Source organism: Kogia breviceps, chromosome 10, assembly GCF_026419965.1.
Source record: "Kogia breviceps isolate mKogBre1 chromosome 10, mKogBre1 haplotype 1, whole genome shotgun sequence".
NCBI classification, from domain to species: domain Eukaryota; kingdom Metazoa; phylum Chordata; class Mammalia; order Artiodactyla; family Physeteridae; genus Kogia; species Kogia breviceps.
Window position 1 is genome coordinate 60381725 of NC_081319.1, and position 71438 is coordinate 60453162.

The 71438-nt window shown below is 46.3% G+C and overlaps 1 protein-coding gene and 1 pseudogene across 1 annotated transcript; one reads left to right on the top strand and one right to left on the bottom strand.

The window, feature by feature from the left end:
- The first annotated feature begins 15229 nt into the window (after positions 1-15229).
- On the top strand, positions 15230-44677 carry LOC131764152 (death-inducer obliterator 1-like). The gene is made up of 17 exons (XM_067043199.1): positions 15230-15697; positions 16095-16199; positions 25265-25543; positions 26333-26546; positions 32238-32715; positions 32963-33122; positions 33642-33757; positions 33913-34018; positions 34264-34399; positions 34623-35151; positions 35588-35741; positions 36465-36554; positions 37370-37576; positions 38219-38329; positions 39409-39585; positions 41651-41771; positions 43260-44677. The coding sequence occupies exons 1-17, from the start codon at positions 15230-15232 to the stop codon at positions 44675-44677; spliced, it is 4869 nt and encodes a 1622-aa protein (XP_066899300.1).
- A 5766-nt stretch (positions 44678-50443) lies between these two features.
- On the bottom strand, positions 50444-50604 carry LOC131764705 (U2 spliceosomal RNA; annotated as a pseudogene).
- Between the last annotated feature and the right edge of the window lie 20834 nt (positions 50605-71438).

The following is a 71438-nucleotide window of genomic DNA, read 5'->3' on the forward strand; positions in this document are numbered from 1 at the left end:
ATAATTTAATTTTAAATTTAGAATGGAGTATAATGGATTTACCATGTTGTGTTCGTTTTTGATATACACCAACATGATTCACTTATACAGAGATGACTATATATTCTTTTTGGAATTATTTTCCCTTTGAGGTTACTAAAGGGTGTTGAGAAGAGTTCCAAGTGCTCTACAGCAGGTCCAGTTTGATTACAAGTTTCCTGTCTGTAAATATGTAGATACTAACTCCAACCTCATGATTTATGCCTCCAACACACCTTTCCAGCTTGGTAACCATAAGTTTGTGTTCTAAGTCTGGGACTCTGTTTCTGTGTTGTAAGATAGTACCTTTGTATCAATTTTTAGATTCTACCGATAAGTAATATCATATATTTATCATTGTCTGATTTATGCCACTTAGTATGAATGTATCTAGGTCTTTCCGAGTGGCTGCAAATGGCCTTATTTCATTCATTGTATGGCTGAGTAATATTCCATTGTACATATCTACCATAATTTCTTTATCCAGTCTTCTTTCCAAGGATGTTTAGGTACCTTCCAAGTAGAGGCTCTTGTAAACAGGGCTGCATAAATTTTGGAGTGCCCGGGTACTGTCAATTTACCTTTTTTTTCCCCCAAGATACAGGCCCAGGAGTGGAAGCACAATATGCTCTGAAGCTGTTGTTTAGATTTGTGAGGAATCCCCACCCACTTCTCCAGAGTGCCTATTAGCAATTTACATTCCCACCATCAGCTTGTCAGGGTTCCCTTTTATCCACGCCCTGTCCTGCCTTTCAGGTTTTACACTTTGTGAGGTTGGCCATTCTGACTGGTGCGAAGCGATACCTCTTCCAAACTCTTCCCGAACAGACGGTGTACCATCCTCTGGATGTCCCATTCATGTTTTAGCTGTAGGAAGGGTCCTCTGCACCTGGAGGTATGGGACCCATGGAACGGGGGCCAGGCAGTGTTACTCTAAAAGTGCTGCATTTGCTGTCCCATCCTCAGCAAGCCTCTCAGACCCACGAGTGTAGAGCCTTAGGTCCCATCCAGCTGTGTGTCTAGATGTGATCAGCCCAGGTTGCATCACAGCCCTTGAACACATGTGGTAAGAATTTCTCTCCCTCTCACTGTCTTTTTTTTGGTTCTTGTTATTTAATTTTATAATGGGGTATAGCTGATTTTCAATGCTATGATTCTTCCTGCACTACATCTATCCACTTGATTCACTTAAGGAGAGACATCAATAAATTCTTTTACAGATTCTTACAGTCTTATATACGCTTTTCCGGTGACAGCAGTGTGCTGAGTCCAGCTGTTTGAGCTATACAGCAAGTCCTGTTGATTACGTATTTTGTTTATGGAACCGTATCTATGCTAATTCCAACCTCCTGGTTTATGCATCACCCCACCCCACCTTTCTCTTTTAGCAGTCATAAGTGTGTTTTCTAAATGTGTGACTGTGTTCCTGTTTTGTAATTGAGTTCATGTGTAGTCATTTTTACATACCACCTATAAGTGATACCTTATGATAAGTCTCTAGAATGTCTGACTTATGTCACTTAGAATGATCGTACCTCAGTCTCCACGAGTTGCTGCAACTGGCCTTATTTCACTGATTTAATTGCTCAGGAATATTCCAGTGTACATAAGTACCACATCTTCTTTATCCATTTCTTCCTTCCAAGGACATGTATGTTGTACCCAAGTCGAGGCATTTCTAAGCAGAGCAGCACTAAACGTAGGGGTGCCTGTGTCCTGTAGATTTTTGGTTTTACCAAGATATACGCCCAAGATTGGAAGTGCCGTATGGTCTGTAGCTCTATTTTTTAGAACTTTTAGGAAACACCACACACTTCTCCAGAGTGGCCGTTGGCTATTTACATCCCCCCCCATCAGGGTAACAAGGCTTTCTTTTCTCCATGCCCTGAGCTGCATTTCTGGTTTTACACTTTTCCAAGATGGCCCTTTGGACGAATGCGAAGTCAGAATTCTTTGTAGCACTGATTTGCATTTCGCGGTTGTTTGGTTCGCCAAAGGGCCTATGTGTTTTTCCTCAATATATTTATTTTTATAATGGGGTTTAGCTGATTTTACCTGCTGTGGTTATGTCACTTTACACTAACGTGATTCACTTCCACAGGGATATCAATAAATACTTTTTACTATCCGTACTACTCAGATATATTCTTCTGCAGTGAATAGGGTGCGTTGAGTCCAGATCATTGACCAATGAGTAGGTCTTGACGATTCCATATTTGGTTTATGGAACGGCATCTGTGCTAATTTGAAACTCTTATTTTATGCATCATCCCACCTCACCTTTCCCCTTAAGCAAGCATCAGTGTGTTTTCTAAATGTGTGACTCTCTTCTGTTTTGTAATTCAGTTGATCTGTAGCGATTTTTACAGCGATGTTTCCTGCAATTGTGCCTTGCTTTCAAATCCTCTTCGTTGCCTAACATCAATATATTTTTGGACGATAGTTATCATTTAGAACGCTGCAGGTATGTGAAGTGCAGGCTCTGACGCTGCCCCGACCTGAAGCCCTGACACAGGTCCTAAATTAGGCCCTGATTCTCTAAGTAACTAAGGTTTTGACACTAATCCTAGGTCATTACTTGACACTAGCGCTAGACCTTAACCTAAGGTTTCGTGGTATTCTTAGGTCTGCTTAGGAAATGGAGCCGTTTTCAGCTGACAGGGCATTTGCACTTAGAAATGTGAAGATATAAAACTATCTCTTGGGCAGCTCTGTTCCCAACTCTGGAGCTCCTTTAAGCAGCGCACTTAATCCCCTCTCCTGGCGCACCCCAAAGCAATGGTCTCTTGCCTCTTCCAGGGCTACAGACTTCTCCCAGACTCCCTCCCAGCTAGCCGTGGTGCACTCACCCCTTCAGGCTGTGTTCACTCTGCCAACCCAAGTCCTCTCGCTGGGATCCCATTGAAGCCCTAGGCTCAGCTCCCAGCCCCCGCCCGCCCTGGCAGGTGAGCAGACAAGCCTCGGGCTGGTGACTGCAGGTCAGCATGGATCCTCTGTGCGGCAGTCTCTCTACTTTGCCCTCCGCACCCCTGTGGCTGCACTCTCCTCCTCGGCTCTGAAACTTCCCCCCTCCGCCACCCGCAGTTTCCACCTGCGAAGGGGATCCTAGTGTGTGGAAACCTTTGCTCCTTCACAGCTCCCTCCCACTGGTGCAGGTCCCGTCCCTATTCTTTTGTCTCTGTTTATTCTTTTTTCTTTTGCCCTACCCAGGTACGTGGGGGTGTTTCTTACCTTTTGGGAGGTCTGAGGTCTTCTGCCAGCGTTCAGTGGGTGTTCTATAGGAGCAGTTCCACGTGTAGATATATTTCTGATGTATCTGTGGGGAGCGAGGTGATCTCCGCGTCTTACACTTCTGCCATCTTCCAAACTGAGTCGAGACCCACGTTTAATCGGGTGTCCTAGGTGTCATTTCACAACCTTGCCTGCGGAGCCTAGGCATGGGTGCCCTCTCAGCAGAGGCAGCAGTGGAATCCTCTCTCTCCTGGAGGCTCAGTTCCATTTTCAGGGTTTTCAGTTGATGAAATTGGACCCCTTGGACTAAACCAGAGTCCTCTCACTTGGGATGTTAATTTCGTCGGTAAAGTCCCTGCCCATTTGCCCCATAAGGGAACCTGCTTGTGGTGTGAAATCCCATTGTGTTCAGAAGTGTGCAGCGTGCGTCCCGGGGTCCCCTTAGAGTTCTGCCTATCATGCGTGCCATGAAGGGCAGTTAAGAACTTGAGTGCCTTACTCATGGGAGGTAGATTTGTGTGTTTTGGATAAAGAAAGGTACATTTTTATTCATAATTTTTCATACATGATTAAAAGCAGTAACCTCGGTACTCTAAATAGTTAGGTTACAAAGTGTCATATGCACCAATGTGGGTGAGTACATTGAAGCCGTGTGTGATCCTGCAGATCGTAGAGGCGCCTGGTGCGGCCAGATGCATCGACCCCGGGCGCTCGAGCGTGACGCAGCCCGCCTCTGTCTACTGCCGCAGCGACCGTATCCTGAAACACGCCACGGCCACCAAGCGCTTCCAGAGTGCAGGGAAAGGGCAGAAAGCAAAACCTAAAGAGAAACCCAAGACAAAGGCAGAAAAAATCATTCTTCAGAAATGTAGCGTTCAGGTAAGTTGACTGAGACCAACCATTTGTGTAGTTGAAACCAAAAGTGCCTGGACGTTACAGCGTCGGTGGGTTGATGTGGAGTGTAGGGCACACAGGCCCAGACGGGATGCAGGCACCTTCACACTGCCCTCCGCCTTGCCCACCAGTGTTCTCGTCAGAATTACAAGCAGGCGCGTGTTCTCATGGTTTCCTTCTCCGCCTCTAGCCGAGGGATTAATTGCTAGAAACGTGGGAACCAGCTGCTGCATGGAATATCTCTCCACCCACCCACCAGCCCCGCTGGGAGGAGAGCGGTCCCCGTTGGAGTCTGTGTGGGGAGTTGACGCACAGGCAGCGGGTGGCTACTGGGTTCTGGGGGTGCCGCACTGAGGACTTGGTGGGGTTCAGGGATGTCATTTGTATGCCTGTCCTTTCTCCACGCGCTACTGTGTATGCAGTTCCTGCCTGTCAGTGTTGCTTGGGCGTGTTCTCACACGGGGCCCCAGCACACCGTGCTCTCCACCTTGCTTCACTGTCTCACTCCATGGCCCCTCGGTTATTCTGGAGGCCTAGCACCTCATCAGGATGCTAGGATGACGGGTGATTCTGTCAGGGACCTTCTCATCGCTCGGATGTTGATGCGTGCCTGCTGGATGTGGGGGAGTAGCCCAGGCCTCTGCCGAGCAGATGCAGTGTATTGGGCTTAGGATGGGCCAGGAGCTGATTGCGTCGTGACCCTCACTGCAGAGTGAAATGAGCAAATGAATTAATGAAATACATATCCCACTTGAGCAAGTGTTCTTTGGGGTCCTCAATTTTTAAGGGTATAAAGGGACCTCGACAGCAAAAAGTTGGAGAGCTGCCTGGGAGGTGGTGGGCTGCTTCCTGTCCTTGGGTGGCCTGGGGGAACCTAAGGTTTCAAGGTATTCAGAGGTCTGCTTAGGAACTGGAGCCGTTTTCAGCTGAGAGGGCATTTGCACTTAGAAATGTAAAGATATAAAACTATGTCAGTGCATCATGTTCTCCTCCAGGTTTTCTTTTCCCCAGTTTCACGGTTACCCACCCACCATTCTTTCCCTCTGGGGAAAAGTTGTTACCAGTACGGTGTGACCACTGTTTGGTGACCTGCTGTTGTGTGTGGACCCACATTTTAAGTTGTGTTAGGAACATAACACAATTTTTCTTTTTTAACTTTTGCCTTGATCATAGGGGTTTTTGTTTCATGACCTGAAATTTTACGTTAGAATTTCTGGAAAGAAATTATGAAAGTGATTTTGGAAATGTAAAATCAAAAAAAAAGAACCAAAATGAACCAGATTATCTAAAATGATACGATCTATTCTGAATAAAGTACTTCATTCCACTTAACAGAAATAACTGGATTTTCCCTTTCTGATTATTCAGAACTCACATCCAGAGGCATGGGGTTTTGCAGGGGGCGGGGTTCAGAGTAACATAAATTTTAAAAACTTTTTAATTCCTGAGAACATCATAATTTCTTTGCTTTTATGAATGTTCACTGCGCTTCCCTGGTGGCACAGTGGTTGATAGTCCGCCTGCCATTGCAGGGGACGTGGGTTCCTGCCCCAGTCTGGGAGGATCCCACATGCCCTGGAGAGGCTGGGCCCATGAGCCATGGCCACGGCGCCTGCGCGTCCGGAGCCCGCGCTCCGCAAAGGGAGAGGCCACAGTGGTGAGAGGCCCGCATATCGCAAAAAAAAAAAAATGTTCACTGTTGTGAACAGGTTCTCCTTAGATGTTTCTCATTTTGAGATGGGTTGACCACATGTGAGAGAGGTGGAGGCCATGGGGTGGGGGGCAGGGGTGACCAGAGTGAGATGGTGGCTGTCTCTTTAAAAGGAGGTGGGACAGAATGTTTGCTCTGAGGTCACCAAGGAGACCACAATTACAGGGGAGGCAGTTGGTGTGAGGTGAGGAAGAGGTAAGGTGCCCGTAGGGAGTCTTGGGTCTAGAAAGTGAAATGTGTTAAACTGTTAACACCGAGGACTTACCTAGAAACAGAGACACTTTGTGGAACGAACTAGGTATCGTGATTGAATGAGGGCACAGGAAGAGAAATGTTGTTTAAATGTGTAAATACACTTAGATGAGCTGTACCACAGTGATGGTCAATAGTCATAACGTTAGTCCTCTGAATTATTTCCTAGATTTTTTTTAACATCTTTATTTGAGTGTAACTGTTTTACAATAATGTGTTAGTTTCTCCTTTACAACAAAGTGAATCAGTTATACATATACATATGTTCCCATGTCTCTTCCCTCTTGCATCACCCTCCGTCCCACCCTCCCTATCCCACCCCTCTAGGTGGTCACAAAGCACAGAGGTGAACTCCCTGTGCTATGAGGCAGCTTCCCACTAGCTATCTAATTTACTTTTGGTAGTGTGTATATGTCCCTGCCACTCTCTCACATCGTCACTGCTTACCCTTCCCCCTCCCCATATCCTCAAGTCCATGCTCTAATAGGTCTGTGTTTTATTCCCGTCCTACCACTAATCTCTTCATGACATTTTTTTCCTTAGATTCCATATATATGTGTTAGTATATGGTATTTATTTTTCTCCTTCTGACTTACTTCACTCTGTATGACAGACTCCAGGTCTATCCACCTCATTACAAATAACTCAGTTTCATTTCTTTTTATGGCTGAGTAATACTCCATTGTTTTTTTTTAAAATATTTTATTTTTTTATTTTTTATTTTTTAACATCTTTATTTGAGTATAACTGTTTTACAATAGTGTGTTAGTTTCTCCTTTACAACGAAGTGAATCCGTTATACATATACATATGTTCCCATAACTCTTCCCTCTTTTGTCAACCTCCCTCCCACCCTCCCTATCCCACCCCTCTTGGTGGTCACAAAGCACAGAGGTGAACTCCCTGTGCTATGCTGCAGCTTCCCACTAGCTATCTAATTTACATTTGGTAGTGTGTATATGTCCCTGCCACTCTCTCACATCGTCACAACTTACCCTTCCCCCTCCCCATATCCTCAAGTCCATGCTCTAGTAGGTCTGTGTTTTAATCCCCATCCTACCACTAATCTCTTCATGACATTTTTTTTAGATTCCATATATATGTGTTAGCATACGGTATTTGTTTTTATCCTTCTGACTTACTTCACTCTGTATGACAGACTCCAGGTCTATCCACCTCATTACAAATAACTCAGTTTCATTTCTTTTTATGGCTGAGTAATATTCCACTGTATATATGTGCCACATCTTCCTTATCCATTCATCTATTGATGGACACTTAGGTTGCTTCCATGTCCTGGCTATCGTAAATAGAGCTGCAATAAACATTTTGGTACATGACTCTTTTTGAATTATGGTTTTCTCAGGGTATATGCCTAGTAGTGGGATTGTGGGGTCACATGGTAGTTCTAGCTGTAGTTTTTTAAGGAACATACATACTGTTCTCCATAGTGGCTGCATCAATTTACATTCCCACCAGCAGTGCAAGAGGGTTCCCTTTTCTCCACACCCTCTCCAGCATTTATTGTTTCTAGAGTTTTTTTTTTTTTTTTTTTTTTTTTGTGTGTGGTACATGGGCCTCTCGCTGTTGTGGCTTCTCCTGTTGCAGAGCACAGGCTCCGGACATGCAGGCTCAGCAGCCATGGCTCACGGGCCCAGCCGCTCCGTGGTATGTGGGATCTTCCAAGACCGGGGCATGAACCCGTGTCCCTTGCATTGGCAGGCAGACTCTCAACCACTGCGCCACCAGGGAAGCCCTGTTTCTAGAGTTTTTGATGATGGCCAATCTGACCGGTGTGAGGTGATATCTCATTGTAGTTTTGATTTGCATTTCTCTAGTGATTAATGATGTTGAGCATTCTTTCATGTGTTTGTTGGCAATCTGTATATCTTCTTTGGAGAAATGTCTCTTTAGTTCTTCTGCCCATTTTCAGACTGGGTTGTTTGTTTTTGGTTATTGAGCTGCCTGAGTTGCTTATAAATTTTGGATATTAATCCTTTGTCACTTGCTTCATTTGCAAATATTTTCTCCCATTCTGAGGGTTGTCTTTTGGTCTTGTTTATGGTATCCTTTGCTGTGCAAAAACTTTTAAGTTTCATTAGATCCCATTTGTTTATTTTTGTTTTTATTTCCATTTCTCTAGGAGATGGGTCAAAAAGGATGTTACTGTGATTGATGTCATAGAGTGTTCTGCCTATGTTTTCCTCTAAGAGTCTGATAGTGTCTGGCCTTACATTTAGGTCTTTAACCCATTTTGAGTTTATTTTTGTGTATGGTGTTAGGGAGTGTTCTAATTTCATACTTCTACAGGTAGCTGTCCAGTTTTCCCAGCACCACTTATTGAAGAGGCTGTCTTTTCTCCACTGTGTTTCCTTCCCTCTTTTATCAAAGATAAGGTGAACATATGTGTGTGGGTTTATCTCTGGGCTTTCTATCCTGTTCCATTGATTTATATTTCTGTTTTGTGCCAGTACCATACTGTCTTGATTACTGTAGCCTTGTAGTATAGTCTGAAGTCAGGGAGCCTGATTCCTCCAGCTCCATTTTTCATTCTCAATATTGCTTTGGATATTCGGGGACTTTTGTATTTCTATACAAATTCTGAAATTTTTTGTTCTAGTTCTGTAAAAAATTCCAGTGGTAGTTTCATAGGGATTGCATTGAATCTGTAGATTGCTTTGGGTAGTAGAGTCATTTTCCCAATGTTGATTCTTCCAATCCAAGAACATGGTATATTTCTCCACCTATTTGTATCATCTTTAATTTCTTTCATCAGTGTCTTATAGTTTTCTGCATACCAGTCTTTTGTCTCCTTAGGTAGGTTTATTCCTAGATACTTTATTCTTTTTCTTGCAATGGTAAATGGGAATGTTTTTTTAATTTCACTCTCAGATTTTTCATCATTAGTGTATAAGAATGCCAGAGATTTCTGTGCATTAATTTTGTATCCTGTTACTTTACCAAATTCATTGATTAGCTCTAGTAGTTTTCTGGTAGCATCCTTAGGATTCTCTATGTATAGTATCATGTCATCTGCAGACAGTGACAGCTTTACTTCTTCTTTTCCTATTTGGATTCCTTTTATTTCTTTTCCTTCTCTGATTGCTGTGGCTGGAACTTCCAAAACTAGGTTGAATAAGAGTGGTGAGAGTGGGCAACCTTGTCTTGTTCCTGATCTTAGTGGAAATGGTTTCAGTTTTTCACGATTGAGAACAATGCTGTCTGTGGGTTTGTCATATATGGCCTTTATTGTGTTGAGGAAAGTTCCCTCTATGCCTACTTTCTGCAGGGTTTTTATCATAAATGGGTGTTGAATTTTGTCAAAGACTTTCTCTGCATCTATTGAGATGATCATATGATTTTTCTCCTTCAGTTTGTTGATATGGTGTATCACATTGATTGATTTGCGTATATTGAAGAATCCTTGCATTCCTGCAATAAACCCCACTTGATCATGGTGTATGATGCTTTTATTGTACCGTTGGATTCTGTTTGCTAGTATTTTGTTGAGGATTTTTGCATCTATGTTCATCAGTGGTATTGGCCTTTAGTTTTCTTTCTTTGTGACATCTTTGTCTGGTTTTGGTATCCGGGTGATGGTGGCCTCATAGAATGAGTTTGGGAGTGTTCCTCCCTGTGCTATCTTTTGGAAGAGTTTGAGAAGGAAAGGGGTTAGCTCTTCTCTAAATGTTTGATAGAATTCACCTGTGAAGCCATCTGGTCCTGGGCTTTTGTTGGAAGATTTTGAATCACAGTTTCCATTTCAGTGCTTGTGATTGGTTTGTTCCTATTTTTCTATTTCTTCCTGGTTCAGTCTCAGCAGCTTGTGCATTTCTAAGAATTTGTTCATTTCTTCCAGGTTGTCCATTTTATTGGCATAGAGTTGCTTGTAGTAATCTCTAATAATCTTTTGAATTTCTGCAGTGTCAGTAGTTACATCTCCTTTTTCATTTCTAATTCTATTGATTTGAGTCTTCTCCCATTTTTTCTTGATGAGTCTGGCTAACGGTTTATCAATTTTATTTATCTTCTCAAAGAACCAGCTTTTAGTTTGATTGATCTTTGCTATTGTTTCCTTCATTTTTTTTCATTTATTTCTGATCTCTGATCTTTATGATTTCTTTCCTTCTGCTAAATTTGGGGTTTTTTTGTTCTTCCTTTTCTAATTGCTTTAGGTGCAAAGTTAGGTTGTTTATTCGAGATGTTTCCTGTTTCTTAAGGTGGGATTGTATTGCTCTAAACTTCCCTCTTAGAACTGCTTTTGCTGTATCCCATAGGTTTTGGATTGTTGTGTCTCCATTGTCATTTGTTTCTAAGTACTTTTTGATATCCTCTTGGATTTCTTCAGTGATCTCTTCGTTATTAAGTAGTGTATTGTTTAGCCTCCATGTGTTTGTATTTTTTACAGATCTTTTCCTGTAATTGATATCTAGTCTCATAGCGTTGTGGTCAGAAAAGATACTTGATACGATTTCAATTTTCTTAAATTTGCCAAGGCTAGATTTGTGACCCAAGATATGATCTATCCTGGAGAATGTTCCATGAGCACTTGAGAAAAATGTGTATTCTGTTGTATTTGGGTGGAATGCCCTATAAATATCAATTAAATCCATCTTTTGCAATGTATCATTTAAAGCTTTTGTTTCCTTATTTATTTTCACTTTGGATGATCTGTCCATTGGTGACAGTGGGGTGTTAAAGTCCCCTACTATGATTGTGTTACTGTCGATTTCCCCTTTTATGACTGTTAGTATTTGCCTTATGTATTGAGGTGCTCCTATGTTGGGTGCATAAATATTTACAATTCTTATATCTTCTTCATGGATCGATCCCTTGATCATTATGTAGTGTCCTTCTTTGTCTCTTGTAATAGTTTTTATTTTAAAGTCTATTTTTTCTGATATGAGAATTGCTAGTGCAGCTTTCTTCTGATTTCTATTTGCATGGAATATCTTTTTCCATCCCCTCACTTTCAGTCTGTAAGTGTCCCTAGATCTGAAGTGGGTCTCTTGTAGACAGCATATATATGGGTCCTGTTTTTGTATCCATTCAGCCAGTACTGTGTCTTTTGGTGGGAGCATTCAATCCATTTACATTTAAGGAAATGATTGATATGTATGTTCCTATTACCATTTACTTAATTGTTTCGGGTTGTTCTTGTAGGTCTTTTCCTTCTCTTGTGTTTCTTGCCTGGAGAAGTTCCTTTAGCATTTGTTGTAAAGCTGATTTGGTGGTGCTGAACTGTCTCAGCTTTTGCTTGTCTGTAAAGGTTTTAATTTCTCCATCAAATCTGAATGAGATCCTTGCTGGGTAGAGTCATCTTGGTTGCGGGTTTTTTTCCTACATCCCTTTAAATATGTCCTGCCACTCCCTTCTGGCTTGTAGAGTTTGTGCTGAAAGATCAGATGTTAACCTTATGGGGATTCCCTTGTATATTATTTGTTGTTTTTCCCTTGCTGCTTTTAATATGTTTTCTTTGTATTTAATTTTTGACAGTGTGATTATTATGTGTCCTGGCGTGTTTATACTTGGGTTTATCCTGTATGGGACTCTCTGTGCTTCCTCGACTTGATTGACTATTTCCTTTCCTATATTTGGGAAGTTTTCAACTATAATCTCTTCAAATATTTTCTCAGTCCCTTTCTTTTTCTCTTCTTCTTCTGGGACCCCTATAATTCGAATGTTCGTGCATTTAATGTTGTCCCAGAGGTCTCTGAGACTGTCCTCAGTTCTTTTCATTCTTTTTTCTTTCTTCTGCTCTGCAGTAGTTATTGCCACTATTTTATCTTCCAGGTCACTTATCCGTTCTTCTGCCTCAGTTATTCTGCTATTGATCCCATCTAGAGTATTTTTCATTTCATTTATTGTGTTACTCATCGTTACTTGCTTCCTCTTTATTTCTTCTAGGTCCTTGTTAACTGTTTCTTGCAATTTGTCTATTCTATTTCCAAGATTTTGAATCATCTTTACTATCATTATTCTGAATTCTTTTTCAGGTAGACTGGCTATTACCTCTTCATTTGTTAGGTCTGGTGTGTTTTTATCTTGTTCCTTCATCTGCTGTGTGTTTTTCTGTCTTCTCATTTTACTTATCTTCCTGTGTTTGGGATCTCCTTTTTGCAGGCTGCAGATTCGTAGTTCCCTCTGTTTTTGGTGGCTGTCCCCAGTGGCTGAGGTTGCTTCAGTGGTTTGAACAGGTTTCCTGGTTGGGAGGACTAGTGCCTCTGTTCTGGTGGATGAGGATGGATCTTGGCTTTCTTGTGGGCAGGTCCACGTCTGGTGGTGTGTACTGGGATGTTGGTAGCCTTATTATGATTTTAGGTCAGCACCGATCCTCTGTGGAATCTCTCTGCTTTGCCCTCCACACCCTGTTGCTGCGTTCTCCTCCGCGTCTCCGAAGCTTCCCCCTCTGCCACCCACAGTCTCCGCCCGCTAAGGGGCTCCTAGTGTGTGGAAACCTTTCCTCCTTCACAGCTCCCTCCCACTGGTGCAGGTCCCGTCCCTATTCTTTTGTCTCTGTTTATTCTTTTTTCTTTTGCCCTACCCAGGTACATGGGCAGTTTCTTGCCTTTGGGGAGGTCTGAGGGCCTCTGCCAGCGTTCAGTGGGTGTTCTATAGGAGAAGTTCCACATGTAGATGTATTTCTGATGTATCTGTGAGGAGGAAGGTGATCCCCGCACCTTACTCTTCCGTCATCTTCCTAGATTCTATTTCCTAGATTTTTAACTAAAAGGGTGACATAGGTATAGTGTTCTAGGCTTCCTTGGTGGCACAGAGGTGAAGAATCCGCCTGCCAAGGCAGGGGACACGGGTTCGATCCCTGGTCAGCGAACGTAAGATCCCACATGCAGCGGAGCAACTAAACCCATGTGCGACAACTACTGAGCCTGCGCTCTAGAGCCCATGAGCCACAGCTACTGAGCCCGCGTGCCACAACTACTGAAGCCATGTGCCTAGACCCCGTGCTCCACAACAAGAGAAGCCACCACAATGGGAACCCCCTGCTCACTGCAAATAGAGAAAACCCATGCACAGCAACAAAGACCAATGCAGCCAAAAATTAAATAGATTTTTAAAAAAGAGTTTCTAAATAATGACTTTCATGTGTAATTTTTTTGTTCTTTTCATGGTTTCTTCCTTTCTCTCTGTCTCTGGTGTTTTATTGACCTGGGTCCATCTCAAGAGTAGGATTGTAATTGGAAAGCAGCTGGTACCAGTGATCAGTTTTGAAACCCTCTTTCCCACTGAGGCCTCTGCCCGCCGCCCACCAGCTTCCTCCCCACCAGTGCGCCAGCCATAGCCTGTGCAGCCCCCTGCTTTCAGAGTGTAGTGGAAGTATCTTCCCTTCCTTCAAAGTCCTTCAGGAAGCGGGGCACTTTGTTTTGTGGATTTTGTTTGTCGACTCGCCGAATGTCTTTGTAGGTCACGTAATGTACATTCAAATAAGAGGTTGTTTGGAAAGCTTCATGCCTTTTTTCTCTTAAACATGATTTTAGTTATAGTTGCTTTAAATCTTTAAACTGTTTTGTTGTTTTCTTTTAGGAGCTTACTCCGTGGTGACAGTCTCGAGATAATCTGCATTGTCATCTGTGAATAGTGACCAGCAGCAGCAGAGTGGTTTGGGGCTTGGTGATTCCCTTGGACCCTCAGTTGCATCGGCCAGGTTTTGGTAGTTTTTAGGAAGTCGGAAGAAGCGCCCAAGATTCTGTGTGGGGCAGGTAACATGGCAACAGTGTTAAAGGCCAGCAACACAAGTTTAAGTTTTGATGTCATGTTTTCTATTTCAAAAGCGGCATTATATGTAAAGAAACTGATGTAATGTTAGTATTTGTTTGAAATGGTTTAAGCTTTAGCCCAAGATTTCTTAAAGAATGTCTAATTGTGTGTTAAGAATTTGATTCAGAACACTCGTTTATTGTTACATGGGTGGGTTTTTTAGTGCATTTACGATGACGTTGTATATTCTCTCTGGTGAGAACTGTATTTTGTAGAGGAGAGTCCTTCCTGCAGAAAGCCTTGGGTGACCAGGACAGTGGCGTGGTCCTTTGTGGCACAGGTGCTGATGTCACAGCTACTCCTGCAAGCTTCCAAGTGGCCTGGGAGAGTGGGGGCCTAGGCCCAGGGTCGGGGAGTTGCAGAGCTGGACATGGAAATGGGAGGTGGGAACCAAACGTAGTGGGAACCAAAAAGAGAATTCAGTTGTGTGTGATTTTGAATTTTGTGTATTTTCTGTTTGAAGGTTCTCATTCTGTACTAGTCCTTCCCCTGGGATGGAACATGGCATAAAACCTGAGTCATCGTTAGCATTTAAATGTAATTGAAGCCTGCACAGCTTGGAAACAAATTCTCAAGGTATATACTATCCTTTTGAGGCCTTTTCATTTTAAACAGGAGTGAAGTTTTCACAAACACGACCCTTTAAAAAGTCTGTTAGAAAGAGGAGAGAAGAAATATACACCAAAGGTGCTGTGTGGTCAGTATTTTCTCAGTGTCCCAGTCGTCTGCTGCTGCAGACCCTGCACGCAGAGCTGGATGGGCCCATCTTGTGTCAACACAGTCGTGGCTCGGGAATCTGGGCAGGGTTCAGCGGGGGCTGGGTGTGAGTGTTCAGGGTCCGAACCCCCCACCTCCACGTGATCCCTGCAGGAGCGTGGTCAGACGTCTCAAACGCAGCTCGGGGCTTCCAAGCGCTAGGCCCAGAGCCAGCACGGCGCTCTGTCCACCGAGCTCTGCGGGGAGAGCCCAAGGCCCCCGCCACCCTGTCCTGTCCTGTCTGCGCTGCCGCTCACTTCCTCTTTCCACGCTACCTCTTGTACAAATCCTTGTCCTCAGCAGTTGACAAATTCACAGATTTGGTTTGTTAGCTGTGTTTTCCTACTGAACGTTAGATACAAAACTGTTACAGTTTTCTTCAAGAATCCCTTTGAAACCTCTCAGCGCACTTTAGGAAACGCCTTCAGTTTTTGTAGGTGGAGAATTGTTGCGATTCACCGTGTCTGGGTTTCCTCCATGCGGGTGGTGCCCCTTCTCGTGTGCTCTCGTGGCTGGTGGGTGCCGGTCGTGGGCCTGGACCGCGGCCCTGGCTGATGCCTGGCGTGGTTTGGTTGCATTTCCCTGTTAGGTATGGACGAAAAGGGTGACCCAAGTGGTGAGGACGCACCCAAGGCAATCAAGCCCACCAGTAAAGAGTTCAGGAAGATGCAGGTGTTGCAGAGGACTGCCATCGCGAAGCGCGAGGGCGCCGGGGATGTGGAGGTGGATGCCCTGGAGCCGCTGCCCCGGCAGCAGCAGAGCCCGTCGCTGCGACACAGCGGAAGGCCGCCGAAGCGGACTGAGCGGGTGGAGGAGTCCCTGACCATGGTATGGTGCCGGGGCCGGAGGGGTACCCCCGTGTCCCTAGAGGACTGGGCGGAGCCGGCGTCCTGTCCGGTGACAGATGAGGGGAGCATGGAAAGCACCTCGGACAGGAAGAGCGGTCCTGGGTCTGGCTCCACAGGTGGTAAGGAACGAACGGCCTCCTGGGCAGAGGTCAGAGGGCGTGGTGACGAGGTTGACACCTCCCATAGTAACAGTGACTGGTCAGCGGTAGAGGTGAGTGTGGAGCCGTCATCGGCCATTGGCAGAAACCTCAAGACAGAAGCGTTTGTCTTCTGAGATAAGTGAGCTTTTCCCAGGAGTGGCATTGTGCGCAGGTCTGGGCTCCGCCAGCTCCCAGGTCCATGCACCTGCTTGAGGCTGGCAGGCCTATCTCTTCTTTCTCTGTGTTTGTTAATCATATCTATCTCTTATGCTGTTATTATTGACTTAACATTTTCCATCAGTGGGCTCACTTTTTAAAGTCTTCTCGTAAGTTTTCTCATGAATGGATCCTGAGTTTGAAGTACATATGTGAGCAAACAAAATTATTTTTGAGTCACGGGGGCATGTGTGCACCTATATTACCCGTCACTGCCTTGAGAGAACCCGTGGTCTTGTCCCTGCCTCGCAGCAAGGTGCCAAGGCCAGCGGTGGTGACCGCACGGCTCCCCAGGATGACAAGACAGCTGCAGCTGGCATGCCCTCTGTGATGGTGTTCTCCCGCTCACCAGTGCTCGTGCAGCTCGATTTTCTCCTTTCCCAGCTCTGGTCACTCGTGTCCCCTGCCCAAGGGCCATGATTCTTTGTCATGGTTTCCGTGCATCTTGAGAGCTGTCTCAGACTCTCATGATTGTCCTACTCAGAGCACGTTTTCACCCCAGGCCTTCCTTGAATTGGGGCCCATGCCGCCCCCACAGCCCGTTCTCTAGCCAGTGTTGGGCATGCAGATGGCTTTGCCGTGGCCGTGTCATAGCTCCCCACCATCTCTCCCTTGCACTGAGGTAGCCTCGCAGGCTGGACCGTTTAAATTTTACCTGTCGTGGGGGTATGAGGAGGCACCGAGTGGAAGTATGATAACTGGTAAGGAAGAAGAATTAATGGAAATGTAAGTCAGTAGGAAACGTCATGTTATTGATGATGGATTTGAGACTACACATAAAAAGTATTTATCTGAGTAAACCTTGGATTCTGCGGAGGAAATACAATTAAGTGCATAATTATATATATATATATATATATATATATATATATATATATATATATACGTATAAAAATATATTTGTTTTTTTTGCGGTACACGGGCCTCTCACTGCTGTGGTCTCTCCCGTTGCGGAGCGCAGGGTCAGCGGCCATGGCTCATGGGCCTAGACGCTCCGCGTCATGTGGGATCTTCCCAGGCCAGGGCACGAACCCGTGTCCCCTGCATCGGCAGGCGGACTCTCAACCACTGCGCCACCAGGGAAGCCCTTAAGTGCATAATTTGAGATATAAGATTTTGCTTAAGTACATTCGAGGGGTATGTTCACGTATGTTATTAGTCTCCACCATCAAAACATTCTCTAGAGATCATGGACAGCTGTGTTCAGCCCTTGTAGTGAACCAGGTTCTTACTGCATGGCAGGCAACCACAGACTTGTTTAGCAGCTTAAACAACACACACTTATTAGCTCAGAAATCCAGGACTGGCTTAGCTGGGCCCTCTCTGCTCTGGGTCTTACAAGACTGCCCTCTAGGTGTCAGTGGGGGCTGAGGTCCCATCAGAGGCTCAGCTGGGGAAAGATCCACTTCCAAAAGCTCTAATTTGATTTAGCATGTAAAATATGTCCCGGGCAATTTTTGTGGCATGGTAATACCAAAAAGTTACCTGTTGTTTCTGAGACCCATGGTTTTTTTTTGTTTTCTTTTTGTTGTGTTTTGTTTTGTTTTTAACATCTTTACCTGGAGTAAAAGTGTTTTACAATGGTGTGTTAGTTTCTGCTTTACAACAAAGTGAATCAGTCATACATATACATATGTTCCCATATCTCTTCCCTCTTGCATCACCCTCCCTCCCACCCTCCCTATCCCACCCCTCTAGGTGGTCACAAAGCACAGAAGTGAACTCCCTGTGCTATGCAGCTGCTTCCCACTAGCCATCTATTTTACATGTGGTAGTGTATATATGTCCATGCCACTCCCTTACTTCACAGCTTACCCTTCCCCCTCCCCATATCCTCAAGTCCATGCTCTAGTAGATCTGTGTTTTATTCCCATCCTACCAGTAATCTCTTCATGACATTTTTTCTTAGATTCCATATATATGTGTTAGCATACGGTATTGGTTTTTCTCCTTCTGACTTCACTTTGTATGACAGACTCCAGGTCTATCCAACTCATTACAAATAACTCAGTTTCATTTCTTTTTATGGCTGAGTAATATTCCATTGTATATATGTGCCACATCTTCTTTATCCATTCATCTGTTGATGGACATTTAGGTTGCTTCCATGTCCTGGCTATCGCAAATAGAGCTGCAATGAACATTTTGGTACATGACTCTTTTTGAATTATGGTTTTCTCAGGGTGTATGCCCAGTAATGGGACTGCGGGGTCGTATGGTAGTTCTAGCTGTAGTTTTTTAAGGAACCTCCATACTGTTCTCATAGTGGCTGTATCAATTTACATTCCCACCAGCAGTGCAAGAGGGTTCCCTTTTCTCCACACCCTCTCCAGCATTTATTGTCTCTAGAGTTTTTGATGATGACCATTCTGACCGGTGTGAGATGATATCTCATTGTAGTTTTGATTTGCATCTCTCTAATGATTAATGATGTTGAGCATTCTTTCATGTGTTTGTTGGCAATCTGTATATCTTCTTTGGAGAAATGTCTATTTAGTTCGTCTGCCCATTTTTGGATTGGGTTGTTTGTTTTTTGTTATTGAGCTGCCTGAGTTGCTTATAAATTTTGGAGATTAATCCTTTGTCAGTTGCTTCATTAGCAAATATTTTCTCCCATTCTGAGGGTTGTCTTTTGGTCATGTTTATGGTATCCGTTGCTGTGCAAAAGCTTTTAAGTTTCATTAGGTCCCATTTGTTTATTTTTGTTTTTATTTCCATTTCTCTAGGAGGTGGGTCAAAAAGGATCTTACTGTGATTTATGTCATAGAGTGTTCTGCCTATGTTTTCCTCTAAGAGTTTGATAGTGTCTGGCCTTACATTTAGGTCTTTAACCCATTTTGAGTTTATTTTTGTGTGTGGTGTTAGGGAGTGTTCTAATTTCATACTTTTACATGTAGCTGTCCAGTTTTCACAGCACCACTTATTGAAGAGGCTGTCTTTTCTCCACTGTATATCCTTCCCCTCCTTTATCAAAGATAAGGTGACCATATGTGTGTGGGTTTATCTCTGGGCTTTCTATCCTGTTCCATTGATCTATATTTCTGTTTTTGTGCCAGTACCATACTGTCTTGATTACTTTGGACTTGTAGTAGAGTCTGAAGTTAGGGAGCCTGATTCCTCCAGCTCCATTTTTCGTTCTCAATATTGCTTTGGCTATTCGGGGACTTTTGTATTTCCATACAAATTGTGAAATTTTTTGTTCTAGTTCTGTAAAAAATGCCAGTGGTAGTTTCATAGGGATTGCATTGAATCTGTAGATTGCTTTGGGTAGTAGAGTCATTTTCCCAATGTTGATTCTTCCAATCCAAGAACATGGTATATTTCTCCACCTATTTGTATCATCTTTAATTTCTTTCATCAGTGTCTTACAGTTTTCTGCATACAAGTCTCTTGTCTCCTTCGGTAGGTTTATTCCTAGATATTTTATTCTTTTTGTTGCAATGGTAAATGGGAGTGTTTTCTTAATTTCACTCTCAGATTTTTCATCATTAGTGTATAAGAATGCCAGAGATTTCTGTGCATTAATTTTGTATCCTGCTACTTTACCAAATTCATTGATTAGCTCTAGTAGTTTTCTGGTAGCATCCTTACGATTCTCTATGTATAGTATCATGTCATCTGCAGACAGTGACAGCTTTACTTCTTCTTTTCCTATTTGGATTCTTTCTATTTCTTTTCCTTCTCTGATTGCTGTGGCTGGAACTTCCAAAACTAGGTTGAATAAGAGTGGTGAGAGTGGGCAACCTTGTCTTGTTCCTGATCTTAGTGGAAATGGTTTCAGTTTTTCACGATTGAGAACAATGCTGGCTGTGGGTTTGTCATATATGGCCTTTATTGTGTTGAGGAAAGTTCCCTCTATGCCTACTTTCTGCAGGGTTTTTATCATAAATGGGTGTTGAATTTTGTCAAAGACTTTCTCTGCATCTATTGAGATGATCATATGATTTTTCTCCTTCAGTTTGTTGATATGGTGTATCACGTTGATTGATTTGCATATATATTGAAGAATCCTTGCATTCCTGGAATAAACCCCACTTGATCATGGTGTATGATGCTTTTAATGTGCTGTTGGATTCTCTTTGCTAGTATTTTGTTGAGGATTTTTGCCTCTATATTCATCAGTGATACTGGCCTGTCGTTTTCTTTCTTTGTGACGTCTTTGTCTGGTTTTGGTATCAGGGTGATGGCGGCCTCATAGAATGAGTTTGGGAGTGTTCCTCCCTCTGCTATCCTTTGGAAGAGTTTGAGAAGGATAGGTGTTAGCTCTTCTCTAAATGTTTGTTAGACTGCTCCTGTGAAGCCATCTGGTCCTGGGCTTTTGTTTGTTGGAAGATTTTTAATCACAGTTTCCATTTCAGTGCTTGTGATTGGTCTGTTCATATTTTCTATTTCTTCCTGGTTCAGTCTCAGCAGCTTGTGCATTTCTAAGAATTTGTCTGTTTCTTCCAGGTTGTCCTTTTTATTGGCATAGAGTTGCTTGTAGTAATCTCTAATAATATTTTGTATTTCTGCAGTGTCAGTTGTTACGTCTCCTGCATTTCTAATTCTATTGATTTGAGTCTTCTCCCTTTTTTTCTTGATGAGTGTGGCTAATAGTTTATCCATTTTATTTATCTTCTCAAAGAACCAGCTTTTAATTTGATTGATCTTTGCTGTTGTTTCCTTCATTTCTTTTTCATTTATATCTGATATGATCTTTATGATTTCTTTCCTTCTGCTAAATTTGGGGGGGTTTTTGTTCTTCTTTCTCTAACTGCTTTAGGTGCAAAGTTAGGTTGTTTATTCGAGATGTTTCCTGTTTCTTAAGGTGGGATTGTATTGTTATAAACGTCCCTCTTAGAACTGCTTTTGCTGTATCCCATAGGTTTTGGGTCGTCGTGGCTCCATTGTCATTTGTTTCTAAGTATTTTTTGATATCCTCTTGGATTTCTTCAGTGATCACTTCGTTATTAAGTAGTGTATTGTTTAGCCTCCATGTGTCTGTATTTTTTACAGATCTTTTCCTGTAGTTGATACCTTGTCTCATAGCGTTGTGGTCAGAAAAGATACTTGAAACGATTTCAATTTTCTTAAATTTACCAAGGCTAGTTTTGTGACCCAAGATATGATCTATCCTGGAGAACGTTCCATGAGCACTTGAGAAAAATGTGTATTCTGTTGTGTTTGGGTGGCATGCCCTATAAATATCAATTCAGTGCATCTTGTGTAATGTATCATTTAAAGCTTGTGTTTCCTTTTTTATTTTCATTTTGGATGATTTGTCCATTGGTGAAAGTGAGGTGTTAACGTCCCCTACTATGATTGTGTTACTATCGATTTCCCCTTTTATGACTGTTAGTATTTGCCTTATGTATTGAGGTGCTCCTATGTTGGGTGCATAAGTATTTACAATTGTTATATCTTCTTCATGGATCGATCCCTTGATCATTATGTAGTGTCCTTCTTTGTCTCTTGTAATAGTTTTTATTTTAAAGTCTATTTTGTCTGATATGAGAATTGCTAGTGCAGCTTTCTTCTGATTTCCATTTGCATGGAATATCTTTTTCCATCCCCTCACTTTCAGCCTGTATGTGTCCCTAGGTCTTAAGTGGGGCTCTTGTAGACAGCATATATATGGGTCCTGTTTTTGTATCCATTCAGCCAGTCTGTGTCTTTTGGTGGGAGCATTTAATCCATTTACATTTAAGGTAATTATCGATATGTATGTTCCTGTTACCATTTAGTTAATTGTTTGGGATTTGTTCTTGTAGGTCTTTTCCTTCTCTTGTGTTTCTTGCCTAGAGAAGTTCCTTTAGCATTTGTTGTAAAGCTGGTTTGGTGGTGCTGAACTGTCTCAGCTTTTGCTTGTCTGTAAAGGTTTTAATTTCTCCATCAAATCTGAATGAGATCCTTGCTGGGTAGAGTCATCTTGGTTGTGGGTTTTTTTCCTTCATCCCTTTAAATATATCCTGCCACTCCCTTCTGGCTTGTAGAGTTTGTGCTGAAAGATCAGATGTTAACCTTATGGGGATTCCCTTGTGTGTTATTTATTGTTTTTCCCTTGCTGCTTTTAATATGTTTTCTTTGTATTTAATTTTTGACAGTGTGATTGTTATGTGTCTTGGCGTGTTTATCCTTGGGTTTATCCTATATGGGACTCTCTGTGCTTCCTGGAATTGATTGACTATTTCCTTTCCTATATTAGGGAAGTATTCAACTATAATCTCTTCAAATATTTTCTCAGTCCCTTTCTTTTTCTCTTCTTCTTCTGGGACCCCTATAATTCGAATGTTGGTGCGTTTAATGTTGTCCCGGAGGTCTCTGAGACTTTCCTCAGTTCTTTTCATTCTTTTTTTCTTTATTCTGCTCTGCAGTAGTTATTGCCACTATTTTATCTTCCAGGTCACTTATCCGTTCTTCTGCCTCAGTTATTCAGCTATTGATCCCATCTTGAGTATTTTTCATTTCATTTATGTGTTGGTCATTGTTGCTTGCTTCCTCTTTATTTCTTCTACGTCCTTGTTAAATGTTTTTTGCAATTTGTCTATTCTATTTCCAAGATTTTTGGATCATCTTTACTATGATTACTCTGAATTCATTTTCAGGTAGCCTGTCTATTTCCTCTTCATTTGTTAGGTCTGGTGGGTTTTTATCTTGCTCCTTCATCTGCTGTGTGCTTCTCTGTCTTCTCGTTTTGCTTATCTTCCTGTGTTTGGGGTCTCCTTTTTGCAGGTTGCAGGTTTGTAGTTGCTGTTGTTCTTAGCGGCTGTCCCCAGTGGCTAAGTTTGGTTCAGTGGGTTGTGTAGGCTTCCTGGTTGGGAGGACTAGTGCCTATGTTCTGGTGGATGAGGTTGGATCTTGTCTTTCAGGTGGGCAGGTCCACGTCTGGTAGTGTGTTTGGGGATGTTAGTAGCCTTATTATGATTTTAGGCAGGCTCTTTACTAATGGATGGCACTGTAGTCCTGTCTTGCTAGTTGTTGGGCATAGGGTGTCCAGCACTGTAGCTTGCTGGCCGTTGAGTGAAGCTGGGTCTTGGTGTTGAGATGGAGATCTCTGGGAGATTTTCGCCATTTGATGATATTGCGTGGAGCTGGGAGGTCTCTTGTGGACCAGTGTCCTGAGGTTGTTTCTCCCACCTCAGAGACACAGCCCTGATGCCTGGCTGGAGAGGCAAGAGCCTTTAATCCACACGGCTCAGAATAAAAGGGAGAAAAAATAGAAAGGAAAGGAAAGGAAGGAAGGAGGGAAGGAAGGACGAAATGAAGGACAGATGAAGGCAAGGAAGGAAGGAAGAGAGGAAGAAAGGGAGCAAGGAAGGAAGGAAGGGAGGAAGGAATAGAGGAAAGGGAGGGAAGAAGGAAGGAAGGAAGGGAGGGAGAAAGGAAGGGCGGAAGGAAGAGAGGAAGAAAGGGAGGAAGGAAGGAAGGAAGAAAGGAAGAAGGAGGGAAGAAAGGAAGGAAGAAAGAAAGGAAGAAGACAAAATAAAGTAGGATAAAATATAGTTATTAAAATAAAAAATAATTATAAAGAAGTAAATTTCACTTAAAAAAACAAAAAAAAAAATGGGTCGGTCTAACCCTAGGGCAAATGGTGAAAGCAAAGCTATACAGACAAAATCTCACACAGCAGCACACACATACACACTCCCAAAAAGAGAGAAAAGGGGAAAATAATAGTATATCTTGCTCCCAAAGTCCACCTCCTCAGGTTAGGATATTTCGCTGTCTATTCAGGTATTCCACCGATGCAGGGCACATCAGGTTGATTGTGGGGCTTTAATCCGCTGCTTCTGAGGCTGCTGGGAGAGACCTCTCCCTTTCCTCTTTGTTCGCACAGCTCCTAGGGTTCAGCTTTGGAGTTGGCCCTGCTTCTGCACGTAGGTCGCCCGAGGGCCTCTGCTCTTTGCTCAGACAGGACGGGGTTAAAGGAGCATCTGATTCGGGGGCTCTGGCACAGGCCGGGGGGAGGGAGGGGCACGGACGTGGGGCGAGCCTTCGGCGGCAGAGGCCGGCATGATGCTTCCCCGGCCCGAGGCGCGCCACACGTTCTCCCGGGAAAGCTGTCCCTGGATCCCGGGACCCCGGCAGTGGCGGGCTGCACAGGCTCCCGGGAGGGGTGGTGTGGAGAGTGACCTGTGCTCGCACACAGGCTTCTTGGTGGCGGCAGCAGCAACCCTAGCTTCCCACGCCCGTCTCTGGTGTCGGCGCCAACAACCCGGCTCGCGCCCTTCTCTGGAGCTCCTTTAAGCGGCACGGTTAATCCCCTCTCCTCTTGCACCAGGAACCAAAGAGGCAAGAAAAAGTCTCCTGTCTCTTCGGCAGCTCTGCGCCCATCTCTGGAGCTCCGTTAAGTGGCACGCTTAAACTCCTCTCCTCACGCACCCCAGAGAAATTGTCTCTTGCCTCTTCGGCAGCTGCAGACTTCTCCCGGACACCCTCCCGGCTAGCGGTGGTGCACTCACCCCTTCAGGCTGTGTTCACTCTGCCAACCCCAGTCCTCTCCCTGGGATCCCATTGAAGCCCTAGGCTCAGCTCCCAGCCCCCGCCCGCCCCGGCGGGTGAGCAGACAAGCCTCTCGGGCAGGTGAGTGCAGGTGGGCACCGATCCTCTGTGGGAATCTCTCTGCTTTGCCCTCCGCACCCCTGTGGCTGCGCTCTCCTCCGCGGCTCCGAAGCTTCCCCCATTCGCCACCCGCAGTCTACACCAGCAAAGGGGCTCCTGCTGTATGGAAACCTCTGCTCCTTCACAGCTCCCTCCCACTGCTGCGGGTCCCGTCCTTATTCTTTTGTCTCTATTTATTCATTTTTCTTTTGCCCTACCCAGGTACGTGGGGTGTTTCTTGCCTTTTGGGAGGTCTGAGGTCTTCTGCCAGCATTCAGTGGGTGTTCTATAGGAGCAGTTCCACGTGTAGATATATTTCTGATGTATCTGTGGGGAGCGAAGTGATCTCCGCGTCTTACACTTCTGCCATCTTCCAAACTGAGTCGAGACCCACGTTTAATCGGGTGTCCTAGGTGTCGTTTCACAACCTTGCCCGCGGAGCCTAGGCATGGGTGCCCTCTCAGCAGAGGCAGCAGTGGAATCCTCTCTCTCCTGGAGGCTCAGTTCCATTTTCAGGGTTTTCAGTTGATGAAGTTGGACCCCTTGGACTAAACCAGAGTCCTCTCACTTGGGATGTTAATTTCGTTGGTAAGGTCCCTGCGCATTTGCCCCATAAGGGAACCTGCTTGTGGTGTGAAATCCCATTGTGTTCAGAAGTGTGCAGCGTGCGTCCCGGGGTCCTTTTAGAGATCTGCCTATCATGCGTGGCATAAAGGGCAGTTAAGAACTTGAGTGCCTTACTCAGGGGAGGTAGATTTGTGTGTTTTGGATAAAGAAAGGTACATTTTTATTCATAATTTTTCATACATGATTAAAAACAGTAATCTCGGTACTCTAAATAGTTAGGTTACAAAGTGCCATACCCACCAAAGTGGGTGAGTACACTGAAGCCGTGTCTGATCCTGCAGGTCGTAGAGGCGCCTGGTGTCGCCAGATCCATCGGCCCTGGGCGCTCAAGCGTGGCGCAACCCGCCTCTGTCTACTGCCGCAGCGACCGTATCCTGAAACACGCTAAGGCCAGCAAGCACTTCCAGAGCGCAGGGAAAGGGCAGAAAGCAAAACCTAAAGAGAAAAGCAAGACAAAGGCGGAAAAACTCATTCTTCAGAAATGTAGCGTTCAGGTAAGTTGACTGAGACCAACCATTTGTGTAGTTGAAACCAAAAGCGTCTGGAGGTTACAGCGTCGGTGGGTTGATGTGGAGTGTAGGGCACACAGGCCCAGATGGGATGCAGGCACCTTCACACTGCCCTCCGCCTTGCCCACCAGTGTTCTCGTCAGAATTACCAGCAGGCACGTGTTCTCATGTTTTCCTTCTCTGCCTCTAGCCGAGGGATTAATTGCTAGAAACGTGGGAACCGGCTGCTGCATGGAATATCTCTCCACCCACACACCAGCCCCGCTGGGAGGAGAGCAGTCCCTGTTGGAGTCTGTGTGGGGAGTTGACGCACAGGCAGCGGGTGGCAAGTGGGTTCTGGGGGTGCCACACTGAGTGCCTGGTGGGGTTCAGGGATGTCGTTTGTACGTGTGTCCTTTCTCCACGCACTATTGTGTCTGCAGTTCCTGCCTGTCAGTGTTGCTTGGGCGTGTTCTCACACGGGGCCCCAGCGCACTGTGCTCTCCGCCTTGCTTCACTGCCTCACTCCATGGCCCCTCGGTTATGCTGGCGGCCTAGCACCTCATCAGGATGCTAGGATGGCGGATGATTCTGTCAGGGACCTTCTCATCGCTCGGATGTTGATGCGTGCCTGCTGGATGTGGGGGAGTAGCCAAGGCCTCTGCCGAGCAGATGCAGTGTATTGGGCTTAGGATGGGCCAGGAGCTGATTGCGTCGTGACCCTCACTGCAGAGTGAAATGAGCAAAGGTTAATTTCTGACCTCGTTAATGATTGGGGCTTTACTGATTATCCAGGCAGGCGTTAACATCTCTTCTGTGCACAAGAGACTGGCTTCAGAGAAGAAGGAGAACACAGTGAAGAAGATGGTGGTGGTCCGTCCGAGGAGTGAGGTCCTTGCTAAGGAGCCGACCTGTGAGAGCAGCACGCCATCCTGGGCCAGCGACCCCAATTACAATGCAGTAAAGCCAGAAAAGACTGCTGCCCCCTGGCCGCCACTGTTGTATAAATGTATGTATCACCCGGGGGGAGCTCTGGATGCTTCCCGGTCTTTCCGGAAGGAAAGAAATGGTGAGGTCGGAGAGAAATCTTTTATCAGCTCCATGAGCTGTTTTTATCTGTCTCTTCCAGATTTTTAGTGGCAAAACAATGTGGGTGGGACAAAGCAGCCTTGTACATCTCACCATTCTCCTCCCCCCATTTGGAGAGAGAACCAAAACTTGTCCTGATAAGGATTTACCTTGACAGCTGTTTTTAAAGTTATCCACATAGCTGGAATTTTCTTGGTCATTCGACATTCTCTCATATTTTTAAGTGTTTTACTTTTTACAGGTTTTTTTAAAATAGCCAACTGTTCAGAAAATTAGTGCAGGGACGGTTTCGCATGTACATGTACTTTTTCTGACAGAGACCCTCAGATGTACCCTGGCTGCCGCCCTTAGTTCTTGTGCTTTAGCGGGGGTGGGGGTGGGTAGAAGTTTCTAGCAGGATTGGTCCTGCTCACCTCACCTGCCCTTTGGCCTTCGTGTGGCCTCTTGGGCTCTGCATCTCCTATGGCACTGCTCACAGACGGTCCCGCGGCAAAGTCCCTTAGGTAGCATCGAGTCCCAAGGGTTCTTTCTGAAGGTGCAGCTGTAAGCCTCCCACACGGTGGAGGAGTCTCAGGTGTATTTGAAGCTGTAAAGTAATGTTTTTGATTTTGTGCGCGTTGCACATGACCGTGCACGTAGTCAGTCTCACCTTCTGAAAGCTAATGAAGTAAACCTGGAAGATCGGTAAGAAGGGTTTCCACTTTGATTTCTGTCAAAGAAGGTCGGGGCGTTGCCGTGCACCTGGAGGCGTCCACAAGACAGCACAAAGGTAACGGCCGCTTAACCCGCTGTGGTCAGCAGGTGCTGCAGGCTATGAGCCCCAGAGTCTTAACACACCCCCGGCCCCCTCATGTTGCTTGAAGTAGCAGATGATGCAGGCACAGACAACTGTTAAAGTTGAACCTTGTCAAAGTGGTGAAAGTGCGTGTTGGTGGGTTTTGGAGGTGAGGGAAAGCAGCAGCTCTACTTCCAGCTGAGTCTCAGGTCTGGTGGCCAGTCCCCGCCAGTCCAGTTGGCGTAGACAGGAGATTGGAACGCCTGCCTCACACACAGCCTCGGCCCCGTTTCCTTCTCGTGGTTCATGCTGAGGGATGATGTGACCATTTTTTTCATATATTACCAGTCCAACATGAATTGGGTTTTGGTTTTCAAAAGCTGAAACTCAAAACAAGGAAGGGTCCATTTGCCTCCAGAGGTGTACTTGGTTTTTTGCAAGCTTGTTATGGCCAGTTCTCTGCACCTCTCTCTTGAGGTGTAAGTCGCTCAAATACTGCACATCAGTAAGAAAAATGTCAGTCTGGACAAGCTTTGTGTAGCCCCAGATCATGGCAGTTTGGCTTTGGACCCACATACAGACCCCTAGCGATAGAGAGCAGCTGGTGTGAGGGCCCCAGAGATGGAGATCAGGCCTCCCGAGTCTTTGGTGGGGATTCTCTCTGTTTCTGTGTAAGCATAACTTTACATGTATAGGAATCATTCAGTGCAGAATATTGAAGCAAAGGCACAAAAGCAAAATGGTTCTCTCTTGCTACTTGAATTTTCACACTAGGACAAGTCTTGACAGCCAAGAAACAAAGTTGAAATGAGAAACGTCCTCGTACACGTGTCAGGCTAAGCTGAAAATAGAGCTGATGTCACAATGAGCAGAGCCCACTGCCCCCAACCCCTGCTGCTGCTCCACTGTGTCCTCTGAGCCCTCGATGGTCCCCTTAACGTGACCCGGTCCTTGTGGCGGTAGCTGCCTCAGCCTCACCCGAGCCTGGGTGGATCTGGGGCCCTGTGGGAATGGTGGGGGAGGGGACGCTGCGACCTGCACCACGTGGCCTTGCTTGTCGTCCGGTCACATGGGAAGCTCTTTGATTCCTTTGGCATTTACAGCCAATCATTCTGAGTAGTGTCTCCCCCCATAGCCCCTACTGTGTCAGTGTGACAAAGCCCCATATCTGGGGCTTTTCAGGGTAAATTGGCACCTCTTTGGCACAGGAAAGAAGGTATAAAGCAGTGACCGTCCCTCAGGGTTTCTCACTGGTCCCTGTGAGGGGCCGCCCCGGCAATGGCTGTCACTCAGCTGTCACTGGGCTGGGGCCACGCAATGCCCTGCGGCTGGGCTTCTGGCCCGGCGCTGGTTCCTCTTCCTGCTGCACAGCACTGTCTGCTCCCAGTAACCCAGCTTCCACTCCCCTTTCCTCCTGTCCCCACCAAGGCCCACCAGTGCCACCCAGTGGCCTGCGATGCCATAACACCACGGCCCACCTTGCCATGTGACAAGGCCCCCAGTTTCATGCTTATTGGGAAGTTAGCCAATTAGAGTGTTGCAGGTCCCTGAGCGCACCAGCCTGCCTGGTTCCTACTGGGATTCACCACAAACAACTCCTTTCCAGTATAAACCAATGGGCAGAGCCAGCAGAAAGGACGTCATCTCGGGCGGTGGCTTGGCTACCGGCCAGCCTTTCCTCCTGTATCTGCTCCCCAAGACAGCACCTGGCCTGGAACGTGGGCCACTCTTTTCCCCATAGGCAGCCCCCGGGATGGCCCAGACTGGGTGTACACCCCCACGAGGCTGTCTCTGTCCAGCACATGGGAAGGTGGTCACCCTGCCTCGAGCTGGCAGCACTGGTGGCCTACCACTGCTGGAGCCACTCTACCGTGGGGGTGTGCTGCTTTCCTGTTCTAGAACTGGTGCTTCGTGGTTGGTTGGTTACGCCTTGCTCTTCTGTGAATGTATACACAGGATACAGTTAAAAGGGAATTTGGATGAAGAATTTTGCAAATCTGAGTTTAGCTCTACTCAGAAGTAATGCTTCTGTCACTGTCAGACACTTGAGCACTACACAGTGTCACTGCCATTCCAGCAGCAGCTAACCCACATCCAGCTGATGGTGGGGCCAGACGCAACTGTTTTCTGTTTTGAGCATTTTTCCTCAAAGAAGTGGAGGGATAGAGCTGACTTGCTGTTGAGGGCCACCACTTTCCACATCTTACCAACTTTTAATTTACATTATTATACTTACATATGCTCTGAGATGCGGGTGAGGGATAATGAAAGTTGACTTTTAAAAGCCAGAAGCAGCTAATTGTATAGAAGAGCAGCATAATGGTTAAGGAAAGCCATCCCCTGCTTTTTAAATAGATGACGTTCATTTACCGTTACCACTCTTGGATAGCAGGTCACTTTAATCACCTGTACTGTGAGTGCCCTAAAAATAAGCTCCTGTCTTCTCTTTTCCCTGAACGAGAGAAAACCCCGGTTAGACCTGTAGAAGCGTTGATTTTAGGGAGTGAATGTTTTCGAAGTCAACAGGAATTGTCACTTGAAACAATGTAAATGTCACATGATAAGATTTGATTGAGGCCCCATCATGGGCGCCTCATTGAGAATTCTGGAAGCACCTTAGGCCAGCTTTTTAGAGTTGCTTAAAAGTGTGCTACTAAAATAATCTCAGCAAAGTTTATAAAAAGTCAGTGACTGAGCTGGTTTTAGGACTCGATTTTAATCCTGACAGGTTTGTTCTTTCATCCCCTGCTGGCAGTCACAGCTGGCACCGGGTCCTGCCCCACTCCGCTCTCGTTCCTTCCCCCAAGAAGAGGGGCCTCTGTCCATTTCATTTAACCTAAGCTCTAGCAGCCCCCTACCCCCAGATTAGGTGCTGTGGACCCTGTTAGCCAAGGCTGAGCTGGTAAAGATAACTTTCCATGTACTGACGTCTGGTAGCGCCTTAGGAATATGGATTTGAGCTGATGAAATAATATACGTAGAAACGTAGTTCTTAGCTTTAGTTCCTATGATGTTCCCAGTACCTACATTGTTAGACAGTTAGCTGTGACTTGCTGACGGGACATGGGTGACAGCAGGATGGATGTAGAGCACAAGCGGGCTGCCCAGCGGGGAGCGGGTTGTCTTGGGAAAGCCTGGACAGCCTAGCCCGGGGTTGCCGGCACACGTGGGGCCAGTGATTGGGACACCGTGGACAAGGGGACGTGAGGTTGGGGGGACTCTGTGAGTTGAAAATAGGAGATTTGCAGTCAGGGCTGTTGCTTGATGACAGTGAAGCACTTCTAACACGGTTCTAAGTTTTGGATGTGTGTAGCGCTGTTGCAAACTTTGTAAAATTAAGTAATTTCACCTGTACTATGAAATGGAAAAATCTTGCGGTCCCTGTCCCCGGGCTTTTAACACCTGTGGCTGAACTGGCCTGACGAGTGCTGGAGGAAGGCAGTCCTGGGAGCAGCGCTCTGGCCCTTCGCCAGGATGGTCACGCAGGGTGTAGGCTGTGAACACCTTGGGGGACTCTAGTGGGGTCAGGCCTTATTTGTAGACAGGGTCCCACCTCTCTCCCAGGACTTCACATTTTCTCCCTGCTTCACTAGTACAGTTGCAAGAAGCTCCGGCAGCTGACTGGAATTGGTGGGTCTTCAAGCCCTGCGTCAAATCGGAAGGCTGCTAGAGTATCTCGAAGTGTCCCGTTTAGAATCTGGGGGCTCACTGCGCTGTGGGTAGTTTGAGAAAAGCCTGCGCCTGGAGAGGTGGCTTCTCCGTCGGTCCTGTGTGACGTGGCCCTAGGTGGTGTCCCTGTGCTCTCCTGGCTTGCTCCCTGGACCTGCCTGCCCCCCACCCCCCAACCCGTTCTGTCCTGGGTCCCAGACGTTCTGGGCGGTGGGCCTGAGCAGGGCCATCTGGGAACACACCCCTGCTCTCAGTCACGGCTGCCCATGTACCTCTGCTGGGCCACACGCCCCTAAGACCAAGGGACTGGCCTTAGGATGAACCTGCTTGCTTGCCTCTGACTGTAATTCTGATGGTCCGATACAGGATTAAATGTCATCAGTCCATGCGAAGTACTGGCATAGAGACTCTCCTTTTAGCTTTTGGCTGTAATCCTTGTTTGGGTTAAAAGTGCTAACCTACTGTCTTCCCCAATAGCGAGCTGCAGCTAGAGGGGCGCGAATGGGAACGTGAATGACAGCAGGTGGCATTCCTGCCACCCGGCTCCTAGTGTAAAAATAACTGGTCTTCCCCCGTGTTGCAGTTTTCTGCCAACATTCTGTCTTTTATTAACGTCACCTTGTCTGGTTGACATTTGTCCAAGAGGACGATGAGCACCTCTAAGCTCCGCCCCAGGGTGGGCTCCTGCTGGCCCTTCAGTGCCCCAAGGGCCCCCGGGGTGGGGCTTGGGTGTGCCTTCGAAGAGAAGTGTCTGATCCACCCTGGAAGGATTTTCTCAGCTCCTGTTGACCAGAAACTGCCCTGGGCCTCTCCACGAGAGTGGTCTTTGAAATCTGTACCTTTCTTGATAACAGCAAAATTTGCCCTTCGAGTTCCAAGCTAAGCTAATGGTTTAAATCAAGCCTTTGATAGCTTACTGGTTTATCGGTTGAAGTAAAAGTTTTAATAATGAAGCATTCCTTTCTGAAACAAAGTATATTCACTATCATAAATGTTGCTGGTAGCCCTTTTGACACCCCTTTTCTGAATTTAACAGTTACTTTAAAAATGCTCTTTAAATCTGTCTCACAGTGATGCCTGGTTATTAACTTTGCTGGTTTCGGGTGCACATGCTGTGTGGGGACCCCCGCACCCCTGCCTCACTAAGCGGGCCCCTCTCCTTTGCAGCCGTGAAGGAGGACCGACGCGCAGAGGCCAAGGCGGCAGTGGCAGTGGTGGCGAAGAAGGTGGCTCCTCCAGGCTCTTCTGGGGGCGGCAAGCAGCCCTCGCTCAGGAACCTCCTTCCGAAGAAGTGCCCTCCTTTGGCAAACACGGCAGCAGCCAAACCGGCCATCAAAAAGTCGCCACCGGGTTTCAAGGGCACAATCCCCAAGAGGCCGTGGCTCTCGGCCGCCCCCTCCCCCTCGGGCAGCACTCCCTCAGCCAAGCAGGCAAGGCTGGCACCTGTTGCTGCCACGTCTGCTTCCAGAAAGTTCCCCGGCTCCGCTGCTTCGGTGGGCGCCGTCAGGATGCCTGGGACCACCTCGCTTCCCCTGGCCTCTCCAGCCCCGGGACGCCTGGGCCCCGCGAGCCCCGCCTCGTCACAGCCAGGTTGTCAAATGCGGCAAAACATAAGACGCTCCTTGAAGGAGATCTTGTGGAAAAGGTGGGCTGTTCCACTTTGTGTCTTACCTGTTAAAGTAGAAAGTTTTCCACGTAAAGGGTGGTTGTTTCACAGTGGCCCCGCTGCTTAAGAAAAATGTCACATGTGGGACTTCTCTGGCGGCCCAGTGGTTAAGACTCCGTGCTTCCGCTGAAGGGGGCACCGGGGTTCCATGCCTGGTTGGGGAGCTGAGATCCCGCATGGCATGTCAGTGCAGCAGTTACCGTGGGTCTTTTTTCATTCCATGTAGAGTCACTGACAGCGATGACTTATTCATGACACAAAATGAAGTTGGAAAAATTGCACTGCACATCGAGGAGGAGATGTTTAACTTGTTCCGAGCCACAGACAGTCGGTACAAGAGCAAGTACCGCAGCCTCATGTTCAACCTCAGGGACCGCAGGAACCAGGTGCGTGTCCCACCGTCAGGAGTGGGGGCTGCCCCGGCCTGGGTTAGGGCACCGGGTCCCCCTGCGGCCGTGGGGGAGTGGCACGCTGTTCCCGTGGGGCCAGGTGCTCGCCTGCTAAGGTTCTTGCCTCCTGCACGCCTGCCTGTCTTCCAGGGCCCACGCTGTCTGGGTAGGCCTCTTGACCTCTTACCTGTGTTTAGAAGCAGGGCATGTACTCTGACTTTCCATTTCACCTTGTTAACCCCCTGGCAGAAGGGCTTTCTTCTACCTTTGTCCCTAACACTGTACCTTCTTTGGTCGATTGTGTTTTCCGTGAGATGGTCTTTGTAGCAGGGTCAGTGCGGTGGGATTCTCGAGATGAGCTGCCCGACCTCGGGGCCCTTGTTCTCAGAGCATCGATGGGACACTCCGGGCCCTCGTCACGCCGCGGGGCAGGGGCTTACCTTGCTGCCCTTCTCTACATCCTCTCTAGTGTCTTAGAGGGTTTTGAACGAGTGAACAAGAGATGTTTGTTTACAGGGGCTCTTCCGTCGTGTTATGCATGAAGAAATCTCGTTGGCAAAACTTGTCAGAATGAAGCCAGAAGAACTTGTCTCCAAAGAGCTTCCCATGTGGAAAGAGAGATCATCAAAGCCTGTGAGTGCCGACGGGAGAGGCGGCTGCGGGTGCCACAAGCCTGACACCAGCGCCCCCCCCCCACCCCAGAGTGAATGAATAGCCTGTTGGCATGAGAGAGTCCCCTTGCGAAAGAAGGGCTAAGGCTTCACGTTTGTATGTCTTTTTCATCTTACGTGATGGAGTCCAGAACTAAATTGCATAAGGAGACTAAGAAGCCTACCGTTAAACAGGAAAGTATTTCCAATATGGAAGATTCTATGCCAGTATCAGATTGTGATGTAAGCATTTAGGATTTCCAGTGACTAAGATGATCCCATTCCAGACGTTGTTAGGTGCCTGAATTACTGGGCAAGACACTGAGCTGACACAAGTGTGTGTAGTTGTATTGCTTCTCAAGTACTTGTATTCAGTAGTCCTTTTTCTCTTTTTTCACTGCTTCTCAGTCACGTAAGAAGTTTTTTCCATGGGTACTGCTAATTTGGAGAGGGGGTGGAAAAGAAATGATCTCCTCCTTGTGCTTTAGGAACAGCAAGAATCAGTGCGGGCGGCCCCCGAGATGAATGCAGCACCCCTGCTTGACCTTGTCGGCAGTGTGCTGCAGGACACGACCCCGCAGCACCGGGCGCACCTCTTTGACCTGAATTGTAAGATCTGCACAGGTGAGCAGATCTGGGGGGAGACTGTGGAGACCCTTCTCAGGACAGCTGCATTCAAAGCAAGTTACAAAGTGGAAAGGCTAGAATCGTTTCTTCAAGCTTAGGAAGTGAGCCCCTACCTTTATAGTGTTGTCATTTTAAAGCGGTGATCGTCCGTCCACCCGTGGGCAGGCTTTGCTCTCGAACGTGTGGGATTTCTCACGAAGGCCTTACTTCTGTTCTCCAGGTCAGGTTCCATCGTCGGAAGATGAGCCAGTGCCGCAAACACGAAAGTGGTCAACTTCTGCCAAGAAGGAGGACTCAAAGTCCGAGCATGACAACTCTGCCTCTGAGCCCGCTCTCAGCTCAGCCGATGATGTGGCAGCAGAAACCCTGCCTGAAAACGCCTCGGAGCCAGACCTGGAAAGCGCTGCTCATGCCCATTTGGAGGGAAAGTCCCTCCCGGTGCCTCCAGAGGATGGCCACCCCGAGCCCTCTGCCCTGGAAGGTGCCCCCTGCCCAGCCCCAGGTGGCGGCGGAGTGCTCACCACAGTCACGGTGTCTGGCCGAGACCCCGGGACTGCACCAGGCGGGCCGAGCACGGGTACGGCTCCCTCGGCAGCCCGCCCAGGCAGCGCCCACCCAGCGGAACCCCAACAGGGTGTCCCGAAGCCTGTGCCGACTTCCGTGACGGTGCCTAAGTCCATCCTGGTCAAGCCGTCCACGTCGCCCGAGCCCAGATACCTCCTGTTGGTCCCGCCGTCACCGAGCATCAGGTGCGGCCCCCATGTGTGGTCTGAGCAGCCAAGCTGTGGCCTTTCTTTCAGATGGACAGAGGAGCAGTAATGAGCGATTCAGTCATTCGGCTCTGAAATCCACCCAGAAATACAACTCTCCTCAGTTTTCTATTTTAAAAAGGCGTTCTTTAAAGCTTCAGTTTTAGGATGACTAATTATCACCTTAGAAATATAGTTCTTGAAAACTGGAATTTGAATGTACAGCCATCCAGTTTATTGCCTAAATAGTGTATATCTCTTTGACCAGAATGTGTTTATATCATTATGATTAAGGTAATTAATTTGAAAAAGTAAGCTATCCAAACTTGCAGGAATTCAGTTTGCTTTTATAAACATGTTAAATAAATAAATAAATGTTGGGGATTCTTTGGGCACAGAGAAAGATTCATGTATTTTCTGTGGTTTTGTTTTGCAGCATCTCAGAGTCCCGGTCCCCTCCAGAAGGAGATACCACCCTCTTTTTGTCTACACTCAGCACCATTTGGAAAGGATTTATGAACATGCAGAGTGTAGCAAAGTTTGTCACTAAGGCGTATCCTGTCTCTGGATGTTTTGATTATCTCAGTGAGGTTAGGAGCAGGAGGGAGAGAATTGTGTGTGTGCGTGTGCGTGCGCACGTTTTCCACAGGCGCTCTGAGCCCACACTGGAGTCAGGCGTGTGACCACCTTCCTGCTGAGTGTCTGGATGCACAAGCACCTCTGCAGGCAAAATAGGGGTTGCTGGGCCAAGTCAGCAGGTTATGCAGTTTGGACAATGGGGAAAATTCAAGTGAGAAATCAGACCCTCCATCTTTTCTGAAAAAGCTGAAGCTTGTCTTCCTTCTCCCTCTGTCCTGCTAGAGCTTGTGCAAAACCAAACCTGGGTGTGCATGTGCCCGCTGCAGGTGTGGCCAGACACACGTGACCTGCATTGGTGTGGAGGGGCACACATGAAAGGTCTCTTATTTTTCAAAATGAACAAAAACAGCACTAGCATGTCAGACTTGACAACAAGTGCTCAGTCACTTCTGAGACATACCTGGATCTTTACCATGTGTGTATGTTCATAAAAGACAACAGTAAAACATTGTGCTAAATGTCATCCTATTTAGCAGAAGCTTATCCTCCTACCACCCTTGGGTTTGGTCACTCATGATCCGGGATGTTAGTCAACTAAGCAACATTCGACACAGTTATTGCCGTTTTGTTTGGGATAGTTGCAGTTTTCTTAGTTGTGAATCTCGGGTAGTTTGGGGTCTCTCTGTGACCGCCACGGTTCCACCGGCCATTTAATCAGAGTTCATTTCACTTAGGTCCTGCCCAACACGATTCACATCGGCGGAAGGATTGCCCCAAAGACAGTCTGGGATTACGTCGGCAAACTCAGATCTTCAGTGTCTAAGGTACCTACCTGCCCACAGTCTGACCTCTGCACCCAAGGAAGAAGGGGTTTGTTTACACACGGCTCACTCTGGGACATCTCGTCTGGCATGTTAATACCTGAAACGTCTCTAGTTCATGAGATATTTGCAGCTGAACGTTTAAGTTGATAGCTGGCTAACCTGTGAAGAAGGGGTGTCTGAGCAGCACGACGGTGGAAGCTTTGTGAAAGCGCATGTGTAGTTCGGAGTTAGAAATACGGATGCTCTGTCCCTTCTTTTCTGAGCTGATGGAGTAGAGGTCGGGGCAGGCGGCTGGGCTGGAGTCTGTGAACCCCTGAGATGCGGATGCAGCTGTGTGTCTGCGTGTGCAGTGCTCTTTGGGGGAGGGGCTCTTGTTTTCACTGGGCTCACAGAAGGGTTACGACCCTGGTCTAGTTCAGCCCTCCCATTTCGGAGCCGCAGGCAGCTCATCGCACGCTTTGTGGTCACTTAACTCTGTGTCAGACACTGCCCCAGGCTGCCCCTGCACACAGAGTACCCCATTACTACGAGAGCCCCAGGAGGTGGGCTCTGTGTGGAGGACAGTGGGGCGAAGTAGTTTTAAAGCAGTTCCTCTGAAAGCAAGACCCAACCCAGCAGTCTTGAGACTCGGGCCTGTGTCCTCTTCACCAGCTCATTGTCCTGATGTGTTGGGCAGCGGGGCTGTGACAGTCAGAATCAGAGCTGGTCGCTTCTCTCCTCGCTTCCCTCCTGCTTTGGGGGCTTAGGTGCCAGGTGAAGCGGTTGCCTTCCCGAGTGGCCGCGGGTCAATGCTCCCCGCCCTCTGTTTGTTGCAGGAGCTGTGTCTGATCCGCTTCCACCCTGCGACGGAGAAGGAGGATGTGGCCTATATCTCTCTCTACTCCTATTTCAGCAGCCGCGGCCGCTTCGGCGTCGTGGTAAACAACAGCCCACACGTCCCCCCCATGCCCTGCGGAGTCCGTCACAGCGAGCTGCATGCCTCACTCAGACCCGGCCTTTGGCAGCAGAACTTGGGAGCAGGGGTGAAGCAGCGTCAAGCTTTGGGGCTTCCCGGATAGTGAAGGGTGGCACCGGAGGTCCCCTGAGGAAGGTGCGAATTGTCTTAGAAAAGTCCTGTGAAGAGGGACGAACCCGTCCGGAGCCCACCCGCCTCGTGTGAGCAGGGTGTTGGTGGCAGGAGCTGGGCAGTGCCGGGAGGCCGGGGCCTGGGCCTGGCCTGCGGGCTTGCCTCTTGCAGGCGTCAGGCCAAGCCTCTGTGCTACAGGCATTCAGTTTGAGGAGGAATGAGAAATAGCGTTGAGACAGGAACTAGTTCTAGAAATAGTCACTTTGAAATCTGCTGCTCCAATTCTTCTCTTTGGCAGACCACTTTCTGTTCACTCACTCCTTAGAAAGTGCTGCTTCTAAAGAATGACTTACATACAGGCTGACCGGAAAGAAAGTTCAGGCTTGTCAAGGGAGCTAAGTAAGGGTGATTCCAAGGGGGCCGTGGACTCTGGGGACTCAACTCGTCTTAACCCTGAGAAGGTGATGGGACTTAAGTCTCACACAAAGATGGCTAAATGGGAGTGTCTCCTTGGCCATGGCGCCCCCCAAAATGGCTAAGCCTTAAAGGTGCTGAGGGTAACCCGCAGTCAGCACTCTTGAAGCGCTTGCTTCCACAGGCGGTGGCTACGCCCATGCCTGGCGCCTCCGTGTCCACGGCCAGCGCCCCTGCGGCAGCCAGGCCCTTACACGGCCCGGCGTCCCTGCGGCTGGGCCCGGCGTCCTGCTCGGTCCCCATGACCGCGGGACTCATGTTCCCTGACACAACACACGGAGCTATGTGCAGCCGCGGGACTCATGTTCCCTGACACAACACACGGAGCTGTGTGCAGCCTCCGGTCAGTCACAAGGGCGGAAGCCTGTGCGGGGCCTAGTGGGAGCGTAGATCCTGTGACACGCACCCTTTGTGCATGTGTGGCAGTGGGACCTGGGAGGGGACGAAGCCCTGTTTCCCCCGTGTTGGAGGCCCTCTCACGGCTCCACTTGCAGAGCCCGCGGTGGGGTCTTGCCTCACTCCACCCCGGTGCACCTTGTCACACGAGCAGGGGGCTGCCAGGTTCGGGGCCACAGACAGACCCTGAGGGGGCAGAGGTGGACAAGGTCCGGCGTGCTGAGGAGGCAGGTGGGTGGGGGCCACTGAGGAGACCCCCAGTTGGAGCCGTGGCGGGAGCCGGCGCAGTGCTGGGTTGGGCCCCGGCTGGCGGAGGGAGGGGCCCATGCTGGGTGTTCGGGCTGACACGGGGACAAGGAAGGCTGGGCAGGGCACTCACCTCGTCTGCTGAGTGACCACACTTGATGAGCAGCGGAGTGGACGTCACTCCTCCGCCTGCATTCCCAAGGCTGTCACTTCCTGAAGGGGTTGCTCAAAGCCTGCAGGTTTTCACCCACGATAGAGAATGAATGTTTCATTAAAATAAAGTAGTAAGGGGGGTTTTGCAAACGTAATTGTGTGGGAAATTTTACCATAAACTTTTAAGACTTATTTTTTTAATTGGAGGACTTCTAAATCTCAGCTTGTTTAATTTAGTATATATATTTTTAATTCTCCTGATACCTTGTTTGATATTAACGTCTTTATGTGTTCTGTACACTTGCACATCAGTCAGACTCCCTTGGCCCCAGGCCACGTTACCTGCCTGAGCTGCTTCGCACGTTTGTCTCGTGACTCGGCGCTCCCTGGGTACAGACGTCCGTGTGTCCTAGGCTCGTGGTGTGTGCGTCACGTGCGTGTTGTGTGTGTGTGTGAGTGTCGGGAAGGTGGGCTGGGGGTGTTCCTCCTGTCTCTGCACAGCATCCTTTGACGGCACAGGTCCAGTCCGAGGGGCTGCTGTGTCCCTCGATGGAGCAGCCAGCGGGCTTGAGCACATGCTGCCCGGCAGCGCTGGCCCCGCAACCTGCTGGGAGCGCCCTTGACCCCCCACGTCAGCCCCTCAGCGGGGAGCGCCCGCACTGCCCAGGGTTGCCGCTGCCTGAGGTTGCAGGGCCCGTAAGCGTGGAGACAGGGTCCGCCCCGGCCGCATCTCCATCCCAAGGCCTCGGTGGGGCACAGGCCTCCCACTTTGGGCAGCCCGCCAGCAGGTGGGCCTCTGGGAAGAGGAGGGCAGGTCTGTGGGGGTGGAGAGTGTCTGACTCGGCTCGTCAGTCTCTGGACTTGGGAGCCCCGTAGATTTTGACAGTATGGCTCACACTCGAGAAGCAGGCGAGGACGCAAGGTGTTGAACTCATGTGCGGAGCCGGGGAGGCCTGCACGGCCTGCTCGTGGTCAGGCTATGGTCCCCCGCAGCCCTGTTGCTGACACACCTGGACACAGATCCTGGTTTGGGTCTTGGCTCAGGAAATCCACACACACATTTCTTAAGGTGTCCCTCGTCCCTGGGTTTGTCCACTTCTCTCTCTACACGGGTGGTCTGGGGCTGCCCCTTTCACAGTGAAGACTCGGGGACCTACATGCAGCTAAGAAGTCTTGTTTCATCCACACGGGGCATTGTGGACACGTTTGCTTCCGCAATTTGGAGGGGGTCGGGCAGGGGTGCCGACACCCGGGTGCTCAGTCTGATCAGTACCCCTTGTCTGGAAATGATAGTTCAGTGGCCCCCCACCTAGTTCTCATCTACTTGATGAGTCATAAGCCTCACCACTACCCTCAAAGGGAGGTTGGTAAGTAAGCACCCCGCTTGTAACCGTGGGACAGAGACCCTGTGCGGAGCTGGGGAGGCATCCCGGGCCCCGGTGGGAGCCTTGTCCCTGCATGCAGCCGGCGTGCTCACTGCTTCTGTGCCTTCTCGGGGGGTGGCGTCCTTTCCTCTCTAGGCGTCACACTCAACAGTGGGCGCGCCCGCAGGGGCCCCAGGCCAAAAATGGGGGCTTCGGGGGAAAGCTGCCCCTGCCACCGCCCCTATGGTAGTAGCCCTTCGACTGTGTCCAGCGTGCCCTTGCCAGGCGCCTGTCGTGAGGGAGCGGAGCGGGGTGGAGCCAGACGGTGCCCTCGTCTCCCTAACGGTCACTGCCGAGGCCCCAGTAGCACAGTGAATCTTGTTCTTCCACGAGTAAGTCATCTCCACAGTGCCAGTTACATTTCAAGTCTCCATGCAGCCATAACGTGCACAGGCGAAGCAGATAATATTTGACTGCTTCAAAAACAGCCCTATTTAAATGTAAAATCCTCCTGAAGATTAGTGGGGAAATTCAAAACTAACACTCCTCGGACTCTGGAGCTTTGTTAGATCGCTTACGGTTGTGTGTAGATGAAGTGGTTGAGAGCTGAAAGCATTTAAAAATATGACTAGCTGCTTAGTTAGAGGCTGGTCTCCAGGGAGTTTTACTGTTTTCGAAAAAAATGTAAATGTTAAGTAATTTAAGCATAACCTCCCCTGTGATGCCTGTGACCACAGTGGGTAGAGTCTAGAGAATTGCGCCGAGTCTGGGATATATCACTTTTGTTAGGAAGCATGTAAAGCCGTTGCAAGTTGTAGGGCTGGCACACCTCCCGAGGACAGGACCCCATCCGTCTCCCTGGATTTAGCGCAGTGGCTGACCCTCCACAGAGAGCGTCTTTGACCTGATGCGTGATTCACGCCGCAGGCCCTAGTGTTGGCACCTTAGAAGTTTAGCTCTTCAGAGGTAGCATAGCCCATGTGCACTGAGGACAGTCGAGGGCCCTGGGCTGCTGCGAGGACACCCCTGGCCAGGACTCCCCAGCCCTCCCCAGCCCTCCCCACCCCCACGCACGTGGCCGAGCACATTCCTCCTCTGCTGCTGCTGCCTGCCGAGCTGGCCAAGGCTCCAGCTTGTGGCTCGGTCTGGGGACCTGTTCTGCCAGCTCTGGGGCCGGGTCAGTGACAGTCGGTCCAGGAAGGGCCACGAGAGCCAGTTGAGCTATTGACTGTGCCCCACACTGGATATCAGTTAGCTGTAAATTATCCAGTAAGTGGCTGGTAACAGTGAGTGAGAGATTTACTATTTTAAGTTAAAAGAATTCATTTTGATTAGAAAGCGAACCTGCTAGAGTATCTTTTCACATCTGAGCAGAACCATCTGGGTGCCATGCCCAGTGCAGCGGCCTGGCCTTCCGGCCTCCACACCCTCCTTTGCCGGCTCCTCCTTCCCCTGAGTCACCACTGTCGTCCGAAGGGCAGGCAGAGGACATTCTGGCAGCCGTTCCTCTGATCACGAGTGGGTGTCTTCATGGGCACCTCAGCCCTTGAATGTCAGCCTGTGAAACGAGGCGCTGAGCACAGTGGGGAGGGGGGCCGGCAGTACGTCGCCGATCCATGCGGATGCTGGGCCAGCCCAGCTCACTGTGCCAGGCCTGGTCTTCCTCCTCCTTGCGGGTGGGATGGGACATCCGCCACCCTTGTGCTCGGCATGTCAACCCATCTCTGTTGGAATTTAGAAAGGGTGACAGGCGCTCAGAACTACACAGGGGGTGTCCAGAGACAACTATTTGATCTGTGATCAACTTACGGTCACAGAAAGAACAGGAAAAACAGTGCTGCTTTTCTTTTTTAGTGAGTAAACAAAAAATATATAGCATGAGTATCTTTTACACAGTAGTGATTTATGTGTAAATCGAGTTTATACAATTTGATTCATTTTAAATATGCTGTTGAAACAAAATTTTGGTCCCATGTTTATCATTTCTCCCTAACTGACCGATCTGTGACTTGGGCTTTTCTGTTCCCCTGTTGGTATTCCGGGTTTGTTATTAGTGTGAGGGTGGAGGAGCCGTACAGAAACAGTAGCATCCCTGGTACAGTGCACCACAGTCCAGAATGTTGGGACGAATAATTTTTTAAGAAATAATTATTTTTGAAGAACTGTGCGATGTTCTGAAATTCCCAGCATGTTCTCCAGGTGGTGTGTCCTTTGTCGCCCCTCTCCTGAACACCTTTGGGCTTTAAGCCGCACGTCCTGTGTTGACAGAGACCTGAGCGTTCGGTAGCTTTCGATAAATTACTGGTCATTGAGTGTCTTTCTAAACCTGCAAGAACATTTGTTTTAGGCATTTTGGTCAGCTCCCTTTTCCCATCAATTGTAATTTTGACACCAGTGACTAATGAACTTATCGAATGGCATGTGCTATATCGATCAGTATAATTTTGTTGATCATTATAATTGAGTTGTAGAATTGGTCCTTAATTGAACCTTTAATTTTCGTATGACTAGCTTAATTGACACATTGCAGCTCATAAGTTAAAGTCGAAAGGGGGCGCTGCCTTCCTGATTTGTAGCAAGAGGCAAAATAAAGGAGCACAGCTAAGAGTTTGTTTAGAAACCATCCTGGTACATACAGGCTTCACTCCCAGTAGGTGAACGGCCTGGAGTGTGTGCATGCTGCCCTTCCCCACCTCCTCCAGCACGCCTCTACCCTAGCGTCATGTATAATTGAAAATCTGTAATAATTTTAGCACTGGGCGAACTCGCATGTGCATTGGGCCCTTGGTTTTGTGGTTTGTGGGCCCGTCAGGCTGGGCAGGTGTGCAGTGCAGTCTGCATCTTTTGCAGCAGGTCTTCAAACACTTGCTTCTGTTCTGCCACAGAATTTCCTCCTCCTCCCTCTGGAAACCATCCCCCCTGCTGCCCTTCACACCCAGAGCTTACCCCTGAAGGACAAAAGCTACAATTCGATTCTAAAATTTGCACAACTGTTTTTTTTTTTAGGTCTTGAGTCCCCGCGTCCGAACATAATCCTGGGGTTAGTAATCTGTCAAAAACGAAAGCGTCCTTCAAATGCGGACAAATTAGACAAGACAGAGGAGAAGCGGCCCCGGCCTCAAACCCAAGAAGAAATGGATCCCATCCACCCCAGAGTGCCAGCAGCCCTGCTTCCTGAGAAGAAGCCCCCCAAGTACCCGCTGTGCCCAGGGGACGCGGCTGTTAGCACCACAGCCCCGGGGTCTCCCCCACACCCACCCCCTCCTCCAGAAGCACCGGGTGCACCGGCCTCATCTTCCGTGTTACAGATACTGTCCTCGCTCAAACCAGGAGCCTCGAACACTGTCACAGCATCACACGCGTCAGTGACGGTTGCGGTGGCCGCTTCCTCTGTCACTGCCTCTTCAAAAACAGCTTCGCCCCTAGAATATATCCTGCAGACTCTCTTTGGGAAGAGGAAGGCGTTTGACCCCCCCACCAAAGAGCCTGCCGAGTCGGCCCCAGCCCCACACCAGGACTCGAGAGCCAAAGCCGGCGGCAGGCTGCCGGCGGCGCTTCTGCTGGACCCAATTGTCCAGCAGTTTGGTCAGTTCTCAGAAGACAAAGCTCTGGAGGAGGAGGAATACGACAGGCCATATGACCCCGAGGAAGAGTATTGTCCTGAGAGAGCCTTCGACACTCAGCTCAGAGATCACGGGAGCCACCAGGACACGGAGAAGGCTGCGGCGGCAGCTGAGAGGGAGGAGGTGGCCTATGACCCAGAGGATGAGACAATCCTAGAAGAAGCCAAAGTGAGGGTCGAGGACCTGCCCGGCAGAATGTGTGCGGCGGCACACGGGGGGCCTGGCCTGCCGGCCCCCTCCTTGGCCGAGCAGCAGCAGATGATAGAGGAGCTCAACAAGGAGATCGAAGAGCAGAAGAGGCAGGTGGAGGTGCAAGAGGAGGCGCTCAGGCAGCAGAGGGCCGCTGTCGGGGCCTCCACGGCCCACTTCCCCGTGTCGGATGCGCTCACGTCGCCGCCGCCGCACAAGCCTGGACCGTTGCCGCAGGAGCCGCCGGCCCCGGGCCCCAGCACCGAGGCCGAATTCCGCGAGGGCAGGGGCCACGAGAACAGAGGCCCAAGCTTCGAGGGGCGGGCCCGGGACAAGGCCCCGGAGGAGCCCGAGGCCCCGCCGGCTGAGAGCCTCCTGGTCCAGGACCTCGAGGACCGGCGGCGCGAGCGGGAGCGTGCGAAGCCCTGGGAGTGGGAATGCGGCCGGACCAGGGGCCGCGAGCGGGACTGGGACCGAGGCCACGAGCGGGATCGGCACCGTGACAAGGCCCGTGAGCGGAAGCGCCAAAGGGACCGCAGTTGGAGCGCGGAGCGACCCCGGGATCCCAAGGCCGAGGCCTTGTGGGCCGCCGCCCCCGCTTCCCAGACCTAGGGCCGCTCGTGAAGCCACCCTCACATGCTAAGCAGGTGCTCTTGGAAAGAGCTGGGAGCTCACGCACAGGACTGAACCTTCTGGACTGGAGAAATTACTGTAATTTTATGTAGGATGGTTTCCTGCAAAATTTCACCCCGTTACAATTCTGAGGCTTTTTCAATAAAAACAAAACACTAAGAACTCTTGAACATTTCCATTTAAATGTATTGAAATGGGAAAGTACCTACAAAATCATATTGCTTTCTCAGATTATGAAGTTATCTTTTCTAGTAACTTGACTATTGTACATTTTAAGGGAGTTTAGTGGACCTCGGGGCCATACCTTTCCTGACATCTCATCTGTGATATCTGTTTCCAGAAGCTGACTTCACAGGGTTTGTTCGGGGCAGGCGGCCCCGTGTTTCTGTGCATGGCTGTGTCAGCTCGTCTGTGGAATGTTGAGAAACACCACAATTTACAGGTGCATCTTACTCTTGTCATGAAGAAATTTGAATTACAAATTTCAACCAGGAAACAAAAACACGTTTCTTGGTTTTTCCGGACCCTCCCCGCCCCCGCACCAGCAGGTCCAGGGCCAGGGAGACAGCAGGGCGAGGGCACGGCGACGGGGACCAACTGGCTGTGCCCTTGAAGGGGCCTGAGCAAGGGTTGGGGAGGCAGGTGCCCCAGGGTACGAGCCCCAGCCTCCGACCCAGGCCCCTCAGGGCGGGGATGGAGCTGCTGGCTTGGGATGGCTCTGACGCCTGCTTCCCATCAGACATTTAGGAAAGCAGAGGCCCTCCAACACCACCCACACTATCTACCCAGCGGTCACCATGGGCAGCCGTCTGTATCTTTTCCCTTAATCTTTCTTTCCCTCTATTTTTCTTTTACAAAGTTGGGATTCTGTACATTCTTGTGTCTTTTCTTCACTACTTATAACCTGGGCAATTCCCTAAGGTATCAAGTACTCATCAAAAGCATCATGTAGAACTTCCCTGGTGGTTCAGTGGTTAAGAATCTGCCTGCCAATGCAGGGAATACAGGTTCGAGCCCTGGTCCGGAAAGAACCCACATGCCATGGAGCAACAAAGTCCTCGTGCCACAACTACTGAGCCTGCGCTCTAGAGCCCTGGAGCCCGTGCTCTGCAACAAGAGAAGCCACCGCAATGAGAAGCCCGTGCACCGCAACGAAGAGCAGCACCCACTCGCCACAACTAGAGAAAGCCTGCGTGCATCAATGAAGACCCAACGCAGCCAAAAATTATAAAATATAAATATATTTATTTTAGAAAACAGCATCATTTACATTTTTCACATTGTTTAAAAGTTTCTAACTTCTGCTTTCCAGAGAATGTGGGCTCCCTGGAGATTTGTGGGGTCCTGTGTGTTCCCAGAATGTGGGAAATGAAAGAGGTGTACCAAGAAAATCAAGACCTCCCAAATGCCGCCATCTGGAGACAAGTGTTCTTAATGGTGTTTCTGGCCCACTTATCCTGCACCCATGTTGCTGGTGTTCAGGTGGGGGGGTCACCAAGGAAGCACAGAGACTTTTTCCATCTTCGAGCTTCACACGAGGGTGGGGCAGGCAGCCCTGGTGGCTGGAGCGGCTTGCCAAGTCACTGAGGGTCCCCCGTGCTCTGCCGTCCTCAGCTCATGACTCTTGTGCTCGTGTTTGCAAGAAGGCTGCCCCTGCAGCCATCACGTCATCACCTCACTGTTCTAGGAGGAAGCCAGCAGGAGCGACAGAGCCTCTGTTCCCCTGTTAAATGGTTGGACCTCATTGGCCAGGTTGGCACGCGGCCACCTCTGGCTGCAAGGCAGCAAATCGGGGTATCATGGTCTGCCAGAGAAAAAGAAGAAGAAATCAGCCACTGTGGACGCCACCCCAGGGTGTCCCTTTCTCCAGGGTGGCACCGTCCTGGAGAAGAGCTGCGGGTTTCCAATCAGTGACTTGTCATTAAATTCCACACAAGCCAGCCACCCACCGCTAGACATTCACCCCAAAGCACACAGCACCAGTGAGGGCAATGTTACCCCAAGGGGATGAGAACTCAGGTACATATAGTGATTTATTCACATTTGCCTAAAGCAGGAAACCACCCAGGTGCCCTTCAGTCAACACGGAGGTGGATCGTGGCCCAGCCACGGGGAGACTGACAATTCGAAGCAGGGAGAATTCAGATAAATGTGTTTCACGTTTTGCACACAAATGCAGAATTTGTATAATCACGACTTCACAGTTGTGATCTCAAAAAAGAAGGAATTTCTCCTTTATATTTTTCTTGCAATTAATATAAGAACACTCTGAATCTCTAAGCTTCTGAAGTGTTAGAAGTAGAGATGGTCTAGGAAAGATGTAGTTGTAATGTTTTACCCATTCAGCATGTGTTTATTTTTCCTTATGTACTCAAAGATGACATATTTGTTCAGCTCAGTGATACTACAGCTAAAAAAATCATTCATTAGTAAAAGGAGAAGCAATCACAACCTAACAAATCATAAGTGTTTCTTATTATTTTATATTGAGTTGAATATTTGACTCTTAACACTTTTCTACATACAAAACACAAGTCTCTTGAAGGGTTCTTCATAGTGCATTATACAAGAATTCAGTATGTCATAAGAACTTAAAGATTTGACATTTCACTGTAGTAGTATGCATGTTGGTTAATTTTCTTACGACCCCATGATGAGTTTGAGGAAAAACTGAAAGAATTAGAGTATCTGGTTCTATTAAATTGTTACATGTATCTTGCTTAAGTTTTTGTTCATTAATTTATATCCAAGTCCATAAAGAAAATTTGGAGGGAAAAAAATTATAATAAATAAATAAGAATGACGTCTCCAAATATTTTCCTAGGAAGATGTCCACCATATATTAAATTATAAACCAAAATGTCTGAATACTATACCATTCAATCACATGTATAGTCAGCTCTGTATATCCAACGGTTCCATATCCTGCAGATAAGGAAGGCTGATTCTCCTACACCATTTTACATATGGGACTTGAGCATCCGAGGATTTTGGTATCCATGGGGAGTCCTAAAACCAATCCCCCTGCAGATACCAAGGGACCATCGTATATGCTTATATCTGCATTTTTACATCTGAAAACATATGTGCTAAATTATGAGTGGTGGCAAACTCTGAGTAGGGGGCAAAATTGCCTTCCACTTCATACATTTCTCTGACTGCATTTTTTTGCATTCAGCTTACCTTAGCTTACATTATTATGGTAAACAGAACAATTTAAACATGGTCTGCCTCTTGGGGTTGGCAACTCCCCTCCACATGGGGTAGCCAGTCCTGTTTAAACCATGGGTACAATGGACACCAATAAGTCTGTCTATACATCAGGTGTCCCTGATCACCTACCACATTCCCTCACCTCTTCATCATGTTTTGTTATTTTCCAATGAATTAGCACCACTTGACACTCCATATATTTACTTATTTATTGATCTCTCTCCCCCACTAGCACATAAAGTACGTAAGGGAAAGAACTTTGTTCTTTTCCTACTTCCTAGAACAGTGCCTTCAACTTAGAAGGTGTTATATAAATATTGGCTGAAAATGAATGTATGAATTCTTTGCCCTTTCACACTACCCTCTAGTCGCACCAGAGGCTGCCCCTCCAGAGCACAAGCTCAAGCCCTGTGCCTTTAGTACCTTTTCCCAATACCTGGGCTGTCCTTTCCTCATTCCGGCAAAATCCTCTTCCCCCAAGCCCAGCTCAAATGATGTCTCCTCGGTCAGGCCTTCCTCGGTTTTTCCTCTATATTCCTGTTGCGCTTGATTCTTTTATTATAAATAACCCACTTATAGTCACTACATGTTTACCTTCCTAGATAACTCTAAGTGGCTACTGAACAAAGACTTCTAGTCTCCTCTGTATTCCCGTGCCCTAACAACAAACCTATAACGCTGTTGGTGTTTACTAAAACAATTTATTTTCTGAGTCTCTACCAATTCTAGGGAGTGGATAGTAGAGTCTCCTCCTCTTTATCAGTGAGCCTGGCATCTGTGGGAGGGGCTTAGAGGAGAGGAAGCCACCAGCGGATCATAACTAAGGTCCTTAGACTGCAATGGCAGAGAGCATGGTGAAGTTAGCCCACTGCATGCAGAAGACCCACAGACAAGTCAGCATATGCAATGGACTACACTTGGTATAACATGTGAACAATCAAGGTTTACAAACGTGTTCTCATGCACTCGTAAGGATCTTCTAGCCCATGCGGAACAGACAGAAGACACACAAAAGAGCCTGCAGGAAGTTAGTAGGCCGGCAGCTGCACCCTGACATCCTAAGAGGTAACAGTTCTGTGACTACAGTTAACACAAATCAGATAATTTGCCTCCTTTCTTGGCACCCTGGTTATCACAGGCAAGGACAAGCCTCTCAAGCTTCAAAGCTCAAGTACAGGGAAGATCTGTGAATAGGGCTTAAGATATTTAAGAGCTAGTACCTGCATTAAGCAACCAGGTTACAGAATGAAAATTCATCTTGAAATTCCAGTCTCTCCCTCTCTCTCTCACCTCCTATCCCCTATCTTCCCACCTCCATCTCTATTCCTTCTCCCCTACTCCCTGTTTTAGGTATATATGTGCATCATTTTATAAATACACGGAATACTTACTGTCTGTTAGATTTATTTAATAAAGTGCACACTCCTCAGGCTAAATTTAGAAAGAGGACAAAATGAACACTTTCTCATGTGGGTCAGTGGTGTTCCAAAGACGAAAGATTCCTCAGTCTTCAAACACGGCAAATACCATGTTCCTTCTGATAGTTAGAGGCTAGAAAAAGGCAAGTGGGTCCTTGACATTCAGATGCTATTAAGACCTACTATCAACTGAGTAGATCTTAAAGTGGAAACAAGAAAACACCAGCATTTTCAGTTCTTTCTGTCTGAAGATAAGTATAAGAGGTGGCAGTATTCTTCCTCACTTGCACCCAAAGGGTAAAAGCAGCAAACATATCTTAAACGCATATGATGAGGAAGCCACTCTTCTGGTCCACTCTGTTTTGTTTTGCTTCTAGGGATCTGTCCCACTCTGAACCTTTGCTTTTTCTTTGCTCTCTAATATATGCTGAGAACCTGAGAGTCTTAACCTTTTCTTCCACCTCTCAACGCCAATAAATAGGACAAAAGAACATTTTAATCTTTTTTATGTATTTGCCATTCAAATGGAAAATACATACTTATCTCAAATGGAAGATATATACTTGTCTCTTTTTTTAAAAAAAAAAGAGATAAGGAAGCTAGTTCAGTTCATATTTCTCACAAAAATCACTTTCCAAACTAAACTAAATTGTTTGTCACCATAAACAGGAAAAACACCATCCTCTATTAGCACCATCAGACATTTCCACCTTAATGTTACCAAACACAACAGGCCTAATGCCAGAACTATTAAAAATGTTAAAAATCCCCAACCCCACTCAAAATGCATACCAAAGTTCAGGGAAAGGAAAAAAAATACAGAAACAACTCACCATTATCGTTATTTTCTTTCAAAAACCCATTAACAGCACATACGAATTGAAAAATAGTGTCATCATTTGGCACCTGATGCCCAATGGCACAAATTCTTAAATAAGGACTCGTTTCTGGTAAGTCCTATAAGGCAAAACCATGCAAATATGTATTACATCATTTGTAACGAAAGAATAAATAATTAATTAGAGAAGGCAGAATATAAACCAAGAGAGTACATTAAACTTAGTATGTCAGTCATTCTGATGAGAGCCATTTTTTCCAAAGCTGCTTTAACCAGTAAGTATCACCTGATTTTCATTAAAACTGCAGAATGGACAGTTACTAGGCATGCAAAAGGAAAAGCAAATCTATGTGAATGAATGCACATGTAACTCAAAATGATATAAACAGTTCTACCCACATTTACACTTGATCTTAGCCAAAAGGCCGAGAAGCGATCTACGCACATTTATGTTCTTTCTTACATTTCAAGGGCCATAAAGCGGCTGCCATTTAAGTAGAATAGAGTCAGACGAACTTGGATTCAAATTGGGAAATAGAGCAAATTTCAGGCATTGTTGAGAACTGGTATTCTCGGGGTGGGAGAAAGTAGACTATCAATAGAAGACAGAAAAGGATAAGTGAAAATTCTGTAGTTCTGAATTTAAATGGAAAGTAGCAGTATGAACCTATGACATATTTTATATTGAAAACAAACATACATATCTTCCAGCTCTGACCACTGAAAAAGTCTAGAAACAACTGATGTCATATCAAAAGGACTCAGGAGTCACTGAGAAGCTCCAACTGGCCAAAGATAGGACCTCAATTAGAATAATAACTGTAACGGAGTCCACAGGGATATGAATAAATAAATTTTAAAAAACTGGTCACCACTGTAGGATATTTGTGAATCAATTCTTTTTAAAACTCTTAAATAAAAGAAGAGGGCTTCCCTGGCGGCACAGTGGTTGAGAGTCCGCCTGCCGATGCAGGGGACACGGGTTCATGCCCCTGTCCGGGAAGATCCCACATGTCGCAGAGCGGCTAGGCCGTGAGCCATGGCCGCTGAGCCAGCGTGTCCGGAGCCTGTGCTCCGCAACGGGAGGGACCACAAGTGAGAGGCCCACGTACCGGAAAAAAAAAAAAAAAAGAAGAGAATCATGCCTCTACAACTGGGCAACCAAGTAGTTGATGAGGGGAATCTTCTCCTGATAGAAATATACCCAGCTAATAAGTGAAAAAAGAACAACAGAATTCACCAGCTTTTGAAGGCTCAACTGAATTAATGGATGTAGGTATGAATCATCTGTGACTGCTAATATCACAGAAAGAGACAATTATATGTCTCCATGGAAGAACACATCATCACCTATGAAACTGTCTTGCCAAAACAAAACATGCAAGCTTCATTCTGATCAACTACCAATTTACAGGAAATAAAAGGATTGAAGAATATGTTAACAACACATGGAGTGTAATCATCAAAATCTAGATGGGACAGATTACCTGGTTTCTTTAAAAATAAAATTCAAGGAGGAAAAAAAAAGTGAGAGACATGGAGGGAGAACCTATAGATTAAGTAAGATTTCAGAGAGCTAAAAATCAACGGCAAAGTGTGGACCTTATTTGGATCTAATTCAAAATTCTTAAAAACGTTTTTTGTGACATTTAGGAGACAACTGCAAATTTGAGCACTCACTGGGTATTTAATACTAAAAAATTATATTAAGGAATACAAGTCCTATATTTTAAATATACATACCAAAAATGTATAGGTGTATTTACATGTTGTCTCGGAGCTGCTTCAAGATAATATGGAATAAGGTGAAACAGGTGGGGGTATAGATAAAATGTGACAGCCATCAGTTGGTAAAAATTAAAGCTGGATGAGCTCATGGGTATACAAGGAACACTCAAAGTACTTTGTATACTTTCGTATATGTTTAAAATTTGTGATAACTGTTTAAAAACAAGACGGCACTGTAGAAAAGTTTGGCAGTTTCTCAAAGGTTAAATGTACAGCTACCATATGATCCAACAACTCTGCTACTACCTACACTGCACATCTAAGACAACTGAAAGCAGGGATTTGAACAAATATTTGTACACCAATGATCACAGCAGCATGATTCACAATAGCTATAAGGTGGAAACAACCCAAGTGTCAATCAACCAATGAATAACAAACTACGTTATATACACAGTGGGATTTATTAAGCCCCAAAAGGAATGGCATTTTGTTCCATGCTATAACATGGATAAATCTTGAAAACACTAGGTTTAGTGAAATAAGCCAGACATAGAAGGGCAAATAGTGTAGATTCCACTTACACGAGGTACTGAGAATAGGCAAATTCATAGAGACAGAAAATAGAATAGAGGTTACTAAAGGCTGGTGGGAGGGAAAATGGGGTTGTTACTGTTTGGTGGTTACAGAGTTCTTGTTGAGGATGATGAACAAGTTTTGGTTGTAGACAGTGGCGATGGTTACACAACACTGTGACTGTATTTAATGCCACTGAACTGCATATTTATAAATGGTTAAAATAAATAGGATGTATGTATATTTTACCATAATAAAAAAGAGGAATAACTGAGTTGAAATTTCAATTCTTCCTTTTCCAAGAGTCAGTTTCATCGTCTGCAAAATTAGTAATTGTAGTTGTCTATCCTCTGAGCTTAGTGCAGAGTAAGCACTCAGTAGGAGATATCAGTACTACTTCCACTTCAACAGCAAAGGATTCTTGTGAAGATTAACTAAGTCAATGGATATGAAACAACTTTCTAAATGGCAAACTGCTATACAAATATTAAGAAACATTAGGTGTTACTGTCTTCCAAGGCTATGGAACAGGTCAGAAGAAGGATCATTCTTTTGCACTGGTATGTCCTACATGGGCCAAGAGAATAGATGGGTTTCTGTACTATATCAGAAGGTATTAGGAAAAGAAAGCATAAAACGTAGAGAACAGTTGTCTTTTACTGTGATGCTTAAACATGCTCAGGCAACTGCTTAAAATAAGTGCTAAAGACATAATGGACATACCATTCTTTCCTTTCAGCCTACTACTATTCTTACTAAAAGTTTACTTCATTTTCAAAATAGAGAACATGGAAGCTTATAGAATTTCTTAAGCATATCTAGAGCCTACTGCCAAATACTATAGTTCAATTCATATCTTTCATGTCATTTTGAAACAGCAATTAGAAATGTGTATTTAAGGAAACCACTAGCTTCCCTTTTTGAACCCATGAAAGAAGGCCAGGATTCACCTTACCATAAGATGATAAGCACTGAATTACTATGAATTACTACAGTATCAGAAAGAAGGTCACTTTCAATTACGGGTTCCATTTACCTCTGGCTTATAATAGCGGCCAGTATATGTTTAGTCAATAATCAGCCCAAGTTCTTCATTCTATTCTTGGAGTTTGTTAAAAAAAGATCCAAGGGGGGAAAACATTCTTCTGGAGCAAGATTCTTTTCAAAACTCTGTCAGAAAGAATAAAGTAAGAAAGAACATGTGTTTAAAATCCTTTATTATATTATCCATTTATTCAAACCGTGTGATGCTAACATATGAGATTCAAAGTAAAGTTTCCTCCTCTGGAATTTACAAGCGGTATTTCAATCCTTTCCCCCAGAGAGATTGGGCACAAGAAAATAAGCTCACTTCTATATATTTATTTATTTCTATGTTTGTTTATTTCATGTTGGGCTCCTAACCAGACTGTAAACTCCCAGAAGGCAGGGACCACATCAATTTTGCCTACCACTGTATTGCCAGCTCCAAGCAGACTGCCTGTAAATAGACACATAAATAAATACTTCTGGACTATCTACCTATAGGAAGGATGGCTTTCACTGCTAAGTATTCCTTTATGTATTTGGCTTATTAATGTATTCTGTTCCATTGATCTGTTTGGTTATTCAAGTGCCAGCAACACACTTTTCTTTTTAAATTAGAAGACTAGTTTTAGAGCAGTTTGAGATTCACAGCAAAACTGAGCAAAGTGTACACAGCTCCCACTTATACCCTCTCTCCTTCATCCCACACAGTCTTCCCCATGATCGACGTGCCATACCAGTGTGCTTCATTTGTTAGAATTCATGAACCAACACTGACACATCATTATCAATCAAAGTCCATAGTTTATTGCATTCATGGTACAAGTAACTGACTATTTATTTCTAGTATAGTCATCCCCAAACATTTACATACTGAGCTACATAAGAGTTTCTTATAAATTACTTTATTCTTTACTTATAGTTGGTTTTTTTAATTAAGTACAAAAGTAGGTTGTATTTATCTATGAATTCAATTTCCGGATAGTAAAGGAGGTATTAAAAAGTATTTGCTATAAAAAGGGAAAATGGAGTACGACGGGGTTGAGAGCCAGGGCTCTATATGGTGAATTCAGATCTCTGGAAGCATAGGGTATTAACTTTCGCTTACCTTTTTTAAAGGAACTTTGAAAGCAATGAAATGAGTGCCAGGAATCCGCTGTCCCACTGGGAGATAGTCTTTCCACATATCAATATATTTTTTGTTAGGCAAATTTTATGTTAGGCTGTCTCCCTGCATAGGATGAATGCGCCTTGAAAATGGAAATCATATCCCTCTATAGTAGGTCCCTCTTCTTTCTGCTTTGCATTTTGCTGCTCCACTTATTCAACAACCCCCCCCCGCAGTAATAACCTATACTTTCCTTGTTCCTGTTTTCCCATCTTGAAAACAGATAAAAGGCAGCTAAACAATGCAAAGGTCTCAACAAATAAGGGATAGCTAAAACCAGAGATGCCCAGAACTTCTGTATCCCTGATAAAACCTAGCCCAGTGTTGACTACTAAGGTATCGTTAATACATGCGTGTTGACTGAAATAGTTTAAACTCAATTCTTCCACTTCACAGTTTATTTTTCGTCCTCATACAAAACGTGATAATAAAATCCCTTAATGCTAGGAGTCACAGTGAAAAATAATATCTGAACTGACTTCTGTAAGATGAGTTAGAACTAAGGTTAATTCAGTGTATCTGAAGCATAGAAAGTGAGGGTAAAAGTGGCACAAGATGGGGCTAGAGAAGCAGAGAGGATTCTAGACCACGCCGAGTCTTAAAGGCCAACAATTTGTTTTCTATTCTCTAAACAATGTTTTGGAGCGATGTTTAGGAGCAATGTTCCAACTTGCTTTTAAGCTTTCTTGTGTGCAGAATGGATTGGAAGGAAACAAGAAATATGGACGCTAGTTAGGACCTAATTGCAACCGACAGGCAAGTTCAGTATTAGATGTTGAGGAAGAGTTGACAGATTCAAAAGAAATTCAGGAGATCAACTGAAGCGGGCTTAATGGGGTATGAGATGGAGGAAAGGAAGGTCTTTGGGAATTAAAGGGTTTACTACACACATGAGCAAAGTCTCAAAATTAATCAATGGATGTACGTTCACTACAGAGGTAGATCTCTCAAATGACACCGGTTAGGAAGCAACAGTACGCCCTTTATAATTCCTAGAGACAACACAAATCAACTGTTTCGATGGAAAATTCGGCGGTACCGGTGCGTTTTTTCACTCAAACTTAGTTCCAGTACCTCTTACTCACATTTTCTGTGCCAAAACAACACAGCTTGAGGAATTGAAGGGGATTCCATTTTGGTAATTAAGTACCGTCCCCAACACTGACAGTCCCATCTTCAAAAGCAGTCCCTCTGCATTTTACCCGAGGAGCAATGGCTACAGCCTCCCTTGTAAAACGATGGGGGAAATCAGAACATCACACACTGTCGCTTTCAGCTACTGTGAACTGAGCCGCGAGACGACCAAAATCCCCTAGCACAGCGCGGACGCGGACGGGGCAGTGCGCGCGGGGGGCAAGACTGAGAGGAGACAGCCCAAGAGACGAAGCCCAGGCCCAGGGGCTCTGAGCTCCACCCGCAACGCCCAGGAGCCAAGGCGTATTACCTTTCCGGGATGTGCTTTCCGCCCTTCCTCTTGGCCGATGAACGTCCGGCCGGAAAAGCCGCGATCCTCACTCCAGCGCGCACGGGCATGATGCCACTGGTTCATGTGACCCCCCAAGATGCCGCCCACCCAACGCCACGCGTGCCAAAGCCGCCAACCCGGCGACCCGGCTGCCAGAACAAGGCCCTGAACCACAGGCGCCTAGGCACAAACACACGCAGCTCGCGGACCGCCTTCTACTGCGCATGCGCCAAGGCCAGTCGCGATGACGTCATCACGCCGGCCGACTGAGACGCTTGATTAGCACAGGACTGGGAGGCCTGCAATTCCCGGCTAAGCCGGAGGATGGCAGGAGAGGTCTATTAGTTCGTGTGTGTACCCTTCGGAATTCGAGTCATAAAGGACATGGAAAGTTGTCCCACTCTCCCAGTTGCTCCTGTGGTTCTTTCAGATATTTCCCAAGTGCTTACATTCACACTTGTTGTATCTTGTATGTAAGTATTTGTACGTGATGGATATCCTGTATTTTATAGAAGAGCAGCATACTATACATATATACAATCTGTCTTGGATAGTGATTTTCCCAGTCAATTTGTGTGTACATCCATTCTATTCTCTTTAATAGCTGCGTAACATTACATAATTTACATGGCCAGTCCAACATTGATGGGCTTTTAGTTGTTTTCACTTGGGGGTTTTTTGTTTGTTCTTGTCCTCTGTTACAGATAGGTTGCAATGTGAACATCCTTATACATGTATAGAGCTCTATATAAATTTCTAGACATAGAATTTCTGGAATGAAAGAGATGCAAACTTAAAATATTGAAAGATTTTCAATCAATCTAATCTGCCTAATCAACCTTCGAAAATATTCTATCAACTTATACTCCACTCACAGTGAAACATTTATTGGGTTCCTATGATGTGTCTGGTATCATTCAGGAGGTTGACAGTATGTATTTACATTTTACACAATACCAAAAAATGCCTGAGAGACATAAGAGTGGAGCTAACATATAACATTTGCTCACAGTATCAGGCATAGTGATCTGTACCCGTTAGCAAAACTATGAATCCTGCCACAAGTGGAACAGCAAAGAACAGCATGTCCTACAGTAGGGTCTGAAGGTATAATACCATACTAAATTCCATTGTTATTTATAATAACGAATGTTTTCTGTTAGTTTTACTTTTTAGTTTCTCATTTCTCAAAGTATCTTAAATACAGTGTTAGTAACCTTCACAACCATTTGAGCTGGGTAAACGGAGTCAGGAAGGTAAGAATTATTGAATGAGTGAAGGAATGAGTAAAAAGGTCACTAGCTTTAAGGTATCTGGGACAGTCACAGTCGAACCAAGTTTCAATCCACAAGCATTTATTTACAATTCTGAAAACTCCCACATAATTACAAATCGGACAATATTAGTAAATTACTATTTGGATATAGAAAAAATACATGTTAGCTCAACATAGTTTACAAACTTACAATTAGGCACATTCAATTTGGTGCTAAGTCATATAATATTCTGTTGCAATTTATGAAAAAATCCAATAGGCACGTAATGGCCAAAAAGTACAAATGATACAAATATGTATAGACATGACAGTGTACAAATTGTGACATAAATCTACCAGAAACTAGAAAATCTATGTTGGTCTTATAGCCAGCTTGCTAAAAGATACAGGCTTTGGGGGGGAACACCCAAAAATCCAGACCTGGCCATAACAGGGTTTCCAGAAAGTATGAGAACTAGCAAAGTGTAGGCCTCTGGATGGGAGTAGGTCCAACATGAGATAAAACAATGCCTTAATGGGTATGTAGTATGCTGGGATGGAAAATATAGGAGCAAAGGATATTTGGAGAATCAGACAGCTAAGTATTTGACACTAACCAAATGGACCAGTATCTGATAGGGCTTTGTGACCACCTAGAGGGTGGGATAGGGAGGGTGGGAGACAGGGTGACGAAAGAGGGAAGAGATATGGGAACATATGTATATGTATAACTGATTCACTTTGTTGTAAAGGAAAAACTAACACAGTATTGTAAAACAGTTATACTGCAATAAAGATGTTGTCCTATATCCTTCCTGTACTAATAAACTCTCATTGTTTTTATTCTCATTCTACTGACCATTATCTCAGGAAATAAAATTGCACAACAAGCTCACACTGGTTAATGGTATCCCCATTCAAATAAAAAAACCACGGACCCATAAGCTACAGAAGCATCCAACAAATATTTCCTAAAACAATCCACCACACCAATACTACTTATAATGGCTATTATCATGAATCCAATATACTCTGGTCAAGGAACACAATGAATAACAAAAATCTTTAATCCAGCAGCATCCACCCCCATGGCAATCGCCCTTGTCACAAAAGTAGGACTGTCCCCATTTCACTTCCGAGGGCCTGAAGTCACACAAGGCATCCCGTGAACAGCAGACCTGGTGCTAACAACATGATAAAATTGCACCCTCATCAGTTTTATATCACATGTCACCATCCATCAACCTAAATATACTATTGATCATAGTGATATTATAGGTCATAGCTGGAGGCGGAGGCACACTTAGCCATACTCACCTGGAAAAACTTACACTCTCCCCATCAACTGCCCACGTAAGATGAATAACAGCTATTACAGTGTATATTCAGATTATGACAATCCTAAACATACTAATTTATATCATAACAACACTATCTTCTTCTTATTTATGCCAAGATCAGGTACTACAAGAGTATCATTATCACACACATGAGGTCAAACACCTCCCATCACAATCCTTTCCCTCACCATTACAGTATCATTGGGACACAGCCCATCACTTTCAGGGTGTTTACCCAAATGAACACTTATGCAACAGATAACAAACATGACCACATCATTCTACCAACACTAGTAGCCATCTAGCAGTCCTCAGCATATATTTCTACTCGCAGCTAACATACTCCACATCACTAAGTGTATTCCCTTCATTACACAACACAAAAACAAAACAATTTGAACGTTCAAAGAAATAACCTTCCTATCATTACCAAACATAATACCCAGACCATTACTACACGTAACACCCACTCTATCGGTGCTGGACTAGGAATTTAGGTTAGGTCACACTAAGAACTTTCAAAACCCTAAACAAGTAAAATTTACTTAATTCCTAAAAATAAGGATTGGAAGACTTTATCCTACATCAATTGAATGTAAAGCAAACATTCTAATTAAGCCAAATCCTTATGAGACTGGTGAGTCTTAACCCCAGGAAACTTTAGTTAACAGGCAAATCCTCTAGTCAACTGGCTTCAGTCTAGGTCTCCTTCATTTGAGAAAGAAAACAAGAAATAAAAGGCAGGAAAATCACCGGCAGCATTGAAGCTGCTTCTCTGAACTTACAATTCAATGTGTTGATTCACCACAGGGTTTGCGAGAAAGAGGGCTCAATCTCTGTCTTTAGATTTACAGTCGAATGCTAGCTCGGTCATTTTTCCTCTGCTCATACGCTGCTGATTATTTTCAACAAATCACAAAGATATCAGCATTTTATAGTTACTATTTGGTGATTGAGCGGGAGTAGCACGCAGTACCCTAAGTATATTAATCCAGGCTGAGCTATGCTAACCTGGAGCGCTACTTGGAGATGCCCAAATCGGTAACGTGCTCATTAACAGTCCCTGCACTTGTAATCATTTTCTTTATACTTGTACCCATTATATTGCAGGGTTTGAAAACTCACTTGGGCCACTAAGAACTCAGACACCTCAGGTAGCATTTCCCTGAATAAATCATGTCAACTTTTGACTACTTCCCCCATCGTTCTTACTCCTACTCATATCACCAATAGTAGAAGCTGGTTCTGGTACCAGTGGACCGTGTATTCAGATCTAGCCTGCAATCTGACCCACGCAGGAGCCTCTGTCGACCTAACCATTTACTCCTTACATTTAGCAGGTGTCTCTTCTCTACTTGGTGCTATTACTTTTATTAGTACAGTCTTTCATACAAAACCAGCAGTCATATCCCAATACCAAACACCATTATTTGTTTAATCTTCCCCAACTATAGCCATATTACTATAATTACCACTCTGAGTCCGAGCAGCCAGAATTGCCATACTGTTAAGAGATAGAAATCTCAACACTACTTTCTGTGACACTGCAGGAGGAGACTGTATCCTATACCAACAACTACTGTGATTCTTTGGTCACCCAGAAGTCTGTATTCATGGCCTACCGGGGTTTCTTATAAACTCACATATCATCACATACTATTTCGGACAAAAAGTGCCTTTCAGCTATTTGGGAATAGTATGAGTCATGCCCCCTGGCTTTTTAGGATTTCTCTTGTGGGCCCATCAGATTTTTACCATAGGGATAGCTGTCCACTCAGGAGCATACTTTGCAAAGGCTACCATAATTGCTTCTATCCCTACAGAAGCGTGCTTTCTCTGGTTGCAGGCAGCGGCAGCTACTCTTCATTGCGGGGCACGGCCTTTTCACTGCAAAGGCTTACTTTGTTGCAGAGCACAGCCTCTAGGTGCGTGGGCTTCAGTAGTTGTGGTTTGCAGCCTCTGGAGGGCAGGCTCAGTAGTTGTGGCACACGGGCTTTTTGCTCCACGGCAAGCGGAATCTTCCCAGACGAGGGCTCGAACCCATGTCCCCTGCATCGGCAGGCAAATTCTTAACCACTGCACCAACACGGAAGTCCCTGGTTAGCAACTCTTCACAGAGGTAGTATTATATGACGTCCAATATATTATGAGTTTTAGGCTTCAGTTTTTCTTTTTACAGTAGTAGGCTTGACAGGAATCACCTTAGCCAACTCATCCCCGGACACTGTCCTCCAGGATACATACGGGGTAGTAGCACACTTCCATGACCTAATGTCCATGGGAGCAGTCTTCACCATTATAGGAGGCTTCCTACACGGATTCCCACTATTCTCAGGTTATACAGTTAACTCAGCATGAGCAAAAATTCACTTCACAAGTATATTTGTAGTAGTAAATATGACTTCCCGCAGCAGCACTTTCTGGCCTCTCAGGGATGTCATGACATTCGTCTCAGTACTCTGAGGCAGCACACACAACATGAAATATTTTGTCTTTCGGCTCACTCATCTCAGTAGCAGCAGGAATGATAATAATAATCTTCATACTTTGAAAAGCATTTGCCTCCAAACAAGAAGTCTTAGCACTGGAAACGGCTACTCCTAACCTAGAATGGTGACACGAATGCCCTCCACCATATCCTATGTTTCAAGATCCTACCTGTGTAAATGTAAAATAAGGAAGGTCTCAAGTCCTTTTCAACCACTTCCAAGCCAACACCATAACAATTATGTCTTTCTCAAGAAAAGAGATAAAAGTCAAAGTGAAGTAGCTTTGTCAACGTTAAATCATAGGCTAAAATCCTGTATGTCACTAAGGCATATCAATTTCATCTAGGCTCTCAAGATACAACATCACCGATGATGGAGGAACATTTACATTTTCATCATCTCACATTAATAGTGATTTTTAAAATAAGTTCTCTTGTCCTCTATATTATTTCACTAATATTCACAACTAAACTAACTCATATACATACAATAGATGCACGGGTAGAGAAAATGTGAACAATTTACCATCCATCATTGTCATCTTAATTGCCCTATCATCATGGTGAATCCTTTACATGATACATGAAATCAATAACTCTTCCCAAACCATGAAAACGATGGGTCACTAATGATACTGAAGCTACAAATACACAGATGATGAAGATTTAAATGTTGACTCCTCTGTAATCCCCACATCAGAGCTCACACCAGGAGAATGATGACTAATAGAAGTCAACAACTGCGGAGTTAGAGATAGTCAATGAATATTAGTTTCATCTGAAATTGTTGTACACTCCTGAGCTGTTGTAAAGCACAAACTAATACAGTGTGAGAAAGCAATTATACTCCAATAAACATGTATTAAAAGAACCCACAACATTGTAAATTGACGACAGTAGAGCACGTGACGACACAGAGCTGGAGGCATCACGCACCTTGACTTCAGATTAGACTGCAACGTGAAAGGAATCAAAGAGAATCGTACCGGAGCAAAAACAGACACAAAGATCACTGAAATAGAAGAGATATCCCAGAAATAAGCCCACACACTTATACTTAATTCATTTATGACAAAGCAGGCAATATGGAGAAAAAACTGTCTCTTCAATAAGTGGTACTGGGAAAACTGGTCAGCTACATGGAAAAGAATAAAATTATTGTAGCACACCATATATAAAATAAATGCAAAACTGAATAAAGACCTAAATGTAGGACCAGAAACCTTAAAACCCCTAGAGGAAACTGTACAACATTCTTGAACATAAAGGACAGCAACAGTTTTACGTTCAGTCAACTAAGGCAAGTGAAACTAAAGCAAAAAGAAACAAATGGGACTTCACTAAACTTAAAAGATTTTGCACAGCAAAGGAAACCAAAGACAAAATGAAAAGACAACCTGCTGAAGTAGTGACAGTATTTGCACATGATAAAACGTTAACATCAAAAAGGTGACCAAGCAAGGGTTCATGTTTAATCTACAGAAACAGCACATACAACTGAATAGCAAAAAAAATCCCAAAATCTTTTTTTTAATGAGAAGACCTAAATAGACATTTTCCAAGGACAAAACACAGATAGACAGCCAGAACTCACAAAGATGCTAAACAGAGCTAATCGGCAGTGAAATGCAAATCAAAACTATGAGATATATCACCTCAGTCTTGTCAGAATGGCTGTCATCAAAAAGATCACAAATAACAAAGGTTAGTGAGGATGTGGACAAAGGGAAACACTTGTACACTCTTGATGTGAAGGGGAAGTAGTGCAGCTACTCTGGAAAGCAGAAGGGAGGTTACACAGAAAATGAAAAATAGAACTACCATTATATCCAGTAATTTCACTCTTGCCTATATCAGAAGAAAACAAAAACACTATTCCAAAAAAATAACTGCACACTGATATTCATAACTGTGTTGTTTGCCATAGCCAAGATATAGAGTCAAACTAAGTGTTCATCAATAGGTTAGGGGATAAAAAAGATTTTTTATGATGGCTTCAGGAAAAAATGAAATTTTGCCATTTGCAAGTACATGGATGGACTGGGAGGGTATTATGCTCAGTAAAATAAGCCGTAGAGAAAAGAAGCATGGTAGGTTATGACTTACATGTGGCATCTAAAAAATTGAATACAACGACACAACAACAAAAAAAACAGACTCACAGATTAAAGAACAGAGTAGTGGTTACCAGCAGGGAGAGATAGGGTGGAGGAGAAAAATAGTGGTAGGAGATTTTGAGGTATAAATCACTATGTATAAAATCAATAATCTACAGTGATGTACTGTATAGCATGGGGAATATAGCCCCTCTTTTATAATAAGTATAAATGGAAAAGAACCTAAATATTTATGAATCACTATGTTATACCTCTGAAACTACTAAAATAATGTAAATTAACTATAGATCAATAGAATTTAAGGTAAGAAACAATAAAGGAGAGACACAGACTATTAGATAGAAATCAATTAAATAAACACAAGTTTTGAAAATCAAGGAATTAAAAAACAACATGTAAGACACAACATTGGCATTTGAAGTGTACAATCTATTTATTTAAAAGAAATCATTTAAGTGGTGAAAAATGGTACCCATTCTCACACTTTTCTATAGCTAGGGTAAATTATTATCTACAAAAATATGCTACAAATTTCCACTCAAAAAGAAAGAGAAAATTTGGATTAATCCATTTTAGTATACAAATTTAATATCAAAGTCTCCATGTCAAATTGATCTGAATAAGTTCTCTTACCACTTCTAGTTTCCTTGTGATGTAAAATCTTTTAAAGCAGAAAAATCAGCCTTTCTGCATTATTCCATTAGACATACATAGAAGTTAAAAGAAAGCAGAAGACAGAACAATCAACCAGGAAGGTGAATTCACTGACAAACAGCCATTCGTTCTCCCTCCTCCTTTTCTTTTCCTCCTTTTCCAGGTCTCTTTGGGTTCCAATCAAGAGAAGTCTTGAGAGTTCAGAGAAAATTTCTTTGATGGCTTGAAATCACCATACCTACATCCTCTGCCACAACTACACACACAGACACAGAAATAAACCTCTGCTACCTACTCATGTAGGAGGGATTCATGCAAAATAAACTCCTACATGGAGACCAACAGGTGAGTTTTCTACCTGTTCTTTATAATGTCCTCCCATTACAGTAAATCCCGCACAGTTTGAGGCAGAAGCAGTTATGTGAGCTTTTCCTTTAAGTCAAAAGAACTTGCATTAATTTCAAGTACCTGGTGATCATAGGGCACAGCCAGGGAAAGTGCCAGCACCCCCTGTGGGTGGGGGGTGGGGGGCTGGGTGGCGGTGAATGGGCTCCCACAACCATGCACCTCCTGATGTACACATTCTGGAGAAACAAAGGGCGGTCACACCGCAGTCAGCCTGTCAGGCTGTCGGGCCGCTGGGCGATCCGACCAGCCTGGAAGTGGCCCATCAGTTGCTGAAAGCAAAACTCTGTCCCCCCTGTGAAGCCAGGCAAGTTTGGCCACAGACTCAGAGCACACTGGTAATCAACTCCTCCTCTCTGCTCACCTCCTTGGGGTTACAGCAACCCCATCTCCAAACCGAAATCGGACCCTGGAGTGCCAAACTGGAAGTGGCAGGTGGGCTCGGAAGATCTTTTAGTCAATACACCTTAACAGTGAGAAGTTGCTTTCAAGAATGAAACTGATACACTATATTGTTCTCCTGATGATTCCAAGGAGAGGCAGCTCAAGTTTTCGAAATCATAAGAGAAACCAAGGTAAATATGATATTCTGAGCCAGAGATGAAAAAGCAGTTTTTAGCACCCTCTCCTCATGTCATATGACTGGGATTTAAATCAATCCACTGCCACTGGTTTTTAAATCACATGACCCAACTTTAAATCAATCAGCTGCTTCCCTGTAACTCAGGTGACTTGGCTTTGAATAGTAAGAAATGCAGAGGTAAGAAATGACGTTCTGAACAATAAATGGAGAAACAATATTCAGAAAGTTTTTTTTTCTTTTCGAATGGTCCATTCATTAAGTACAGAATAAAGGATTCTCTGGTGGATTTCTTGAACTCTAGCATATACAATGTCTCCCTTGGCTTGACTGACTTAGTTTATTGGGGTTTTGTTGTTGTTGTTGTTAACATCCTTATTGGAGTACAACTGCTTTACCATGTTGTGTTAGCTTCTGCTGTATAACAAAGTGAATCAGCTATTCCTATACATATGTCCCCATAGCCCCGCCCTCTTGTGTCTCCCTCCCACCCTCCCTATCCCACCTCTCTAGGTGGTCACAGAGCACCCAGCTGATCTCCCTGTGCTCTATGCAGCTGCTTCCCACTAGCTATCTACTTCACCTTTGCTAGTGTATATATGTCCATGCCACTCTCTCACCTCATCCCAGCTTACCCTTCCCCCTCCCTGTGTGCTCAAGTCCGTTCTCTACATCTTTATTCCCCTGCAGCGACTCCTGCTAGGGATGGATACTTCCCTTTATGCTCCAGAATATCCGCTAGTTGCAATATGATTTGAGTTTGATCCTGTGAAACCATCAGAACTTCCCACCAGAGATAAACGAGGAGGTTCTGGCCTTTATTAGTATGCACGGTGAACACGGGTGTCCTGGCTGTACTTGCCAACCCTCCTATTCTACCCACCTAGTTTTATCCACCTTCCTCCCTGTGAGTACCTTTGACCAACCCTGAGCTCAGACTCCTGACCTAGTACAGTGACTTTGTCAGTCTTTCCTTAAAAATGGACAGGAAAGAAAATGAATTTAACCTAGAAGCAGCAGCTCAGGAAGGGAAATCAAATCACCACAAGTTATCTAATCACAGCTACAGCCATCCAGGGCTCTGTCTTACCTGCTGGGTCATAAGAATGGGACCTTCCTAAACTTGAAGGGCATCCAATCTCATAAGTAAAGGTGTTGCTCACCTCTGCCTCTTGGAGGGATCGCTAGGCAGTCTACCGAGTGTATACTAACTGCAAAACACTTTGATGGTTTTGAAACACCTATGTTCCAGGAAAGCTTTTGGGGTGCATGGGGAAGGTTTCTTTCTGACATCAAGCAAAACATAAATCACCAAGCTCTTTAAGCACAGGGGTTTTTAAGAGGACAGTAGAAGGAAGGAATGGGCAGAAAAGACAATCTCCTCTGAAGTGAAGGTTCATTTTCCAAAAGAATAGGAGTTAGTCTTAGTTTAAGGAAAACACTTTCAAAGAGCTGGGGCAGCTCCAAACTGCAGTTTAGGGAACGAGTGCTTCAGAACAACAGTGCTTCAAAAGTCCTGGCAAGGCAGCAAGAGGATAAAGAGTTGGTTTTGCATAGTTTTGAACACAGGAGTAAAGAAACAGAGGCATCTCTGACTAAAGGGCCCTGAGATCCTATGGCCTCAGTGGGTCAGTTGCAGGGGGCAGGGGGTGTGGGGGGCGACATTCCTCTCTCAATGTCTCCCAGGGCAGCCATCCCTCCCTACACCACCCCCCTACTCCCTCCACCCTTCCTGCCTCCACTGTTGGGTCCCCAGGGACAGCACTTCTTAAGCTGGAGCACTCAGGCACCATCTCTGCAGTCTGGATTCTTCCTGGAGACTGGCACGTTCTGGGACAGGAAGGCAGGTCTGCAAGGCCCCTGAGGTGCAGTCGGACCTGGAGGCTTGGAGGGGAACTGGAGCCCTGAAGCCCACCCACGTCCTTGAAGCCGGGAGAGGAACACATCCTCCTAACAGTACTTCTCAGGGCTCAGCGGGATCCCCACCCGACGGTGATCTATACTCATTTGAGGCAGCAAGGACTGCCTCTAACTGGCCCCTTCGATTCCGCCTTAAGGGTCCTCGCACATGTGTGATAGCACAAGCCCCAGATCTATGTACTCGGCTGAGGCCAGTGCTTCCGTGGTCCCTCCAGTCCCATCCCCAGGCCCCTCCCTCTGGGTCTGTATCTAATAGAATAGAAGAAAGAGCACAGAGGAACTGGCTGAATCAAGGGGCCTGGCAGCCTGGGTGTGAGTGAGTTTGAAGACCGAGAACTTAACGTGAAATTACATACTATTGGAAACTCTTGTGGGCTGTATGTGTGTGGGGGACAGGTTAGGAGGCTGAGAGGCTGACTTGACCTGGTGAGTCCAGCCGCAGGACACCACACAGCCCCTCCCCCCTTTCTCTGCCATCAGAAAACGGGTGCCCCAACTCCAGCCCCAGGACTCTGCACTTCCCCCTCCCTGATTCTCCTCCAGAAGAGCAGGTGGACTCCCTCTGAGGGTACTGGCAAAACAAGGGACCAATTCCCCCCACACGAGGGCGCTACTGGAAGCTGTTCCTGAACAGCAGTGCTGGCTTGGAGCAAACCGGTGCACCTCCAAAGTCGGTCTCGTCCTGCAGCGGAGGGATGCAGGCAGGCTTTAAGTCAGCTGCCCTGGCTTTAAATCAGTCAGCTCCCCCCCCCCGCTTTAAGTCAGGTGGCCCGACTTTAAATCACTGTGTGCCCCTCAAGCCTGCAACTTCAAAAGTTGGGAACTTCACTTTGATCCCAGCACCTAACATAGCTGAATGCACACTGTAGTCACCCCCAAGCCTGGCTTAGAGGCAGGATATAAGGTAAGGGGATGGGTGTGCACACACGGTATGAGGGTGTACTTCATGTACATGAAGGGTCTAGGTACTCTGGTGTACAGCAAGCAGTGCAGGACGCAGCAGCTCCCTGGCAAAGCTGGTGATGAACAGGGAGAGCAGGCACACCCAGGCACGCAGAGGTTCCAGGACGGGAGCTGGGGCACAGCCAGCCGGGAGGCTGTGAAAGCACAGGATCTGAGGCTTGAAGACTCAGTTACTGTGCCAGCTGGGTGGCAACCCCGTGCGGGGCAGGGCGGGGACGATGTCTCAGGGACAAGGTCTGGGCTCCGCAACCAGTGGTGCTCTCGCTCCAGGTTTGCTGGATCTGGAATCAAGGGGTGTGAATGGGGTGGCCCCTCTCCCTATTACCTCTCCTGATGCCCCACAGAATCTGTTCTGCTTCCTGTTCTGTGAGTCTCAGTTCTAGAGGGCTCAGTCCCAAGGGGAAGAGAGCTTCCTCGTGGGGATGCAGTGAGGCTTCCGGGGGGCCTTCGGTGGAGGCTGTTGCCTGGCCACTTGGGACTCTTCAGGCCCAGAGCAGGAGTGGCAGGGCCCGACTCTCACGGCTGAGGAGCTGGAGAACGCAGGTCCTGTTCGTCCTCCAAGCCGGTGGACAGCCACAGCGATGCCCTCGGGCCCGGCGGCTGCGGCTCAGACCCGGCAGGAGCAAAGGTCTGGGTCACCCACCAGGCCACGAAGCCCCAGCAGCTGCTCGAGGGCCCAGGGAGCGTTGACAGTGTCATGGAGGGGGTCGTTGTCAGTACCAGCGCCACGGCTGCCACCAGGAGTGACGGCTGTGACAGCCGTGCCCCGTCCTGCTTTTGAGGGAAACGTGCCTGCGTGTTTATCCACCGCACGCTTTTCTTTTCTCCTCCTTGCTCGTCCCTGCTCGCTTAGGATGCGAGAATGGCCGGCCTTACTCCCATAGTCTGCAGGACCGGGAAGCCCGCCCAGAAGTGACCGGAGGTCCGGTACCCTCTCCTGGGGGCGGGGACAGTGGCGATGGGGCCGTCGTGTTGGGTGGGACGTGAGTTTGTGCCTGTCTTCCTTTGGGAATTTGGCTCAAAGGGCGGCTGTAAGCAAGGCTTGGAGGTGCGCGGGGGGCCGAGATGATGGGCGGGGGGCGGCTAGCCGGGCCCCTTTTCTTGGAAGCCCCTCTGCTGCGTGTTCGCAGTTGAGGGGATCAGCTGAGACAGTTCTGCACGAGATCTGAGACCAGAAGAGGCGCAACAGCCGCACCGATTTTTCAACTCGGAGGGTCGATCTGGGGTCACACGCGTGGCGGTCGCCTTGTTGGGGGCAGTGTCCCCACTGGCCACGCCTCCTCCTGGGGATCCGCTCAGCCTCCCCTGGGCCAGGTGTGCCTCTAACATTTATGACAAAGTGCGCCAGCTTCTCTGGCCGGATGTCCGCACCGCCCAGGCTGGAGGTAGAGAGAAACACGTGGGAGAGGCTAGTCCATCCTCGTGGGGCCCGGCCTGGCCTCACCTCGCCCTCCACACCCTCCGCTCTGCCTGTCCTTCCCGTCCAGCTCTGGCCGCAGCAGCTCCCACAGCCGGGACTCAGCCTGCAGACCAAGCCCCACCCCTGTCTCCCTCTGACCCAGATAACGAAGAGACAGTGAAACCCAGGGCACCGGCGTCTGTAAACCATTTGCTGCGCATCTTGTTATTGCTGTGATTTGTGAGTTTTGTTCGCTCCTCAAGGAGTAAAAGAATCAGAGAAACCTTTGTCAGAGATGTGAATTCAATCAGCGGCTTAGGAGAATTCGATTAAATACCTTTGTGACCGATTTCTACATATTTGGAAAAATTGTTACGTATTTAATTTGGTGTTTAAGTTTTTGATATTGTTTAAATATCTCTAAAAATGTTGTTTAATGCATTTATAGGACTGAGAAATAGGACACTGAACAAAATACGAGTTTCCTTCTGCTTGATCGAAAGTTCCTCAGCTATTAAAGTATTGATTAATCACACACACACATGCACGTGCGCGTGCACGTGCACACACAGAAGGAAAGACAAACCAAAGGAAAGTTTAAGGCAACTGCTTTTGAACTTCCAAGGAAATTAACGTGAGTTTGAGCTCGCGGCGTCAAGAGATGAACACTCCGGTGACGAGGGGCAGGGCAGCAGGAGTCAGAGGCCAGCAGAGGCAGGGAAGGGACGAGTCTTCAGTTAAAACTGCAACATCACAACACATTAAAAGCAGCAAGTGGTGGACCCAGTGCTGGAGAGAATCGGGTCCGAATGCCCAGCAGGGTGGAGAGATGCCAGGACTGGCCGAGAAAAAGGCACGATGCAGCAGGACGCCAGAGCCAGGGATGCACAGGGCCCTCCTGACCAGGGGTGGTTGTGCAGCCAAGGAAACCCCTGGCAGAAGGACCGAGGTTGCTCCACGGGCTTCTCTCCCTCCTCGGACCCTTCTCCTCCCTCCCCACTCCTTGTTTTCTAAACAAAAGGAAAGTGTTCCTTTACTACTTGATTACACGGGTGGGGATCGTCTCTGAAAACCAAGAGCGCGCCACCACACGTGAAAGGATGCACATCGTTCAAGGAGAGAAGCGTGACCACGGCCGGTGCGCCTTCCAGACTGGAGCTGCTTTCTTTTCGTTCCTGACACGTGTGTGCGTGTGTGCACACGTGTGTGCGTATCCGTGTGCATATGTGCGCGCGGGAGCTGGGGCTTATCCCTGGGAGCTGCCAACTCAGCACTTGGTCTCCCTGTGTGTCTGGGTGTGACTCACGGTCAAAGTCACAGGTGCAAACAGCGGTGCCTGCAGCGCTGCCATCGGACAGGACGCCCCCGCCCCCCAGATGCCTCCCTCGTGCTGCCCCTTAGAGGCCCCCCCACCCCACCATGTCTGCACCCTGCCCCCTCCAGCATGCCTCTCAGGGGGTTCTGCGGCCAGTGGCCTTGGTCTGGGGCCTCTCTCACTGGATGCACTTCAGGACTTTCCTTCCAAGAAACAGAGACTGAGATGTGTTTTGTATAACTTCAGTAACCTCAGCACTACAATAAGAAGACATGCAGTATCCTTTTACTGTGGTTCAAGACTACAGGGAAGGAGGTCACAGGAAAGAATAAATCAAAATTGTTACAACTGAGAAACTTTTCTCAGTGTAACCATGGTGCTGCTTTCATTTTTACATAAGCATGGTGGTATAATTGAAGCTCAATAAATCAGAATTCTTAATGTTGAAACTTTACCTTGACTTTTAATTATCACCATATTAACAACCACAATAGTTAGATGAAACACATAAGAAAGGGTAATGTTAAACCCCAGTTTACTAGAATTAGTTTCTGGACACATTAACTCATTTTTTTTATAGAAGAGGGACAGTGAATCTCAGTTTGCTTACAAGGTAGGAGATCACTTTGAATTCTGCCTTTCTTAACTGCAAACAGATATAGCACTTGTAAGAGGTTATAAATAAACTGGTTTTCAGGCACAGAGCCAGCCCCAACAGTAATAGTACACTATTTTAAAAGGCCTAAGGCAATGAATTCCATTTCCAATTGTAAACAAGAATCATATGGTGTTGGACAAACAATTCTGAATGGTTTACTTATCAGTTCCTTAGTAGTTCTTCCTTGCTCATAGAAGTTTATGATTTTTTTGAG

Excerpts from the sequence above, each read along its gene's own strand:
- LOC131764152 (XM_067043199.1), top strand. The coding sequence starts at position 15,230 with ATGGACGAAAAGGGTGACCCAAGTGGTGAGGACGCACCCAAGGCAATC. Across the intron at positions 36,555-37,369 it reads TCAGATCTTCAGTGTCTAAG|GAGCTGTGTCTGATCCGCTT; the intron begins GTACCTACCTGC and ends TGTTTGTTGCAG. Across the intron at positions 38,330-39,408 it reads TGGGCCCGGCGTCCTGCTCG|GTCCAGTCCGAGGGGCTGCT; the intron begins GTCCCCATGACC and ends TTGACGGCACAG.